Source organism: Phascolarctos cinereus, unplaced genomic scaffold (assembly GCF_003287225.1).
Source record: "Phascolarctos cinereus isolate Bilbo 61053 unplaced genomic scaffold, phaCin_HiC Scaffold_726;HRSCAF=1367, whole genome shotgun sequence".
Classification (NCBI taxonomy): domain Eukaryota; kingdom Metazoa; phylum Chordata; class Mammalia; order Diprotodontia; family Phascolarctidae; genus Phascolarctos; species Phascolarctos cinereus.
Genome location: NW_027556098.1, coordinates 399922731 through 399994819, shown reverse-complemented (window position 1 = coordinate 399994819; position 72089 = coordinate 399922731). Strand labels below are relative to the sequence as shown.

The window sequence follows — 72089 nt, the reverse complement described above, 5'->3', positions numbered from 1 at the left end:
TACAGATCCATCATCATTAGAAGGTGTGGGAGAGAGGACCACAAGAAGTTCCCCTTAGGACATGGTTATATCTATGTATGTATGTAGTAGGTAGGTAGGTATGTGTATACACACAAACATACATACACACATACATATATAGATGTCGATATTAACATCTGTATCTATCTATGTAGATCTAGATCCATGATCATTAGAAGGTATAGGAGAGAGAACTAGAAGACGTTCCCCTTAGGGCATGGTTATATCTATTGATAATAATATGTGTACCTATCTATATATATAGAAATAAATCGATGATTATTAGAAGGTTTGGGAAAGAGGACTAGAAGATATTCCCCTTACGACGTGGTTATATCTATCTGTATCTATGTATCTATACATACATACATACATACATACATACATACATACATACATACACATATAGATATCAATAACAACATCTATATCTATCTATGTAGATATAGATCCATGATTATTAGAAGGTGTGGGAGAGAGAAGCGGAAGAAATTCCCTTAGGATATGGTTATATCTATATATCTATACACACATACACACACATATACATATGTATATCAAGAATAACATATATCTATCTATATACATATAGATCCATGATCATTAGAAAATATGGGAGAGAGGACCAGAAGAAGTTCCCTTTAGGAGATGGTTATATCTATCTATCTATCTATCTATCTATCTATCTATCTATCTATCTATCTATAGATATCAATAACAACACCTCTATCTATCTATAAAGATACGGATCCACGATTATTAGAAGGGGTGTGAAAGAGGACCAGAACAAGTTCCCCTTAGGACATGGTTATATCTATATATATACATATATTCATACATATATAGATAGCGATAGTAACATATACATCTATTTATATAGCTATAGATCCATAATCATTAGAAGATATGGGAGAGAGGTGTAGAAGAAGTTCACCTTAAGACATAGTTATATTGATATCTATATGTATATCTACTTATATATACAAACCCACACACATATATACGTACATATATAGATTTCAATAATTACATCTATATCTATCTATAAAGATACAGATCCATGATTGCTAGAAAGTGTGGGTGAGAGAACCTGAAGAAGTTCCCCTTAGGATATGGTTATCTCTATATATCTATATATCTACACATATATGTAGATATCAGTGGTAACATATATATTTATCTATATAGATATAGCTATAGATATATGATCGTTAGAAGGTGTAGGAGAGAGGACTAGAAGAAGTTCCCCTTAGGAAATTGTGTTATACACACATAGATAGATAGATAGATAGATATAGATATCCATAGTAACATATATATCTGTCTATACAGACATCTGTATAGATGCAGATCCCTGATCATTAGAAGGTATAGGAGAGAGTACTAGAAGAAGTTCCTCTTAGGACATGGTGTTTTATATGTGTGTGTGTGTGTGTGTGTGTGTGTGTGTGTGTGTGTGTGTGTGTAGATATATAGGTATAGATAGGTATAGATGTATAGATATAGAGGCGTATATATAGGTATAGATATATAGGTATAGTGTACAGATGTAGATACTGAGAGATAGAGAGATTTAGATAGATATATAAATAGATGATAGATAGATAGAAAGAAAGATAGAGATATAAATATATTTATATAGATATAGATAGATATACACATATACATACATATATAGATATCAATAATGGCATCTATGTAGATATAGATCCATGATTATTACAAGGTGTGGGAGAGAGTACCAGAAGTTCCCCTTAGGACATGGTTCTCTCTCTCTCTCTCTCTCTCTCTCTCTCTCTCTCTCTCTCTCTCTCTCTCTCTCTCTCTCTCTCTGTATGTATGTATATATATATATATTATAATATATACACACACATATATATACATATATATACATATATATATACATATATATATATACACACACACACACACACACACATACATATAACAACATCTATATCTATCTATGTAGATACAGGCACATAATTAGTAGAAAGTGTGGGGAAAGTGGTCCAGAAGAAATTTCCCTTAGGACCTGGTTGTATCTAGATATCTAGATATATGTATGTATGTGTGTATATGTGTGTGTGTATAATACATACATACATACATATATAGATATCGATAGTAACATCTATATCTATCTCTGTAGATACAGATCCATGATCATCAGAAATTGTGGGAGTGAGGACTAGAGGAAGTTCCCCTATGATATGTTATATCTATGTATTTGTATACACACATACATATGTAGATGTCGATATTAACATGTGTATCTATCTGTGTAGATATAGATCCATGATCATTAGAAGGTATAGGAGAGAGGACTAGAAGTTCCTCTTAGGACATAGTTATGTCTATCGATAGTAACATATATATCTGCATAGATATAGATCGATGATCATTAGAAGGTTTGGGAAAGAGGACTAGAAGATGTGCCCCTTACAACATGGTTATATCTATCTATCTATCTATCTATCTATCTATCTATCTATCTATCTATCTATCTATCCATACATACATACATACATACATACATATATGTATATAGATATAGATCCATAATTATTACAAGGTGTGGGAAAGAGTACCAGAAGAAGTTCCTGTTAGGATATGGTTATATCTATCTGTCTATCTATCTATCTATCTATCTATCTATCTATCTATCTATCTATCTTTATTTATTTATTTGTTTATATATACTTACATGTGTAGATATCAATAACATCTATATAGATACAGATCCATGATTACTAGAATGTAAGGAAAAGAGGACGTGAAGAAGCTCCCCTTAGGACATGGTTATATCTATATCTAATATAGATCTACATCTGTATATACACATACATATATAGATATTGATATTAACATATATATCTGTCTGTATACATATAGATCCATGACCATTAGATGATGTGGGAGAGGGGACTAGAAGAATTTCCCCTTAAGACATGGTTATGTCTATATCTATCTATCTATCTATCTATCCATCTATCTATCTATCTATCTATCCATCTACACACACACACACACATACATACGTACATATATAGATATCAATAACAACATCTGTATCTATCTATGAAGATACCGATCCATGATTACTAGAAGGTGTGGGAGAGAGAACCTGAAGTAGTTCCCCTTAGGATATGGTTATATCTGTATATCTATACATATATATCACTATCAATAGTAACATATATATCTTTCTATATAGATATAGATCCATGATCATTAGAAGATGTGGCAGAGAGGACTAAGAAAAGGTCCGCTTAGCACATGGCAATATTCTATCTATCTATCTATCTATCTATCTATCTATCTATCTATCTATCTATCTATCTATTTATCTATCTATCTATATGCATGTATATTCCTATATATAGATAGATAGATATCAATAGTTATATATATATATATATATATATATATATATATATATATATATATATATATATATATATATATATATATGGATATAGATCCATGATTATTGGAAGGTATGGGAGAGAGGACCAGAAAAGGTTCCCCTTAGAACATGGTTATATTGAGAGAGAGAGAGAGAGAGAGAGAGAGAGAGAGAGAGAGAGATACACACACACACACACACACACACACACACACACATACACATATGTAGATTTCTATAGTAACATATATATGTATCTATGTAGATGTCGATCGATTACCATTAGAAAATATGGAAGAGAGGACTAGAAGTTTCCCTTAGGCCATTGTGTTATACATATTCGTATACATATAAGCATACACACATACACACACACATCGATATCTATCTATAGAGATAGAGATCCATCATCATTAGATGATATGGGAGAGAGGACTAGAAGTTCCCCTTCAGACATGGTTTACCTTCTAATCTATCTAATATCGATAGTGACATACATATATATATATACAGAGAGAGAGATTTATGATCATTAGATGGTGTGGAAGAGAGGACTAGAAGAAGTTCACCTTAGGACATGGTAATATCTCTTGATAGTAACATATATCTACCTATATAGATATAGATCCATGACCATTAGACTGTATCATGATCATCACATATACACACACTCACACACATAGATATCGATAGTAACATATAGATATAGATCTAGATCCCTGATCATTAGAAGGTATAGGGAAAAGTACTAGAAGAATTTCCTTGTAGCACATGGTTTTTAAAATATATATGTGTGTATGTATATGTATGTATGTGTGTATGTCTAGATATATAGGTGTACATATAGGTCTAGATGTATAGGTATAGATATAGATGCTAAGAGATAGATAGGGAGAGATTTAGATAGATATAAATATATTGATATAGATATACATATATACATACATACATATCAATAACAACATCCCTATAAATATGAATCCATGATTATTACAGGGTGTGGGAGAGAGAACCAGAAGAAGTTCCCCTTAGGACATGGTTATATCTATCTATCACCTATCTATCTATCTATCTATCTATCTATCTATCTATCTATCTATCTATCATCTATCTATACATATATAGATATCAATAACAACATCTATACCTATCTATATAGACACAGATCCATGATTATTAGAAAGTGTGGGAAAGAGGACCAGAAGTTTCCTTAGGACCTGGTTATATCTAGATATATATACATATATACATACATAAATAGTTATCGAGAGTAACATCTATATCTATCTCTATAGATACAGATGCATGATCATTAGAAGGTGTGGGAGAGAGGACTAGAAGAAGTTCCCCTTAGGACATGGTTATATCTATCGATAATAACATGTATATCTATCTATATAGATAGATATAGATTGATGATCATTAGAAGGCTTGGGAAAGAGGACTAGATGTTCCCCTTACGACATGGTTATGTCTATCTATATCTATCTATCTATAGATATCAATAACAACATCTATATCTATATAGATATAGTTCCATGATCATTAGAAGATGTGGGAGAGAGGACTAGAAGAAGGTCCCCTCAGCACATGGTAATATCTATATGTGTGTGTGTGTGTGTATACATACATACATACATACATATATATATATATATATATATATGTATATATATATATGTATGTATGTATGTATGTATACACACACACACATTCTTACATATATAGATATCAATAGATATATATATATATATATATATATATATATATATATATATATATATATATATATATATATATATATATATATATATGGATATAGATCCATGATTATTGGAAGGTATGGGAGAGAGGACCAGAAGAAGATCCCCTTAGAACATGGTTATATTGAGAGAGAGAGAAAGAAAGAGATATACACACACACATACATATATAGAGATAGATAGATATCTATAGTAACTTAGATAGATAGATAGATACACAGATACATAGATAGATACATAGATAGATGTAGGTCGATGATCATTAGAAAATATGGGAGAGAGGACCAGAAAAGGTTTCCCTTAGGCCATTGTGTTATACATATACATATACATATACATATACATATACATATACATATACATATACATATACATATACATATACATATACATACACATACACATACATATATACATATATATACACATACACATACATATACATATACATATACCCATAGATATACATATATACATGTACACATATATACACATACATACACACATATACATATACATACACACACAAACATATATATCGATATCTGTCTATAGAGATAGAGATCCATCATCATTAGATAATATGGGAGAGAGGACTAGAAGAAGTCCACTTTAGGATATGGATATGTCTATCGATAGTAACATATATATATCTATCTATATAGATATAGATCCTGATCATTAGAATATATCATGATGATCGTGTATAAACACACACACATATATCTATAGTTACATATCTATCTATTTATATAGATATAGATCCCTGATCATTAGATGGTATAGGAGAGAGTACTAGAAGAAGTTCCTCTTAGCACATGGTTTTTAAATATGTATGTGTGTGTCTGTGTGTATAATTATATGTGTGTGTGTGTGTGTGTGTGTGTATATATAGATAGATATGTGTATATATAGGTCTGGATGTATAGATATAGATGTGTAGATGTAGGTACTGAGAGATAGATATAAAGAGATTCAGATAGAAATATAGAGATATAAATATATTGATATAGATATACATACATGCATATATATATAGATGTCAATAACAATACCTATATAGATATAGATCCATGATTATTACACAATGTGGGAGAGAGTACCAGAAGAAGTTCCCCTTAGGACATGGTTCTTTCTTTCTTTCTTTCTTTCTTTGTTTCTTTCTTTGTTTCTTTCTTTCTTTCTTTCTTTCTTTCTTTCTTTCTCTCTTTCTATCTGTTTATATAGATAACGATAACAACATCTATATCTATATATATAGATACAGGTACATGATTAGTAGAAAGTGTGGGAAAGAGGACCGGAAGAAGTTTCCTTAGGACCTGGTTATATCTATATCTATATCTATCTGTATCTATCTATATCTATATCTATATCTATATCTATATCTATATCTATATCTATATCTATATCTATATCTATATCTATATCTATCTACACACACATATACATATATACATATAGATATATATACATATAGATATAGATATTGATATTGATGGTAACTTCTATATCTATCTGTATAGATACAGATCCATGATCGTTAGAAGGTGTGGGAGAGAGAACCTGAAGAAGTTCCCCTTAGGATATGGTTATCTCTATATATCTATACATATATATACAGATATCAATAGTAACATATATATCTATCTATATAGATATAGATCCATGATCATTAGAAGATGTGGGAGAGAGGACTAGAAGAAGGTCCCCTTAGTACATGGTAATATCTCTATATATACATATATTCCTACATATATAGATATCAATAGTAAAATATATATCTATCTATATGGATATAGATCCATGATTATTGGAAGGTGTGGGAGAGAGGACCAGAAGAAGTTCCCCTTAGAACATGGTTATATTGAGAGAGAGAGAGAGAGAGAGAGATACAAACACACACACACATACATATAGATATCTATATTAATATACACACATATACATGTATGTATGTATGTAGGTCGATGATCATTAGAAAATATGGGAGAGAGGACTAGAAGAAGGTCCCCTTCGGACATGGTTTACCTTCTAAGCTATCTAATATCTATCATAACACACACACACACACACACACACACACACACACATAGATATCGATAGATATAGATATAGATATATAGATCCCTGATCGTTAGAAGGTATAGGAGAAAGTACTAGAAGAAATTCCTCTTAGCACATGGTTTTTTAAATATGTGTGTGAGTATATATTTTTATATGTGTGTGTATGTATATGTATGTGTGTGTGTGTATAGACATGTAGGTGTACATATAGGTCTAGATGTATAGGTCTAGATATAGATATGTAGATGTAGGTACTAAGAGACAGAGAAATAGATATTTAGATAGATATATAGATAGAGATAGAGACATAGAGATATCGATATAAATATATTGATATAGATAGATATACATACATACATATATATATAGATCAATAACAACATCTATATAGATATAGATCCATGATTACTACAGGGTGTGGGAGAGAGTACCAGTAGAAGTTCCCCTTAGGACATGGTTATATTTATCTTTCTTTCTATCTATCTATCTATCTATCTATCTATCTATCTATCTATCTATCTATCTTTCTCAATAACAACATCTATATCTTTCTATATAGACACAGATCCATGATTATTAGAAAGTGTGGGAAAGAAGAGCAGAAGAAGTTTCCTTAGGATCTGGTTATATCTAGATATATACATATATACATACATATATAGATATCAATAGTAAAATATATATCTATCTATATGGATATAGATCCATGACTATTGGAAGGTGTGGGAGAGAGGACCAGAAGAAGTTCCCCTTAGAACATGGTGATAGATAGATAGATAGATAGATAGATAGATAGATAGATAGATACACACACATATATACATACGTAGATATCTATAGTAACATATATATGTATCTATATTGATGTAGATCGATGATCATTAGAAAATATGGGAGAGAGGACTAGAATAAGTTTCCCTTAGCCCATACACACACACACACACACACACACACACACACATATCGATATCTATGTATAGAGATAGAGATCCATCATCATTAGATGATATGGGAGAGAGGACTAGATGAAGTTCCCCTTCGGACATAGTTTACCTTCTAATCTATCTAATATCGATAGTAACATATATATCTACTATATAGATGCATAACCATTAGAATATATCATGATTGTCACATATATACACACACACATATATATAAATATTGATAGTAACATATATATCTATCTATATAGATATAGATCCCTGATCATTAGAAGATATAGGAGAGAGTACTAGAAGAAGTTCCTCTTAGGACATGTTTTTTTAAATATGTGTGTGTGTGTTTATGTGTGTGTGTGTGTAGATATATAGGTGTATATATATAGATAGATAGATATATGTATAGATATAGATGTGTAGATGTAGATACTGAGAGATAGAGATTTACATAGATATAGAGATAGAGATATATTGATATTGATCTAGACATACATACATACATATCAATAACGACATTTATATAGATATAGATCCATGATTGTTATGGAGTGTGGGAGAGAGTACCAGAAGTTCCCCTTAGGACATGGTTATATCTATCTTTCTATCTATCTATCTATCTATCTATCTATCTATCTATCTATCTATCTATCTATCTATCCATCCATCCATCCATCCGTCTATCCATACATATATAGATATCAATAACAACATCTATATCTATTTATATAGATATAGACCCATGATTATTAGAAGGTGTTGGAGAGAGGCCCAGAAGATATTCCCCTTATGATATGGTTATATTTATCTATCTTTCTATCTATACCTATATACATATAGGTATAGATATTGATATCGATAGTAACATATCTATCTATCTATATAGATATAGATCCATGATCATTAGACGGTGTGGGAGAGAGGACTAGAAGAAGTTCACCTTAGGACATGGTTATATCTATGTATATCTATATATATATATACATACATACATACATACATATATAGATATCAATAACAACATCCATACCTATCTATATAGATATAGATCCATGATCATTAGTAGGTGTGGGAGAGAGGACTAGAAGAAGTTCACCTTAGGACATGGTTATATCTATCTATCTCCTAACTATCTATCTATCTATCTATCTATCTATCTATCTCAATAACAACATCTATATCTATCTATATAGACACAGATCCATGATTATTAGAAAATTGGGAAAGAAGAGCAGAAGAAGTTTCCTTAGGACCTGGTTATATCTAGATATATATACATATATACATACATATATAGATATCGATAGTAACATCTATATCTATCTATATAGATACAGATCCATGATCATTAGAAGATGTGGGAGAGAGGACTAGAGGAAGGTCCCCTTAGTACATGGTAATATCTCTATATATACATATATTCCTATGTATATAGATATCAATAGTAAAATATATATCTATCTATATGGATATAGATCCATGATTATTGGAAGGTGTGGGAGAGAGGACCAGAAGAAGTTCCCCTTAGAACATGGTTTTATATATATATATATATATATATATATATATATATAGAGAGAGAGAGAGAGAGAGAGAGAGAGATACACACACACACACACACACATGTATCGATATCTATCTATAGAGACAGAGATCCATCATCATTAGATGATATGGGAGAGAGGACTAGATGAAGTGCCCCTTTGGACATAGTTTATCTTCTGATCTATCTAATATCGATAGTAACATATATATATATATATATATATATATATATATATATATATATATATATATATATATCTCTGTATAGATCCATAACCATTAGAATATATCATGATTGTCACATATATACACACACACATACATATATAAATATCGATAGTAACATATATAAATATCTATCTATATAGATCCCTGATCATTAGAAGATATAGGAGAGAGTACTAGAAGAAGTTCCTCTTAGAACATGTTTTTTTAATATGTGTGTGTGTTTATATATATATATGTGTGTGTGTGTGTGTGTGTGTGTGTGTGTGTGTATGTGTAGATATATAGGTATAGATGTATAGTTATAGATATATAGGTATAGATGTGTAGATATAGATACTGAGAGATAGAGATTTACATAGATATATAGATAGAGATATAGATATAAATATATTGATATAGACCTAGATAGGTATACATACATACATACATACATACATACATACATACATACATACATATCAATAACGACATTTATATAGATATAGATAGATCCATGATTGTTACGGAGTGTGGGAGAGAGTACCAGAAGAAGTTCCCCTTAGGACATGGATATATCTATCTTTCTATCTATCCATCCATCTATCTATCTATCCATACATACATATATAGATATCAATAACAACGTCTATATGTATTTATATAGATATAGATCCATGATTATTAGACGGTGTTGGAGAGAGGCCCAGAAGATATTCCCCTTACGATATGGTTATATTTATCTAGCTATCTAGCTATCTAAACATATATACATAGTATAGATATCAATATCGATAGTAACATATATATCTATCTATATAGATATAGATCCATGATCATTAGAAGATGTGGGAGAGAGGAGTAGAAGTTCACCTTAGGACATGGTGATATCTATCAATAGTAACATATATCTATCTGTATAGATATAGATCCATGATCATTAGACGGTGTGGGAGAGAGGACTAGAAGAAGTTTGCCTTAGGACATGGTTGTATCTACGTATATCTATATATACATACATACATACATACATACATATATAGATATCAATAACAACATCCATACCTATCTATATAGATATAGATCCATGATTATTATAAGGTGTGGGAGACAGGACCAGAAGAAGTTCCCCTTATAATATGGTTACATCCATCTATCTATCTATCTGTCTATCTATCTATCTATCTATCTATCTATCTATCTACACACATATACTCATAAATATGTATGTATCGACATTAGCATATCTATCTATCTATATAGATATAGATCCATGATCATTAGAAGATATGGAAGAGAGGACTAGAAGAAATTCCCCTTAGTACATATTTATATCTATATCTATATATACAAACTTAAATAGATATCAATAGTACCATATATATATCTATCTCTATAGATATAGATCCATGATCATTAGGATATATGGAAGGGAGGACTGGAAGAAGTTACCCTTAGGACATGGTTATATGTATGTATGTATCTATCTATCTATCCATGCATACATATATAGATATCAATAACAACATCTATATCTATCTATATAGATATAGATCCATGATTATTAGAAGGTGTGGGAGAGAGAACCAGAAGAAGTTCCCCTTAGGATATAGTTATATCTATATATCTATATCTATAGATATACACACACATATATATACTTATATAGGTATAGATATAGATATCGATAGTAACATATGTATCTGTCTATATAGTTATAGATCCCCTTAGGACATGGTTATACCTATGTATATACATATATACATGCATATATAGATATCTATAGTAACATATATACCTATCTATATAATGCTCTATGATCATTAGAAGATGTGGGAGGGAGGACTAGAAGAATTTCCCCTTAGGACATGGTTATATCTATATATATACATACATATATAGATATCGATAGTAACATATATATCTATCTATATAGATATAGATCCATGATCATTAGAAAGTGTGGGAGAGAAGACTAGGAGAAGTTCTCCTCAGGACATGATTATATCTATATATCTATATCTATATCTATATCTATATCTATATCTATATCTATATCTATATCTATATCTATATCCACACACATATACATATATAGATAGATATTGACAGTAACATATATATATACATATATATATCTGTCCACATAGATATTGATCCATGATCATTAGAACATGTGGAAAAGAGGACTAGAAGTTCCCCTTAGCACATGATTATATCTCTATATCTATCTATCTATCTATATCTATATCTATATCTATATCTATATATACATATACATATACATATACATATACATATACATATATACATACATATATAGATATCAATGCCAACATTTGTATCTGTCCATATAGATACAGATCTATGATTATTAGAATGTGTGGGAGAGGAGGCCAGAAGAAATTCCCCTTAGGATGTGGTTATATCTCTATATATACATACATACGTACATATATAGATATCAATGACAACATCTATATCTGTCCATATAGACACAGATCTATGATCATTAGGTGTGGGAGAGAGAACTAGAAGAAGTTCACCTTAGGACATGGTTATATCTATCGATAGTAACATGTATATCTATCTATATAGATATAGATCCATGATCATTAGAAGGTGTGGGAGAGAACACCAGAAGAAGTTCCCCTTAGGACATGGTACTTGAATTGAGCCTTGGAGAGAGCTAAGGATTTGTGAAGACAGAAACAAGGAGATATTTCCAAGCAAGAGCCAAAGGCATAGAAATGAGAGAGGTCAGCCAGTTTGGTGGGAATGTAGAAATATATGAGGCAGAATAATAGGAAATAATAGAAAATAAATAGAAAATAAAATAATAGAAAATCCATCTGAAAAAGGAGGTTGTGGGTTCAACGAAAGCCTTCATGAGTAAAATGTCTCATCTTTATGCTTCTCATTTCCCTGGCAGGAGTCACCTACAGTCTCCCTCATCCTACGGCCCAGTCCTCTCACCGATGAACAAAGTCCATGGGGGAATCAACAAACTGCCTTCAGTCAACCAGCTTGTGGGGCAGCCTCAGCAGCACACCACTGCCGGAGGGCCCACTCTGGGGCCCATGGGTAAGCCTGCTTTGATGGTGCTACTACGGGGCAAGGAACTCTTAACACAAGAGCACAGAGAGAGAGAGAGAGAGAGAGAGAGAGAGAGAGAGGTCTGGGAAACTCCCCCTCCAGATGGTAGGATGTCCAATCAGAGCCAGATAAAGAACAAGGTTAATGAATGCAAATGAATGAGCTGGTGGAGAGCATTCAGAAATACCGGCATTCAGAGTATCACCCATGAGATGTTGGGACATCTTTCTGGCCTGCCTACCTCCCAACTCAAATATGCCTAGTAGAAAAAGAAGGTTCAAGAACATGAAAGGGCTGAGTTTGTAGTGGTGGTAAAGAAAAACTTCCTCTGGCTATCTGCTTGGTGCTGCTGATCCTGGGAAGCCCAGGGGAGTTTTATTAGCCTCTTGTTAATACCCCCTTACAATGAGAGAATTTAAGGAGAGAGTGCTTACAAGTGGAAATGAGGAGGGAGTGAGCTCCAGGCATGGGGGATGGTCACTCCCATATGAATAAACAGAGGTGGGAGATATAGCAGAGAATGGCTAGTAATCTTGTATATATTTTCAAGAGAGGCACCATCGATTCAATGGAACTCAATCCAATAAATATGAGAGGCAGGGTGACATACTGGATAAAGCGTAAGCCTTGCCATCTGGAAGATGTAAGTTCAACCCTCACCTCTGATGTTTACTGACTATGTGTCCTGGGACAAGCCATCTTTAGCCTCTCAGCAACCCAGGGAACTCTCTTAAGATTATAAATTATAGAGTCATTGCCTGTTGAGGGAGGGAGTTTCCACACTGGGAGCTCCACCACACCTATGAAATCAGAGATCCAGACCAAAAAATCCCTGCCCTCATGTAGCTCACAATCTAGGACATCCATAGAAACAACTATAACACAAAACAGAAAAGCCTCGGTGGGCAGGAGAGATGTAAGCAAAGGAACTTTTTTGAAAATATATACATGCCTTCTTGGCCCGAAGGGGGTCCCATGTGCCTAGGCCAAGAGGCGAAAGGCAACTTTTCTTCTGTTTTGTTTTGATTCTCCAGAAGGGTTGGGGACAAGGCAAATGGGTTGTGTTAGGACATTCAGTCCACTTTTCCAGTTTGATCTGAGTATCTGCAATTTCAATAAGCATTTATTAAGTGCTAAGTTCAGAAATGACAGGAGTGAAATGGTTCTTGCCCTCGAGAAGCTTGCATTCTAAAAGGAGAGGCAATATATATGCACACAAGTAGATGGAGAACATATGTAAAATGAATACCAGGTCATGTGGGGAGAGAGTGCTGGAGAGACCGAGATTCAGGAAGAGGTTGACATACTTTGAAAGAAGGAGGTAGCAGACGGTCCTTAACGAACAGAAGTGGGATCTCTTCTCCCAATTTCCCCAGTCTCTCACCTGGTAAAGTGAGGAGGTTTTCACCTTCCTTGCCAATAACATGTTTTGCCATTTCTATCCACAGGCCCTGGAATGCTGAACAGCCACAATCATCCCATGCAGTCCAATGGTGAAATGAATGGTGGCCATTCCTCCCAGTCCATGGTCCCAGGGTCGCACTGCACACCTCCTCCTCCATATAATGCTGACCCCAGCCTCGTCAGGTATACCTGTCTCTGGGCCCCTCTTACATGGCATGTGAACACTTGTGTGATAGCTTAGCTTTCCCGTTTCCCTCCCTCTCCACCCTGCCTTGTTCTCTTGTCCACTAACCTTAGTACCTGTCTGCTGATACTGCTCCACTAACTGGTCACCAGTTCCAACTGATAAATCACTGCCCAGGTCATCTTTCTACCCTGGGGTCAAAGGAGAAATACGGCTGTTGGCTGGCTGTGCTGGCTTCACTCAAACCTTGAGCACTGAGAAATTTCCCTTTTCCCATTATTAAAAATGCATCCTCCAGTTGAAATTGGAAGAGTAGGAAAGCAGCTGCTTCCTTCTGCCTCAGAACTCAGCACCTTAGCTCCCCCACCTTCCTCCATGCAAACCCAAGGGGACTGTGGGGATTTCAAATCAATTTTTTTATAAGAGCCACATCAGTGAGACCCAGCCCACAGAACTTTTCTCTGGACTACAGAGCTCAGGGCTGTGATTCAAGGGAGAGTGTGTTGAGCACATTGACATCCCAAAAGGTATAGAGCAGTTCTAACTGCTTTGAGACTTCTGGGACACACTGTACAGTGAGAGGTCATTACTAGGTCTTACTGGTTAACACATGTTGACCGTGAACGAAGTCCTTTATTCAGTAGGAGTTGTATTCAGTAGGAACGGGAGAGTAGGAAGAAAAGTACAAGAAATAGAAGACTATCCATGTATTCCAGGAGATTCTTGTCTACCTAGGCTCCAAGGGAGTCTTGCATGTCTGATTTTTGAGTTGGTCTACAGGAGGATAAAATCTGGGAACAGATAAAGGCCCTGGACCCCAGGCAGTGACCATTGTATAGAAAAGTTCCCCAGGTCTCCAGAATGTCTTTCCTCGTACAAAAAGAGGGGGTACTGCAGTCTGGCTGGTCTGTGGGCTGGGCTAGCTATGGTAACAGTCCCTAAAGGCCTATCTGGTGCCATCTCCAGTAGTCCTGATTTACATGTGACCGCTGGACCCAGATGGCTCTGGAGGAGAGAGTGAGGCTGGTGACTCTGCACAGCCCTCCCTCACTTAAATCCAATTCACTTGCAAGTCAAGGCATCACCTTCCTGCTGTCACGGTCCTCGACAACAACCCTTAAGCTGCCTTTAGGGCAGATAGCTAATGATGAGACTCAGGGTAGTTAGAACAACCCATGTGGTAGGGTTCATTTTCCTCTGTACCATCCCCAGACTATTAGTGGAGTCCAGAAAGAGGGGATAATTCTAGATGCTGGAAGGGAGACTGTCAAAGAGCTCTGATTTAGCTTATTCTCAGTGTTAATCAGTATGAAAGAGACAGAGATTCTGGGTTCAAATCCTCACTCTTTCATTTACTACTTATGTGGCCTCAGTTTCCTCATCTGTATAATTTGATGACCTCTAAGTTCTGTTTCAGCTCAAAAATCCATGATTCTATAAAAAAAAAAAAACAACCAGGGGAAAGACAGAGGGTACAAAGGGCTGAGCATTGACTTAACGCTATTGTTACTTCTCCATGTTTAAAGTTTATCCAAAGTTTGATGTGTCTCTAGTCCTGAGGCCTTGGAGGTTGTGTTAAAAGAGGAAGCCTAAGGAGGAATCCCAGTGTCTGTCACTGAAAAGAACCAGCCGTTCCCTGAGGGTTTGCAGGTCCTGTCCCGATGATGTATGAGTTCAGGGCTTCCATACCTAAGAAGTTAACATCACTTTATTTTCCAACCTCTTTCTTCAGTTTTTTAACAGGATTGGGGTGTCCAAACTGCATCGAGTATTTCACATCCCAAGGGCTGCAGAACATTTACCACCTGCAGAATCTAACCATAGAGGTAAATGCCTTGGGCAGGTCTCTTCTTTCCACTGGCTCTATCGGTCTAAGTTCTCAACACCCAGGAAAGAAAAACAAAAACAAAGATGAGGGGGGTGCCAATCGTGGAAAGGAAAAGAGTATCTTCCTTCCTTCCTGTCTAATGTTGAGGAAAAGACCTCCCTTCATCCATAATCCTGATTCCCATTTGGGCTTCTATCTTCCTTTCTTTTTTAAAAAAGAATTGGGTCTTCTATTCCCCTAAACTTGGCTATGATTTAGAAGTCAATCCATAACAAATTTTGGTCAAAATAGATTGATTTGGATAAGAAAACTACGTGTAGTAAAGTGATAGTGCTAGATGGCAAAGTCAGACAGACCTGGGTTCAAGTCTTGTCTATGATACGTCCTTGGCTGCTTTGACCAACCCCAGAGAAGTTACTTCACCTCTCAATGTCTTGGGCAGCTCCATTAGGATTTATCTACTGAGTCATAGATGAGTTGCCTATCCCCATGCTGATGACATCACTGACCATTCCCATCTTCATGGTATAGCACTCAGACCACATGTGATGCAAGATTGTAAGAGCTAGAATTCCTATATTTGCCTCAACAGGGCTATTTCTGGGGCATATGTGGTCTATTGGAAAGAACACTGAGAATTTGTCCTTAGAGGATGCAGGTTTAATCCTGGCCTGGGCCACTCACTACCTGTATGACCTCAGGCAAATCCCTTGACCTCAGTTTTCTCATCTGTCAAATGGGAATGCCACTACCTGCTCCACCACTTCACAATGGTGCTGGGATGCTGTAGAGTGCTCCAAAACCATAAGGAGTTACATAAATGCAACAGAAATAGCCATCAATAGTATGACTGTTAGCCTTGGTTAATGGTATCATACCAAATCTGAACAGGTCAGAGCTGGGAGGGACCTTAGAACACAGAAGGTCAGAGCTGAGGGAAAACTTAGAATATACAACATCCAAGATGGGCAGGATCTTAGAACATAGAATGTCAAGAGTTGAAAGGGACCCTAGAACACAGAAGGTCAGAGCTGGGAGCAAACTTAGAACATTCAACATGCAAGATTTGTAGGGCTTTACAACATAGAATGTCAAGAGTTGAAAGGGACCCTAGAACACAGAAGGTCAGAGCTGGAGAAAAACTTATAACATGCAACATTTAAGATGGACAGGACCTTAGAACATAGAATGTCAAGAGTTGAAAGGGACCCTAGAACACAGAAGGTCGGAGCTGGAGAAAAACTTATAACATGTAGCATTCAAGATGGGCGGTACCTTAGAACATAGAATGTCAAGAGTTGAAAGGGACCCTAGAACACAGAAGGTCAGAGCTGGGAGCAAACTTAGAACATTCAACATCCAAGATTTGTAGGGCTTTACAACATAGAATGTCAAGAGTTGAAAGGGACCCTAGAACACAGAAGGTCAGAGCTGGAGAAAAACTTATAACATGCAACATTTAAGATGGACAGGACCTTAGAACATAGAATGTCAAGAGTTAAAAGAGTCTCTAAAACACAGACGGTCCAATCTGGGAAGGACCTCAGAGATGATGTAATCCAATCCTTTCATTGTGCAGAGCCCTTCTATAAGTCTTAAAGCATTATATAAAGTAAATTCTTAGAATGATGAGTTGATTGGGACCCAAGGATGTTAGACTCTTTCATTCGGGTTACATCACTATTAGAATGCCACTGAAACCAGTGCATGGAACTGATAGAGCCCTGGGGATAGTGACTAAAATAAATTGACACTATTCTTAATCTAAATAATAAATATACTCTTTTAATCTAATAAATTGGAATGTGGTTCTGTTGAGCTAAAAATCTGCTTGGTTCAACATGTCTCCACCTTAAAATGCGAACGCGCACACACGCACACACACACACACACACACAATTGTTATTGAGGCTTTATCATCATTCCCTTGTTATGACTAGAGAGATTTACAATAGCTCACACCAGTAGAGGGTTTTAAGACAAAGCACATTCCTCTTAGTGGCCTATTGTATGTTATTATTGTCCCCATTTTATGGCTGAGAAAGTGAAAAGCTATTGGGCTATTTGGCACCACCTTAACCCCCTGGACACCCTATCTACTCCTCAGCTTCTTTTGGACTCTTTCTGCTCAGGGTTCTTCCAGGGCCATTGCCAGTCCAGGGCTATCACCAAAGGAGAGACAGCGGTTTGTCATTGGTAGCTGGGGCCAGCTGCATAGGCTTAGCCTTCAGATGCTGTCTTCACTAACTCCAGGAGAGAGGCAGTCTGCGCACTCAGTAATCAATTGCTGCCTCCTGACCTTCATTCCTGCAGCCTAATTCAAGGGCCATCAGATTGCCAAGCTGTGTCCGAGTGAAAGTTTTAACTCTCATCTCACTAAGTGTGATGCCTGTGTTTCTAACATCGGTGTTGGGGGTGGATTTGGGATTACATTACTTTTTCCAAAATTGGCCTTGAATCTGTAGGTCTGGTCTGACCCCCTCCCCCATCTTTTTATTTAAGGGAATAGTCTTGTGATGTCTACAAATTATTAATTTACCACTCTCCTTGTTTTTTCTCTCCCAGTAACATCCCAGGCCAATGATGCCCACTAGGCCCTAAGTACTCAACTTGATCTCACATCTCTGTTCAATGAGCTCTTCCTATTGGCAGCTACTATCGGGAATTTCAATTCTATACCTGAGCTCCATTTCGGTTGACATTACCAAATGTGGTTGTCCCCATAAATTAGAGAGGCTTGGGGCAGCCAGATTGCACAGTGGATAGAGCACCGGCCCTAGATTCAGGAACACCTGAGTTCAAATCTGGCCTCAGACACTTGACACTTACTAGCTGTGAGACCCCGGGCAAGTCACTTCACCCCATTGCCTCACCCAAAAAGAGAGAGAGAGAGAGAGAGTCCCAAGGCTTTGCCCTCCCATGCATGCTTCTCTGAAATATCCCTCCTTACTTCCTATAGAACCAAGAGCATCTCTAGAAACCACACATTTGGTCATTCAAGAGAGCAGATGTCTATAGTGAGAGCCAGGATGTATTATGGAAACTTTGTGTAAGAAATCAGTCAATTAATGTTGATTGGTTGATTGATTGATTGATTGATGTCAGTACTGGGAGTTCCAGTATAGATATCTGCTCCCTTCACATTCACGTTCGTGTCAAACCCATAGGACGTTCCCACTTAGCTCCTGGTGTTTCTGTGTCAATAACCACCAGGATTTGGCTTTTATCCAGAGTGGAGGTTCTATTCCCCATCATTGAAGACAGAAAGATACCACTCCCTTGTCCCCAGTAGGATGAGAGGGACACTTATCTCTTGCCCCCGGCCATCCTACTCTATCTCCTTCTAATCTTGGTGTATTTGCTACGTGGATCTTGTAGGATCTTGGGGCCCTGAAGATTCCTGATCAGTACAGAATGACCATCTGGAGGGGTCTTCAGGAACTGAAGCAGAGCCATGACTATGGGACCCAGCAGCTTATCCGCTCGAGTAGCAATGCTTCGACCATCTCCATCGGGAGCTCGGGGGAGCTTCAGCGCCAGCGCGTGATGGAGGCTGTGCATTTCCGAGTGCGCCACACAATCACTATCCCCAATCGCAGTGGGGCGGATGAGTGGGCAGACTTTGGCTTCGACCTCCCTGATTGCAAGTCCCGCAAACAGTCCATTAAAGAAGAGTTCACAGATGGGGAGATCAACTGAGGATGGGGAAGGGAAGGCTGGGGCAGATCCAGGAGGGGCTTCCCAAGGGGTGAGGTCCCCCAACCAGACTGGCTTCCAAAGGAAACATTCAAAAAAGAGAAAAGAAAAACTCCAGGTATGGGAGAGTAATATAGAAATGAGGGACAGTGTCTTTCTCTGCCCTCTACCCTTCTTCTGTCCACTCAGAAGTATTTGAATGGGGAAGATTAGTGTCATTATGAAAACTGACTTGAAATCTTTTGCATCTCAGCTTCTGTAGGGATTCTGCCAGCTTTCAGACCCTTTGTAACAAGGGGATCTGCCTTCCTGATGGACTGCCAAAAAAAAAAAAAAGTATTTTTCAGTATCCTTCAGTTCTCCACAAAAAAGCTTGACTGCATCATTGTATTTCAAATGCTGTCTGTGTACTTGTGAGCTCGCCCCTGCATCTGCTGTATAAAGGAAATCATTGATTTTTTCAAGCCCATTTTCAAAGTGACTTACTTATCCCCTAATGGCCCGATGAAGGCCGTTCTCTTAGCCAGTTTGAGGGTGAATCAGTTCCATTCAGAAGCTGTGGCCAGTTCGGCCAAAAATCAGATAGTCTTTTTAGAATTTGCTCATTTCCTCCTGTACTCTGGCTTCCTTCTTTTTCATCCCAAACTCTGATTCCCCACCTCACCCCCAACCCCCATGATGTGGTTTCTTTCTATTTGGAGTCTGAATTCAGTGGGGAAAGATGGGTTTACTGAAGTGCTCAGTCTTTTCTGGGAAACTGACCACCACATTGGAATGCTGTGGCCTCAAAATTTGACATTCAGGCGACCTCTGCTTGGCACAAAGATGGACAGTGTATTTCTCATGCTATTGCTATTTGTTCATATTTGATAAAGTGAAACATTTTTCTACATTGAACTTCAAGGTTTGGTTTTTTTAAAATGTTTCATTCTCAACATGTGAAAGTCTCATGCCCAGCTTTTCAACAGGTTTTCTGCCAACAAGATGAGCTAAAGAAAGGTTGATCCAATCAAACATGCTGCCAGTTTATGGGGATCTTTTGGAAGGTCTGAAAATAAAGTCCTGATCCTGAGTCAGGGAACCGCAAGTCATCTGAAGAAAGGGCAATTACATGTTCGCAACTGAGGGATCTGGTCTGGGCATTCTTTTCCATATAGGACCCTGGACAAGTAACTTAACTTCTCAATGCTCTTTGTAGTTCTCCAAGACTGTAATTTGCAAAGAAGGTGCCAGCCTGCATTGGAGGAGGGAGTGTCCTCATCTGGAAGTTCCCTGAACCACTGGTCTGGTCTCTGTTCCTATTTCCTTCTTTGGGAATAGCTTCACCCCATCATCTGTGGCCATTTGGCTTGGTGGGTGGGGAGAATTGGGGTGGGGTGTGTATGAAGAGTTGGAGAATCTGAGAGGAAACAAAAATTAGGTGTGATATGCCAAGGAGTATTTTACGCTCACTAAGACACTGATCCAGATATTCATCTCCCAAGAAGTCCCTCCTAGGACAATTCATTCGTTCAGTCCCTCAGTAAGCATTTAGTAAAGCTCTATATGTTGTGAATAAGACTCCAAAAGAGAAAAATCCATTCCCTCAAGGAGAACATATTTGCAGATAACTAACAATTCACACAGCCTAATCCTAGGTTAACCATCAAGTTTCTTGCTAAGTGACTCAGAGAAGTTCTTATCCTTTTTCTCAACGCAGAACCCTTGGGCAGTCTGGTGAAAACTATGACACAGATTCTTTCTCAGATTCATGTTTTTAAAGGCATGTAATGAAATCCATAGGATTACAAAGAAAATGAATGATATTGAAATAAAATTATTGAAATATTTTTAAAAGCACAAACCCACAGAACCCAGGTTAAGAACTACTGGACTAGACAAAGTTATGTTTTCTGTCTTATGAGACAAAGTTCAGCTGATTAAATGGGTCATCTGAATTTCAGGGAGGTTACAGCTAGGCTGATTTCTTTAAAAAAAAATTTCTCTCTGTGCCTTGGTGTGTGTATGGAAGGGTGGAGGGGCAGTTTTCATAAGAGTACCTGGTACTACATTTGGAAATTTGCCTTCCTGGGCCCTGAATTCAAATGCATGAGAAACGATTAAAATGAAGCCACCCCTCAATCACCAGAGGCAACCCCTTTGCTGGGGTGTCAATCCAAGTTCAAGAATAAATCCGTCTAAAGAGCTCAAATCAACACCTTTCCCAAATTCTACATTTTAGCACTGTGATTCCAAAGGCTCTCTATCACATTTAGGTACCTCGTTGAATGAAATAATGAAAGAAGGGGGGAAAATTTGGGGTTGCAGAAAAAAAGGAGAAATAAGCACACTGTTCTGGCTATGAGATAGGAAGACTGAGGTTCGTTTGCTTTGGGTGATTGATTAGAAAAGGAGAGGGTAGGACTAAGATTCTCCAGAGTTCACCTTGGTTCCTCAAGCATTGCAGGTAATGAGCATTTATTAAGTGTTTACTGTGTACGAGGCTCTGTCTTAGTCTTGACACTAGTTCCAAGATTGTCCCTCAGAATCTCAGTAGGTACCGTAGTTCACTGATTCCCCATCTATTAAAGTTTCCCCAAAGGCCATTGAACCATATTTCCTTTCAAAAAGAAAAAGGTCCTAAACTGGCCACACATGGTGGCGTTCATGCAGACCACCGGATCCTCTTCTGCTGAGAAAACAGTCATTTCATCGCGATTTACCCATCAGGCACCCAGGTACCGGTATGAGTTCTGTTGTGGGGGAGATTAGAACTCTCCAGTGTTTTGATTACACAGACACACGCTTCTATGTTAGTAGCAAATTAAAGCACTTTAAATGCTTTAAGACTTACAAAAAATCATTCATGTTTTCAATGTTATGTCATGCTTCTTCAGGCAGTATTACTGGATCTATTCCAACAATATTGTTAACTTTTTTTGGGTAATGTTACCTTGGGAAAATGTGTTATTTTTTTAGCTGTGTTTTTGTGGGTTTGTAACATAATAAAGAACATGTTCAAATGGAAAGGCCTCTTGTGGTTAACGGTAACTCCCCAAATGCTGTGAGTTCAAATAAGACCACCAAATGGGCCTGAACGAGTGTAAAGAATAATAACAATTAATAATAATAATAATCACAGCTAGTATTTATATAGTACATCATGGTTTGCAAAGTGCATTACAAATATTATCATTTTATTCTCATAACCATCTTGGGAAGAGGCTATTATCTCCAGCTTAGAGATGTGGAAACTGAAGCAGACAACAGTTAAATTGGTTTAAAAAAGTCATCAGCACTTATTTTGACGTGCTTGCTATTCAGGACTTGCAAAAAACAATACTGCTACTTTCAATAACGAGGAAGGTTTTTGCAGGCAGGCCAACGGCTTTGGAGACTGACAAGAGTGGTGTTTGCTAACCTAAGACTTTGAGGACAATTCTCCAAAGTCTGAGTACTGCATACAAAATCTGTGAATCCAAGTTAAGAAGAAATGCATAGTGAAAAGACGGCTAGCCTTGGAGTCAGAAAGGTCTGGGTTCAAGTCTCACCTCAGACACATATTGGCTGTGTGACCCTGGCCAAGTTACACCCTTCTCAGTGACCCCAAGCAACTCCAAGACAGGTTCTTAACCTTTACTGTGTCATGGGGTCGCTTTGGCAATCTGGTGAAATCCAAGGACCCTTGATAAATGACAGTTTAAAATGTTTAAAAGAAAATACATGGGATTACAAAGAGAAGTATTATATTGAAACATAATTATCCAAATATTAGAAAAAAATAATTCCACAGATCCCAAGTTGAGAACCCCAGCTCTAAGCCTATGATGTTACAGACGGGTAGCAGTTCTGCATCAGTGAAGGGATCTTTTACACTGAAAGTTCCTCCACACTGATGAAATCACTGTTCTATATCAGTATTTTAAAAACAGATTAATATTAAGGTAATTTAAAAAAAAACAGTTTTGAGGTCCTTTTACATAGGCCTTAATGCTATTCATCCTATTTTCAAGAACCGAGCAGTTGTTACTGCCTCCACTTGACCCAACACAGAAATACTCAAGTCAGTTACTTGACTAGGTGATCGAGTTTGGAGAAGGGCCTAGCTCTTCTCTGAGTCCAGGGCAGGCCCTACTGGGCTAGAATACTGAGCCACTTCTGACCCCTAACAGTGACCTGACGGCTTTAACATAGGAACTACATCTAAGATTTTCTGAGTGGAGGGAGCTTCCTGATGAGAAAAGTCCCTCTACCAATGACACCTTCTGAGTCCTAGAGGGCTGCCCAGAGCAATGAGATGTCAAACAACCTGCCCAGGGTCACATAGCTAGGATGAGATGGAACTCAAATCCAAGTCTTTCTGACTTTGAAGCTGTCTCACTCTCCACTACGCCACACGGCCTGGCCTCTCCCCTTATTTAGGAGGTGGGAGAAGAAAGGGGAAGCAATATATTGTGAGTTGTGATTCTGAGCGATGCCTGCCCTGCTGCAAGTTGCAGAGACTCTGGTGTCCTGTTTGAGACATGGGTGTATGCTACGGACCAGTCTGTATAGGAGGGACACTACGTATGATCGATTAGGGGCATGCTGGGCACTGGAAGCTATGTCATGCTGAACCCCCGGGATTAGAGCTTGGAGCTCTGTTCAGCTCAAACGATTCTGTTACATCAGCAAGAGACTGAGCCAGCCTCCTACCCACAGACAGCCATGACTGTGGCGAAGGTAAAGCCTCCAACCGTGCCGGACTTTCAACAAGAGCTGCCTTTGGGCTCACAGTGATTACTTTTTGTTAATGAGCCAATTTCATATAAAAGTCAGCAGGAAATTACTGTCCATAGATGGCTGTCGCTTTGGAGGCCATGTGAAGTGTCCTAAGCACATGGCTTTCTAAGGCCTTGGAGATTTGGGTGCAAAATGGGTCGCCCAAAGCATAACGTTGAGTCACAAGTGCTAGCCACTCTGTATGCATTTAGTAATACTTTTGCCGAATAGGTATTAAAAGAGTGTGTTAAAATAGTCTTCAGTGAAGGAAAAATGACCGGAGTGACACTGGCACATTTGACACAAAAATGACATTTTAATTTCTGTTAGAAAACTTACTTTTATTTGAAAAAGTAGGATATGAGAAATTACAGACGAGAATCTTCAAATACATAAAGCATCTGCAGTAAGTCTGATGTAAGAATAAAAAAGACAACCCAAAACTTGGTTTAAAGCAGAGTGTCCCATTTCGGAAGGCACTATCTTTTTTTGTAACACTGACACACAATCTCATCTACACTTGACTGTCTGATAGGGATCTTGGACTGTTTGTCCCACCCTCTCTCAAAAGAGAAAGGAGCGTCCCTCCGTCCTTCCTCCCCGCCCTCACCCCTGAAACAGACCACATAGCCACACAGGGGCAACAAACCTATTTTCATAGAAGCATGTTTTGTTGCCACAGGGTGGAAGGTAAATGGCTGGATGGATGATGCATATGTGTTGACGGGTTCTTTAAAAACAAAATGTCAGCCTTTCTCACCTAAATGCCTCCTTCGAACACAAGGAAAAATACACACTGACAGAATGACGCCCTCCAAGCTTCATTTCTGGGCCTAACATAACATCCTAAGAAAATTACTTGCTACACCATTACCATATACACACATTTCCCCAAAGGTCCCAGCTCATGGTTTCCAGTGAAAATAAAGTCACGAAAAACTGCAATTAATTTTTTTAAATTAATGAAAATGTAAATAGGTAAAAGGTTGTCTTCTTCAGTAAGTAGTTCCCTCTTCACAGCATTTCCATCTTGATAACCGATACTGCATTTGGATCTTGTCCTTCATTGCTTAGGTCGACAGATGATCCATTCCGCCAGGACTGCTCAGCTGCTGCAGCCACCTGAAGGGTCCAGAGAAACTGTTCTTTGGGGACAGTTGGGGGTTCTTTTCCTGTGGGGACAGAGGCAGTATGCTGAAACTGATTCAGGGAGAACAGCGAGGTATTCATTCACTGGCTCCACAGCAAATGATTCTGGATTTGCTGGAACCCAGAGGGGTCTCCAGGCCTACCCCAGTCACGGATGACTGTTCAGAGTCTCATCATCAAGAAGAGATGAGATGGCTATTTTTTGGCCACAACAATTCAGGATGCCATCTATGAAGGCATGTAAATGCTGAAATCAGCCCTTACACCAGTGAAATCATGGGTCATTTTGAGGCTTCCTGGGAAAAAGCAAAGGTTGTACTATCAGTATTCCTTTGTTACAAAGGACAATGTTTTAAATAAGAGAGTTCAGGATTCAGAGGGGACCCTCAGAATCCAGGAGAAGTACATGGCCACTTTCTGACACAATCACTTCCCAGTTTGGTACTACCCCGAGCCCAGAATCTTTCTCTATCCTTCAACCCACTCCAATGCAGGCATCTAATGCACTCTGTGGCTGTGTGCCCACCACTGAAATATGATTGACATGTATGAAGGTCCAGCAAATACTAAGAAATCTGATCCATCCATATTGACCCACTCTTTAAATTGCTATTTCATTTAAGAAAATTAATTTAATGCCTACAGCATGAGAAAATGGGATCTTCTTTCAAGGATGACCTTTGGGCCCCACTGCTCTGGTTTTAGCCAACAGTTAAGTATTATCATCTCTCTCAAAAGCTCTACAGCCATTTTCAATAAAGGCCCACAGCTAACAGGGTGTTCCCATCAACACTGGAATACTGCTCACATTCCTATGTCAAACAGCCTAAAATTCTTGAAAGGGCAGAGGTGGATTGGTAGATTGGATGCCTGGGTCCAAATCCTAGAACTGTCACTTCCCTACTGTGTGACTATTTCTCTGGGCTTCAGTTTCCTCAGGGTTATTGTGAGCCTCCAGTGAGATGATGAATGCTGGGCATTGTTGGAAAGCACTGTATAAACATCAGCTATTGATATTATCACCCAAAAAAAAACCCCAACTAAGGAAAAAGTTACACTGAGCAAAAATTCTGAAGGCGGCTGGCAAAGAGCTTTGAATTCAAGAACAGCAAAGGCTATGCATTGGGAATGTTTGAAAGGGATTATTTTAGTTGAGAGTAAAGTACTTTCAAATTTCTTGCTAAGCATCAGTAAGTTTCTAACCTTTAAGGGTTCTGAGAAAGTGTCGAAAGAGTCCTCTGTATGCTTCTTGGCATCGATCGGCATGTGTGTCTGAGTATATGGACACGGAGGTGCCTTGCTCAGTAATCCCCAAGGGATTCTGATTATTGATCCGTAAAGTGCCTTGAGAACCATGAACCTGGGGGAAACACTGAAGAAAAAAAGTGTTAGAATTCACCAGGACTGGAATAGGGCAGAGGGTGGATAAGTTGTTGGGTCTTTGTTTATTTTGCTGGAGACTGAGATTTAGTGAGGTTGTTAAAGAGGACTCACAGTGATAAATAAGTCAGCAGTCTAAGCTGTTTTTACCAGTTTTTTCAACAAAGCAGTTGGTTTAGGGTAAATACATAGAATCTAAAGATTCAAAATTATTTCAGTGGGATATAACACAAACAGGAGCACTGATTCAAGTTTAACTCTTGTATCCAGGCAACCGTAAGAGTTCACCAGTGGACGCTGCTGCCCCTGGCCTCCGGGCTGCAGCAGGCTGGGATTTCCCTCCCATTCTCTTTCTCCTTTCCCCTCCCCAGCGGGCTGTAGGCAGCATCCCATCTCTAGCCTTCCTGCTCTTCTTCCTTCAGGGCAACCACAAGCGGGTGGTGCTGAGGGACCAAGAGAGGGGGCAGAGGAGGACAAACCTCTGCAGCGACTCCTGCCTCAGTCTCCCCTCTCACCATCCTCTACTAGAGTGGGCCTCCCTAAGCCTCAGCCTCTAGGCCACTTCTTCATTGCCTCTTCTGTTCTCACCCTCCTTTTCTCTCTCCCTCCTCTTATTCTTTCTATCCATCTCTTTATCTTTCTCTATCCATATATTTCTCTTCCCCTCCCACCCTTTCTCTCTCCTTCCTCATTCTATCCATCTGTCTCTATCCATCTTTTTCTCTTTTAACTTCCTCTTCTCTTCTTTTTCTGCCTGTCTCTCCCTTCCTCCTACCCATTTTTTTCTCTTCTTCATTTCTCTCTCCATCCATCTCTCTCCCTCCCATCCTGTCTTTCTCTTCTTCTCCCTCCTTTCTCTCTTTATTATCTTCTTATTCATCTCTTCTTCTCCTCTCTCCTCCTCCTCCTCCTCCTCTTCCTTCTTCTTCTTCTTCTTCTTCTTCTTCTTCTTCTTCTTCTTCTTCTTCTTCTTCTTCTTCTTCTTCTTCTTCTCTTCTCTCTCTCTCTCTCTCTCTCTCTTTCTCTCTCTCTCTCTCTCTCTCTCTCCACTGATGTAGAGAACACCTAGGTTCTGCACATTGCCCAAAGTTACCAACGAGCATGAGTCATGGGTCAGAGGCAGGACTGGAGTCGCAGGCCAGCTCTTAATCCATAATGTCATTCTGCTTCTCTCCTCTAGTCCGATCCCCTGCTGGTCTGATGCTCTCTTCTTACTGGTGTGGCCCAACCCTTCAAGAATCTGAGCCTCTGCGGGCCCAGGCCCTTCCTCCTTCCCTCCCAGAGGTCGATAGTGATCCTAGGGACACTCGGGGCTAAGGGGACCTGACTAGCACAGAGAATGCAAGTGATTTCTATGGGGAAAACGCTCCTAATTCCAAATGGCCTGGGACAGTAGGAGCTGAACTCTGGAACTAGATGGGAAGAGAGAAGTCACCTAGCACAGCCTGATTCAAATGCATTCTGGGAACACAACCCACTTCTAAGCCACCAACTGCTTCTAACAGCAATAGAGCAAACGTTACATTTAAAAGACAATTTTACCCCTAAGAAGTCCTCCAGTCTTAGAGAACTTTGCAACACTGACAGTATGGAAACAAAATAATCTCTTAGGAAAGCAACCTTTTTCTAGGTTCTGCGCCTGCACAGAACAAAGAAAAGGGGGGGGGAAAGGGATCCAGCTACGAATAAGAACAAGTGAATTTTGACAGAACGTGAAAGAGAACACAAAGTTAACATACCCGCAGCTATGGAGCACCACAGTGCAGGGAGCACAGGCCTGGAGTCAGGAGGACTTGAGTTCAAATCCAGCCTTAGACACTTACAAACTGGGTGACCCCAGACAAGTCACTTAACCTCTCTTTGTCTCAGTTTCCTCATCTGTCAGATGGGGATAATGATAGCACCCACCTGCCGGGGTTGTTGTGAGGATCAAATGAGAAAATCTTTGTAAAGCCCTGACCACAGTGCCTGGCACAGAGAGAGTACCTTCGTAATAAATGCTTGGCCTTTCCCCTTCTCCTCCCACTTCCCCAGCCTAGGCAAAGCTGTAGGCAGGCGCTACAGAGATACCTATTTACTTCCTCCGACAAACCAGGGATAAACCTGAGCTGTCAGAATTAAACCGATTCTTTTCTTTCTTTCTTTTGGGGGGGAGGGGGAGTCACTTCTTTACCTTTTGCATATAGAAAACTGGGAGTTAAGGTGGATTTCAGAAAGGACACATTACCTCCGCTCTCAGGTCACAGCTTCTGGTGCAGTGTTGACTGATATACAGACTCACAATGGCCCCACTAGGAAACTCCATGCTGATCATGACACTGTCTGCATCTTTCAAAGAGGCCACATCTGGACAAAAGGAGGTCATTGCTTTAGGTCACTTCGCATTCGAACACACAAAAGCAGCAGGATTTTTCTTTGAACCCCAACATCGGGTGGCCAAAGTGAATGCAAGCTCTCAGTTAACGGCTGCATTCCCGAGGCTACAGAAAGTGTCGGGGTTGGGGTTCCAGTCTCACAGGTTAGTCCCTGCTCTAGACAGTCCAATAAAACATCTATTGAGTACCTACTGTATGCACAGCGCTGTGGGAGGCACCATTGGTGGGGTGGAGTGCAGAGCAGGAGGGAGGCAGCTGAGATCAAGTTTAGCTACGGACCAGAACTTTCAGTCTGGTAAAACAACCTGCAGATCCATGGGGATGGATTAGAATGGATGTCATCCAGGGCATTTATTAATAATCACCCTGTTCTTACAGTTCTGTAACTGGGCAGGACATCCTTGAGACAGCTGGTTCTCATGGAAAACCTCCAGTACATGTGACTAGCCCCACAAACACCAGGGCAAAAGGAAGTGTGGTTTTAGGAAACTAGTTTAAGAAGTGTCCCGCCCTGGGAGCATCCTCACTACATGCTTCTGCTCCATCAAGAATTCAGCGCACCAGGAAGGATTTTAGCACCGGACGTGACCTGTAGTCAGCAGACCGGGGGATAAGTCCGAGCCCTGTCTCTCACTACCTGGGTAACCTTTGGCAAGACACTTCATCTCTCTAGGCCTCAGTTTCCTGAGGGGGCTGGACTGGGTAACTTCCAAAGGTCTCTTCCAACTCTAAGACTACGATCCTATGAGGAAGAGGTCAGCAAAAATTTTTCATCATGGCTTCTCTGGTTTCAACAACTACAACTCTAACTACCATGTTAGAACAGAAGCTCCCTGAGGGCAGGGATTATCTGGATCTTGTACCCTAAGCCTGGTTCAATAAATGCTTTTCCATTCATTCAATGCAACCCCAAGCTTTTCAGAAACTCCAGCCCGTAGCAGGATAAACCATGCCCTTACCTGAGCAGAACGCATGACCCAAAGAAAAGACTGTGTCTGGAACGCTCTCTCCCAACAAGAGACTGACGATGTCCACGTAGTGCACAGCAGCATTATAAAAGATCCCACCTGGAAACAAACCAAGTCACTGCTGATAGTTTCAGGATAGGCAGAAACACCCAACAAAAACTCATGTGTCCCACAGGCTTTTCTAGCCATGAGGAAAGCCTCAGGGCGTGTCCATGTTACCTGACACAGGTATAACAGAACTGATTTCCACAGAGGGGAGTCTTTCACACCTGACTTCCTTAGTAAACTGAGAGAAGCTGCCGGATAGAGGCTGCTAACCACAGCTATCCGATGTATTCTCCCTAGCGCGTGGCTCTCACGGACTTTCTGGTACAAGAATTGTAAAGCTGGATCAAAACGCCTGGAGAGGGACACATGAAACAGGAAGAGGGAACCCCTGGTCATCCACAACCTGATCACTGGGAAGGAACAGCCTGTGCGGCACCAAAAAATGTCTCTCCCACCAACCATAGGGCTTCTAGCAAAGTCGTCTAGACTGTCCAGCTCTATGCCACTGCCCCTTATCTGAAGCAGACAAGGCCATGGATCTCCTGCAGCATGGGGTTTGCGGGAACCCCTCATCATGTACAGGGAAAAAATAAAAGGTAAGAAAACAGCCTGAGATCCTCTCAATCCTTATGAGGACTGTTAAATTAGCCACAAGAAAAATTCCCTGAAGATTGATTTTTACATACAAATGGAATAAACACTCTCAGCCAAAAATACAAGTCTTACTTGTAGAATCCACAGACTAATGGTTTCCCACATCTGTTAGCTTCATCGAAACACATCTCAGCAATCTGTCTATCCAAACTAGGGAGTTTCTCACAAAACACACCTTTGCCTAAAAACATCAAGAATGAAATCAGAATGTAATCAAAAACCCACCATGGGACATAACATATTTAAAACATAGTGTGGAAAGAGCACTGGATTTGTCAACAGGAGAGACCTGGGTTTAAACCCCCATTTAGATACTTACTAGCCACGTCATTTTGGGAAAATCACCTCATCTCCCTAAACCAGAATTTACTCTGGGCCACCAGGCCTGGCCTTTTGACCTGACCCAGCATCCCAAGGACCACTGGGCTTCCTCGTCTGCTCTGCAGCTGAACCTTCCTTCACTGTTCCCCTTCTCCCAGGATAGGGATTGTCCCATTTTTCCATTTGTATCCCTGGTACCTGGTAAAGTTATTGGCATGGAGTAAGCCCTTAATAAATACCCTCTCATCCATTCATTCATGTAGTACTATTTCCTGAAATACCACTCACACTGCCTCCCTCACAGGGTGAGGAGAACACGACCTTACAGTTACATAAATGAGCTGTTCATCCAAATGGTCGCTGGGATGCCGCAAACCGTCCCCTCTCTCACAAACTCGTGTCATTGGTCCCAAAGTGAATCAGGTGGGAAAAGAAACTAGCTCTACTTCCGTGTTAATCTCCTCTTGGTGACAGCATTCCCCATTCTACCAAAGAATTCTTCAGGAGGAAAGTCCTCCCTTGTGCTGGGGCCAGGAAGAGGCTCCTCCTCTCCTCAAACAGCACCTACATGAAGATGCCCCAGGTGCCCCTAGAATTCAGTAGCAGGTCAGAACAGGGATGTTTATTGCTCCCTGGAGAAAGGGGAGTGAATATGCTTGGCTGTCCCCTTCCTCTCTTTTGTTGCCAGAATCACTGGACATCAACTATAAGGAGGGAAAGGAGGGAGAATAACAATAGGAAAAACACTACAAATCCACCATTGCTAGCAATAGAGCAGTTGGAACCATGCAGCCTATGGAAGATGGGCCAGTACTTTTGGAGTTCATAAATTTAGAGCTGAAAGAAGCTTCGAGGTCATCTAGTTGAACCCCTTAGTTTTAAAATGAATGAATGAAAAATGTATTAGATGACTACCAGGTGGCAAGTGATGAGAAGTATTAAGGATGTGAAATGCAAAAGTGAAGCCAGTTCCTGCCCTCAAAGAGTTTACATTCTAACAGGTGAAGACAGCACACATCCAGGGGCGGGAGCCAGAGAAGTGTATCTGGTTTGGAAGGTGTCAGAGACGGGCTCCCGAAGTGGAAAAGGGGCCAAGCACTAAGGGACTGGCCCGAGGCCCCAGGACCCGCAGGCTGCCTCTGTCAGCAGCGTGATCTCTCTGTGCTTCGGTGCCCTCTTCTGTCAGATGACGAGATTGCACTAGAAGGCCTCTGAGGCCTCACCTGGCTCCAACCCTGTGAATTGATTTCAGAGTTGTTGTCATTGCCTAGTTGTTTCAGCCATGGCTGACTCTCCGTGACCCCATCTGGGGTTTTCTTGGCACAGATACGGAGATGTTTGACAGATGAGGAAAATGAGACAGAGTTGCGTGACTTGCCCAGGGTCCTGCAGCTCGTAAGCATCTGAGGCCAGATTTGAACTCAGGAAGGCGAGTCTTCCTGACTCCCGATCTGGCGCTCTATGCACTGAGCCACTTTCTGTTTCAGAAGGACTTACTTAACAGTTCCTTCATAACAAAGACTGGAACTGTCCACTAATCCTCTGCCCTCGGTTGTTTTGGGGTTATTATATATATATATTCCGAATACACAAATCTATAATGATCTTCAAACAGTAGCAGGGAGGGGAGGGAGGAAGGCAGCCCTTCTACACGAGCGAATGACCAGGAGCGAAGCATGAACAGCAAACAAGAAAGACATTCAGCTGAGGCCAGACTCAGGCAGGCAAAATTCACCTTTTCCTGAGGATGGAGAAGTGGAAGCTCTCATGACAATGCACACAGGCTGCCGGAGGCACATGCTTTTTCTTGAGTCCATCCAAACCTTGGCCAGTTCGGGAACTTTCATCCACAGTGAATGAACACTTCTCTTCCTTTGTTACCGAGTCCAGTCCTTTCTGTCTGTCAATCCTCATGCATGAGGGAAATGATACTTGCTTTGGGGTCAGACGACAGGTTCAAATTCTTACTTTAGGTGGCACGTGTGGGGCTTGGAGTTAGGGAGACCTGAGTTCAAATCCCACTTCAGACACATACCAGCTGTACCACCCTGGATAGGTGCCTAACCTTCCCTCAGCTCAGTTTTTTTCATCTGTAAATTGGGGATGATAATAACAGCACTTGCTTCCCGAGGTTGCTGTGAGGGTCAAATCAGGTAATGTTTGTAAAGTTCTTTGTAAACTTCACGGCACTATGGAAATGCCTGCTACCATTTATTACCACTGTTGTCCCTCTGTCATCCCATGCAAGTCCGAGGCATGAAGCCTTAGTTTCTACAACTGTAACAATGGGAGAAGGTCAGACCAGACTCTCTCAAAGGTGTCTCTGACTTTACATACTATGAGCCAATGCTAGTCCAATTCTGTAGTGCGCAGCTTTGACCTGATGCCATCCAAGAAGCTGTCTGGAAGGTCTCCAATTTGTGGGGTCTAAAATTATCCAACTCAAGGAGAACCACCCAGGCAGAGCTTGGAGCCAATAACCATTTATTAAAGGGACTAGAGCCCCTTGTTTAATCTTCCTCACAATGTTGATTCCTCCTTTCCCCAGGGCCTTACGCAGAAAGAGGCAAAGTAAAATACGGAGTTTCACTGGATGATAGACCTCGATTCTGACCCTCCAGGAGGGCCAGAAATGACACATCAGCATGGGTGGTCAGAGGATAGGCAATGCAAGGGTCATCTCTACCGACCAAGTAGTCATAAGATGGTCCCTTCCTCATGTTGGGCAAGAGGGGTCTAGAGGAACAAAAACAAATTGGGAGACTTTCCATATCACTTCATCCTACCCACACTGTGTTTGGTCATCAGCATTCTTTGTAGTTAGGCAAGTGAACTTTGTAACTGGTAGTTTAAAGTATGGGATCTAATGTAAGAAAGAATCTATCTAACCTTTTCTAATTATTCTTATATCTGACATATGTAAAATATGTATTAGTACACATAATTCCTATAATCATGTTAGTTGACTAGACTGCCTAAACGCATATTATTAGATGAGTGTATCACTGGAACTAATGATCATGACCCCTGCAGAACTGATTAATACTGACCAGAGCAAAACAGATGTCTAATTAAAATCATCTTTGTCAATTTTCAGTTGTATTTTAAAGTTTTCCTACAGATTGTCCAGCATGAGGCAGACAGAACCTCTCAAACAAGAAATCCCACTGGAAAAATCCGAGGGAGTGAAATCAAGAGTAGTTTCCTTACCTGCTCTCAATGCACCCATCACTATTTTAGAAGCTGCTTCAGGGGGTGAACAGACACTACCATGTGTAGGAGGAGAGAGCACATCAGAGAGGTCACTTGATTTAAACGTGATGCTCAAGTTTCAAAGAAGACGCACACTCAAATGACAACCCCCTCAGAAAAAGAACACTTTAGGGCAGAGACTGTTTCTAAGGCAGGTAGGAAAATAGGAAACATTTCAATGGATAAAAGTTAGAATGCATTCCTAAATTGGAATTTGTTTTTAAATTCAGATTGAGGTTGACATTTAGTATATAGCAGAACTATATGGCGTTTTTTTAAGGGAGGGTTTTTTTTTTTTTAAAAAAGGAGGGTAGGGACATAGTTTGCATTCTTTTTTCTGTCTCTTAAGTGGCCTAGTCAAGACTCCTTAAAAAAACAACAACAAACTCAGGTCTTAAATTCAGTGAAAAATGAAACTTGTGACGTTTCTTAAAGACAACCAAACACACTAGACATGTATGAGAAAAATGGATAATAGAAAATATTCTTCTCTCTAAACTTCAAATAGATTTAAACCTGTGGTGGAAACTGCCTGATCAAATCACAGAAGCTTCTGAATTCCTTTATTCAAATTCTAAATATTAAGATTTTTCAGAATATTATCTGATGTGACAGAAAACTTTTCCTAGTGTCTTGTAGGCTCCTAACATTAAATTGTTTGTCTCTTTTGGCCTTACACTGTCACTGCTAAGCATATACACCAAGGAGATGGATGACAGATTTCTATAAACAGAATATTCACAGCAGCACTGAGACTGCCAGAAACTGGAAATAGAATAGGTACCACTGGGGAATGGCTGAACAAAATGTGGTGCATGAGTATAATGGAACATTAGGGTGTTATTTCAGGGAAGCTGGATCCAATTGGTTTAGGGAACTCCCAGAGAGGAAAATCTTGATAGCAATGCCCATCAAGGGGCAGCTAGGTGGTGCAGTGGATAGAGCACCTCCAAGTCTGGAGTCAGAAAGACTCATCTTCCACAGTTCAAATCTGGCCTCTGAAACTTCCTAACTGTGTGATCCTGGGCAAGTCACTTCACCCTGTTTGCCTCAATTTCCTCACCTATAAAATGAGCTAGAAAGGGAAATGGCAAACCACTCCAGTATTTGCCAAGAAAACCCCAAATGAGGTCACAGAGAGTCAGACATGCCTGAAAACAACTGAAAAACAACAACAACGTCCATTGGCAACAGCTCTGCAAGTGACAGTCTCAGAGAGTTGCATGGGATACCGAAAGGTTAAGTAACATACCCAGATCACACATTCAGTATGTATCCAAGGTAGGACTTGAACCCAGGTTCTTTCTGACTTGGAGGCCTGCTGTCTATCCACTACAACATTATGTCACTGTGCCATAAGAAACAACAAATTCAAAGAATTCAAAGAAACATGGAAGGCTTTGTAGGAAATGATGCAGAGCAAAGAAAGTAAATCCCAGAGAACAATTTACACAATGACATTTACACAATAACTACAAGAGGAGAGAAGAGGAATGAACAATGTTAGTCCTGGAGAAGTGATAATGAAAGGTCCCTCCCTCCCGTTAGCAGAGCTAGAGATGTGGAAGGTGAGGAGGACAACTGATGCATCAGCAGATTTTGCTTAAATGGCTTTCTTTGTTAAAAGGGGGGGTTCAATGGGGGTGGAGCTGGCAATTATAAAAAGTGATACACAACACACACACATATATATAAAACTTTTTTTTTCTTTAGGCAACTGGGGTTAAGTGACTTGCCCAGGGTCACACAGCTAGTAAGTGTGAATTGTTTGATCTGAGGCCACATTTGAATTCAGGTCCTTCTGACTTCAGCACCAATGCTTTATCCACTGCGCCACCTAGCTGCCCAAATATATAACTTTTTATACCTGTCTATACACACCCACACACCCACACATACACATACACACACACACACACACACACACACACACACACACACGACAAAAAGAATGAGAGAAGAGAGAGGAGAGAAGCAGGTTGACTCTATGTATGTACTCTGATCCAATCTGAAACATTGATCTTTTTGAGTGAAAGGGGGCAAAAAAAAGAACTGTTGTATTAAAAACTTCATTATCACTGTTTTCGGTCAATAATTATTCTTTACATTTATATATCACCTTTCAGCTGAGGATTTTCAGAATACTTACATCCAATACTAAAGACAAGGTGGGACTTATTGTTTCTACTAAATCTCAAAATGTGACAGGCCAAGAAAAGAAGGAAATAAGGCACAGAGAAGCCAATGGCACAGGCTGGATCTATAGCTACACTGGCACAGTCAGACAGGCCAAAAAATTGGGCAGGGGGTCCTGATTCACTGCTGGCCCCATGACAGCTCCATGAATAACAGAGAATCTGCTAAGCTGCATCTCCACTGCTCAAAGAGTGGTCTTTGGGAGCCACAGGGAATTGAGACCACTGACAAGAGGACCAATCCTGATCTGTTGGTTTAGCAGCCAGATTACAAGTGAATAAAGAGTAAGAAATGCTGACTCCCAGGACTCGGTTTGGTCCGGTCCCCGGAAATGCCACTGACCACAAGAGGCAATGGCACCCTCACAGCCCCAGGAACAAGCACGCCCTGGAGTTTCTGGTAACCATACCGCTGATCGTTAAGTACAAGTCAGCATCTTGTTCCCGAAGCACGCGGGTGTTCACCAAACGGTCTGATCTGAAGGCCTGCTCGACCCCTGACAGCTGATTTTCAACAACATAGAGCAAGCAGCAGCTGTCTTCTTCCACTAAGCTCTGAAACAATGCCTTGCTCCCATGGCCCACACCAAAGAGAGCAAGGCCAAGGCTGCTCCCCAAAGCCCCATCACTAGGAAGCCAGGCCACTCCGCTTCCAGAAACCACACTGTTGGAGGCTTCTGACACAAGCCTTTGGTTGTTCTGTTGTGAGGGGCCAGCAGGGCTTCTCATGCGAAGAGTCGTGAATGCAGAAGGGTGGCTGGTGGAGGTAGATGGAGTTCGGTCTTCTCTGACAGGCACGGCACTGGCTGTAGAGCTGATGGCACTGAGGTGGGCAGGGAGCAAAGCTTTGGGGTAGGAAAGAGGCGAAGGCGCCACGCTGGCACTGGTGTTGGTGAGGCAGGGAACCCCTGGGAAAACGTAGGGAGGCTGAGAAAGCAAGGTTGGAGGAGGATCAAGTTGTATAGGGAGGTGGTTACTCAGGTCTGAGGCTGCTGATCTAGATCAAAAGAGGAAAATCAATTGTAATGAAAGATGTAATAATTAATGTGCCCAATCCACAAACTTTTTAGCTAAAAAAACAACTGTCCCTTGGAGCAAGACAAAAGGAATTATTCAAGATACAATTTCTTACCAATCAATAACCATGTTTTAAACACCTACTGTGCACAGATAATTAAAGCAAGAAATGAAAAAATAATGTATTAAGCACATACTAGGTGCCGTGATTTCATTATTGCAGGACGTTCCATTAGGAGAGAACTCCTCACAAGGTCACTTTTTCTGCAACTGAGACGCTGACAGCTCATTAAGTCACTTGCACTGGCCCACACAGCCAGGATGGGTCAGCTCTTTATCCACTATGCCATCCTGCCTTTCAACCACCTAAAATAAGCCCCAAATAACCTAGACATTGCAAAAGTATTTTGCAGTTGTGTGTGTTAGCTGTGTGACCCTGGGCAAGTCACTTCACCCTGTTTGCCTCCGTTTCCTCATCTGTAAAGTGAGTTGGAGAAGGAATAGGCAAACCACCCCAGTTCTTTGCCAAGAAAACCCAAATGGGGTCATGGAGAGTTGGGCATGACTGAAACAACTAAACAACAACAAAGTTGCACACTACAGATTTTAGCATCTACATGAGCACACTATCAAAGCATTGCAGGAGGCCCTGGAGCGTTGTTCCTGCTCCTATCTGCCTCTCAGGCTTCCATCAAGATTCCTTCCTCTGCAATCCCCCAGGTGCCGGTACTTTCCCCTCTGCGTTTACCTTCTGTCATCTCTGCAGCCATCTTACGCACACCGAGTCTGCCCCATCTTTGTGGACCGCCCTACCCCTTAGATCTTGGGCTCCTTTCATATCAGCAGCACTTAGCACAGCGGCTAGTCCATGAGGAAATGCTTGTTGACTGGCAGATACCCATAAAACAGCTATGTCTGTGACTGATTGCTCATATCTGTGTAATGCCTTCAGTTCTGCAGAGCCCTTCATATTCGTGATCCCACGGGATCCACAGAGCAACCCTGCGAGGCAGGCACTTCGACAATCTGCAGTGTACAGAGGAGGCTCAGACAGGGTAGACAACCTGCTCAGTCCCCCAAAGAGAACGTGCCTAAGGTGGACTCAAACCCGGCCTGACTCCGAGCTCCGCGTTCTCTCCACTAGCAATGAACTGCTAGCTGTTAAAATGGTTCCATTCAAAGCTACCATGCACAGAATTATGAACCCTCAGACCAGAGCAAAGTTAACCCTAAGTGGAGATTATAGATTTAGAGCTAGAAGAGACCATCAAATCCAATCCCCTCATTTGACAGATGAAAAAACCGAGGCATCTAGTGGAAAGAATTTTAGAATCCCAATTCTGCCCTAGGACCACTGTCTCTTGCTTGTCCCCTACGAATCTCATCAAAAGCAAAAGCTTCTTTCCAACTGAAGGTCCCTAAATGAGCTTGAAGCTGAGGGAAAAGCAGAGAACTCCCAGCCACTCACATAAAGGTAGGGGTTTGGCCTCCATGCTGCTTAAGGAGGCGGCGGTTCCTATAATGCCTGCCAGAGGACAGGTGCTCCAGGATACGGTCCCTCCGCACCCTCATGGGCAGCTCACAGGATTTGCAGTACAGAGTCTCCACCACAGAGGGGACTCCGGACTCACTGTGTTCGGTCAGGTGCCGTTTTACCCCCAGGTCTGTGAACTGAACTCAGCCGCATAGTCATGCAAAGTCTTCTTCTTTCGGCCCATGGTGGGAGATGGGGGGGCGGGGAATGTAAGAAAGTTAAGGGGTCACCAGGACCCTGGGACAAAAATTAAGGAGGCTCTGCCCTACTTTATCAGAGACCAGGGACCACACTTAACACCCAAAGCGGAGGAAAAGAGCCAGTCAGTTGGTAAAGGATACCGAGTATCCACCAGCTGTGCAGAAAACTACTGGCAAGGAGGGCTCGGTGAAAGGAGCCCAAGCCAGGGTCCTGGCTCCCAGCCTATGAACAACAGGGACCCCGGGGCTGGGCAAGAGATTTTCTTTGGAGTAAAATTTATCACCGAGAGAAGAGGGAAGCCTCTTTTAACTACAGGCAAGGGTGGCCGACGTGTCTGTGAGAAGGGAGCACAGTGACTTTTAAAGGGAAGAGGCATCCACTGCGGAACTGGGGGTCAACGTGGAAGGGTGTGCTCGTCTGGCTCCCTCTCCCTCCCCACCCCCACCGCCCAGGGCACACGGTCCACAATTGGATTGGAGAATCCTGAGAGGCAAGAACGTGGCTACTGGTCTCTTTTCTCCTTTTTCCCAAGAGAAAGAAAGAACGAAGGGTGGGAGGGATGAAAGGAAGAAAGAAGAGAGGGAAGGGAGGAAGAGAAGGAGGACGAAGGCAAGGAAGGAAGGAAGGGTGGGAAGAAAGGTGAAAGGGAAGGAAGAAGGGAAGGAGGAAGAAAAGGCAGGGAAGGAAGGAGGGAGGGAGGTGGCTGCGTGTGTCAAAAAGGGGCAGTCGTGTTACTTTCTTGAGAAGGTTATGTTCTGGGGAAGGGGGTTGGAGGGGAAGGAGAGACGCCCAGCGAGGTGCAGTGAGGGGGAGGGGGGAGGTTGTCCCCGGAGTGGGGGGATGGGGAAGACGGCCCTCCTCCAAGAGAAAAAGGCCCCACGGTCGACCTTGGCGGGGGGAGAGGGGCAGAGTCTTTAATCTTTTGCCGAGACAACGGGGGAGGGGGGAGCAAGGGTGTCTTTCCAAAGAGACTGAGCAAGTCTCTCCTCAGAGGAACGGGAAAAGAGGACACCGAGGGGTCTCTTCGGGGGAGTACGGGAGCCAGCGGGGTCTGTGGGGCTTCTGAAAGGTCAGAAGGTCATGGGGGTGGCTGACGAGAGAGGTCACGGATTCTCTCTTGAGAGGGTCGGGGGAGTCCTCCACACTGGGGTCAAGTCTCCGGGCAGGGTTTGGGGGAGTCTCCCCCAGGCCCTCGCTCCTACTCAGGGGTCTCTAGCCCCAGGCCCCGCCGTCCCCTTCCCGCTGCTCTTGGCCCGGGAGGAGCTTCAGCGCCACCCCTCCATCCACTCCGCCCATTCCGGGGTCCCTCAGGCCTCCAAGGGGCTTTAAAGCCGCGGCCAACCCCAGCCTGATCCGGATCCGGAAGCTCCGGGCGCGAAGGCGGGGCGAGACTCCTTTCTCTCCCCACCCCCACTCCCCGAGCCATTCTCTTCTTGGAGCCAACGGCCGGAGACGTGCGCGCGTACGCATGCGCCGTCCCCTTCCAGAGCGCGCTCGCTCTCTTACCATTTCCCTCATCTCCGTCCTCCACCGCGCCTAGTGGCCTGTGCGCATGCGTACCACTACTTCTCTAGCGCCCACCTGCGGCTCTCCGGCTTCTTTTCTGTGCGCGCTCCGCTCTCGGTGCCTTTTCTTCATCTCTACCACCGTCTCGCACTGTCCTTCCCACTCCCTCGTTCTCGCCCTCTGCGCTCTCGTTCCCTCTCCCTTTCCCACTCTTCTGCACTCCATTCCTCTCTTCCTTTCCCATTCTCCTGCGTTCTCGTCCCCTCTCTTTCCCACTCTTCTGCACTCCATTCCTCTCTTCCTTTCCCATTCCTGCACTCTCGTTCCCTCTCTTCCTTTGCTGTTCACCTGCGCTTTTGTCTCCTACTTTTCCCATTCTCCTGCGCTCTCGTCCCCTCCCTTTCCCACTCTTCTGCACTCCATTCCTCTCTTCCTTTCCCATTCTCCTGCGTTCTCGTCCCCTCTCTTTCCCACTCTTTTGTCCTCTCCTCCTCTCTCCCTTTCCCACTCTTTTGCGCTGTCCTTCATTCATTCCTGCTCCCCTGCTCAGTTCCCAGTAGCAACTGCAAAGCCTGTCTTTCTCTGTTCAGCTGACACAGCTGTTTTCATCAGCTTCTTCCTTCTGTTACCTTGTTATCTTCTGCTCCCCGGCTCAGAGCAATAGCTCCTTGTATGAAATGACATTTGTCTTTGAGTGTCTTGGCACACAAGTGCCTAATAAATATTGTTTGAGTGAGAAGACAGTTCAAATGTCTATCAGACAGCACAAGTAGAACATGGACAGTTCTCTGCTAGTCATCAGAAAGCTGTAGTTATCAGGGTTCCCAACTCCACCTCAACATGTTTCTAATGATCATATAGAAAACAGTGCCTATAGGTCACATAAAAAACATAGGTGCTTAATAAATGTTTATTGATATTGATGCATTGATATGGAAATTAGCTGGATACCTCCACCACCTTAGCTTTCAGTAAGCATTTTCCCATCTGAGGAGCCGTTTTTACTCAGGACTTTTATCTAAGAGGCTATTTTCTCTCACATGTCCTGGTCTCTTTGTGTTTCTACCCCCTTTCTACAAACAGAAGTTTCCAAATCCAAAAGAGGCAACACCTTAACCCGTATATGCATCATTTATTTGATGACCTTCAGTCAGGGGTACTGGTTAGTGGCTCCATGGCTAATCTGGAAACTGTCATGTAATATATAATGTGGCTGGGTGACCTGTCTTATTGATGGGGTGGTGGGACCTGGACTCCTAAAAGGAAAAGACTATTATGTCTTAGAAAGGAACACAGGCCCTTAATTTTCCCATGCATTTCAGCAGCCCAGATTACTGGTCTCAGCCCAAGACAACCGGCCCACCCCAGTTTACCTAGATCACCTAATTATTCTACTTGATATTCCTTTCCCTGTAGCAGCTTGCCCAACCCAGGCTACTTACCACTCCTTAATCCCATCCAGATCCTTTCACTGTCCTTTTTGTATATTTACATGTATATATTACATACATTGTATGTTTACATCAGTCTCACCTCCCCCCCACTGAGTTGCTGGTTCACCAGAAATCCCACTTGCTACTGTACAATAAATCTCATCATTTGACTGGAAGAAGGTTTGAGTACTGTGAATTCATTCCAAGCAGACACTGCCCTGTACCCTGACATTTTAGGGTTCCTAGCAATCCCAAACCACATCATTATTAAAATTAAAAGACTGTTATTCAAAATTAACAAGCCAAAACATTTACAAAAGAAGTTTAAAACATTCCCCCCTGTACCAAGAATTTGAGAACACAGCCTTTGAGGTATGGAATTAAGAGACAGATTTGCTTATTCCCTCCAACAAAGGAGATCACAGCCCACGCATGCCTTCCTATCTTGTGCATCTAGGGTCCAGGTCCTCCCATAAGTTCACTGTAAACCTTCCAACCCCTCTGTTTGGGGTCTGAACCTTCCATTTTACCTGTGATGTATAAAAAGTTCGAGAGACATAGTTTTGGGGTAATTAATCATTTTACTGATCATGCTAACAATAGTTAATAAAAAGGACCAACAATATTCTGGAATGCCAAAGACCCCTCATGAAGTGCACTCAATGCTTATATGCCCTTGGAAGAGTGGGTGTTCCTGACGGTGGCAATGGACTCTGATAGGTTAATGAGAAGAATGAATATTATAACGAGAGGTGGACCTATTCTAATGAGGGGCTGGGGAATGTGACACTGATCGCTCAGTCTTGGACAAAGAGATTTATTATCTCTTATCCAAACTACCCCTGCCTAGGGCAATCTAGACAAAAGGGGTCCACCTCTGCTCAGAACTGGCTGAGTGGAACACTGTGGGCCAGAATTCACCTTTGATTAAAATCTTTGGAAAGTTCTCCAGTTGGGTGGGACAACAACTCCCACCCAGGATGAAAAGGGATTTGAGCAATCTCAGCTATCAAAAATGTCTTCAGATGCCGGCTTGGCTTAGTGGAGAATGAGGATCTAGGTATGGAAAAATTTCAGGTCTCCCCAATATTAAAAATTAGTTAAAAAAAGGGGGGGGAAGTGCAGCTAGGTGGCACAGTGAATAAAGCACCAGCCCTAGAGTCAGGAGGACCTGAGTTCAAAAGTGGTCTCAGACCAGACACTTGAAACTTACTAGCTGTGTGACTTAACCCCAATATCCTCACCCAAAACAAAACAATTAGTTATCATTTCTCTCTTATCATTGTAAAGAATTCCCAGTGAGGACATTATCTTTGCCAGAGCATATCCAAAACTGTTATGCAAATTCTAGTCTTACAGAGTTGCCTGGGTTTCCTCCTTTCTAGAATGAAGGATTCTTATCTTCTGAGAACCCTTCCAGAACTATGATCCTATGAAATGAAATCTGTATAGCACAGAGGTATTTGTGTCATTTTAATTGATCAACTAGAGTTTATTTTTTTCTTTTTTTTAGATTGATTAATTTATTTATTTTTAGTTTTTGACATTCACTTCCACAAGATTTTGAGTTCCAAATTTTTCCCCATCTCATCTCTCACCCCACCCTAAGATGGCATGCATTCTGAATACCCTTTCTGCTAATCTGCCCTCCCTTCTATCTCCCCTCCACCTTCTCTTATCCCCTTCCTCTTCTATTTTCCTGTAGGGTTGGATAGATTTCTATACCCCATTGCCTGTCTATCTTATTTCCCAGATGCACATGAAAACAATTTTTTAACATTTGTTTTTAAAACTTTGGGTTCAAAATTTTCTCCCTTCCTCCCTCCCCACCCACCCTCATTGAGAAGGCAAGCAACTCGATACAGGTTATACTTGTGTAGTCATGTAAAACCCTTCCATAGTAGTCATACTGTGGAAAACTAACTATATTTCCCTGCATCCTATCCCATGCCCCATTTATTCTATTCTCTCTTTTGACCCTGTCCCTCCTCAGAAGTGTTTGCTTCTGATTACCCTCTCCCCTAATCTGCCCTCCCCTCTATCATCCCCCTGCTCTCTTATCCCCTTCCCTCCTATTTTCCTGTAGGGTAAGATATCTTTCCATACCCAATTGAGGGTGTATGTTATTCCCTCCTTAAGCCAATCCAATGAGAATAAGATTCACTCATTCCCTCTCACCTTCCCCCACTTCCCCTCCACCGTAAAAGCCTTTTCTTGTCTGTTTTATGTGAGATAATTTACCCCATTCTACTTCTCCCTTTCTCCTTCTCCCTGTATAATCCTCTCTCACCCCTTAATTTTATCCTCCAGATATCACTCCTTCATGTTTAACTCACTCTGTGCCCTCTATCTATCTATCTATCTATCTATCTATCTATCTATCTATCTATCCATATATATATCATATATATGTACATGCATATAATTTTTCCCTTCCCACTACCCTAATACTGACAAAGGTCTCATGAGTTACAAATATCATCCTTCCATGTAGAAATGTAATCAGTTCACTTAATAAGTCACTTATGATTTCTCTTTCTTGTTTACCTCTTCATGCTTCTCTTGAGTCTTGTATTAGAAAGTCAAATTTTCTATTCAGTCTTTTCATCAAGAATGTTTGAAAGTCCTTTATTTCACTGAATGTCCATTTTTTCCCCTGAAGGATTATACTCAGTTTTGCTGGACAGGTGATTCTTGGCTGTAATCCTAGCTCCTTTGCCCTCTGGAATATCATATTCCAAGCCCTCCAATCCCTTAATGTAGAAGCTGCTAAATCCTGTGTTATCCTGATTGTGTTTCCACAATACTTGAATTGTTTCTTTCTGGCTGATTGCAATATTTTCTCCTTGACCTGGGAACTCTGGAATTTGGCTGCAATATTCCTAGGACTTTCCCTTTAGGGATCTCTTTCAGGAGGTGATCAGTGCATTCTTTCAATTGCAATTTTACCTTCTGGTTCTAGAATATCAGGGCAGTTTTCACTGACAATTTCTTGAAAGATGATGTCAAGGCTCTTTTTTTTGATCATGACTTTCAGATAGTCCACTAATTTTTAAACGATCTCTCCTTGGATCTATTTTCCAGGTCAATAGTTTTTCCAATGAGATGTTTCACATTGTCTTCTATTTTTTCATTCTTTTGGTTTTGTTTTACAATGTCTTGATTTCTCATAAAGTCACTAGCTTCCAATTGCTCCATTCTAGTTTTTAAGGAAGTATTTTCTTCAGTGAGCTTTTGGACTTCCTTTTCCATTTGGAGAATTCTGCTTTTGAAGGCACTCTTCTCCTCATTGGCTTTTTGGACTCCTTTTTGCCATTTGGGTTAGGCTATTTTTTAAGGTGTTATTTTCTGTAGTATTTTTTTGGGTCTCCTTTAGCAAACTGTTGACTACTTTTTCATGATTTTCTTGCATCATTCTCATTTTTTCTCCCCAGTTTTTCTTCTACTTCTTTTACTTGCTTCTCAAAATCCTTTTTGAGCTCTTCCATGGCCTGGGACTGATTCATATTTTTCTTGGAGGCTTTGGATGTAGGAGCTTTGACTTTATTGTCTTCTTTTGGTTGTATGTTTTGATCTGCTTTGTCAGCAAAGAAAGATTCTATGGTCTGACTTTTTTTGCACAGTTTGCTCATGATCCCAGCCAATTACTTGTGTTATAAACTCTTTGTTAAGGTAGGAGTCTGCTTCCAGTGTGGAGAATATATTGTCCCAAGCTTTGGGGGTTTTGTGCGCTGTTGTCAGAGATACTTCTATAAGTTTTCTTTCTTTCTTTTTTTTTTTTTTTGGCTAGGCAAGGGGGTTAAGTGACTTGCCCAGGGTCACCCAGCTAGTAAGTGTTCAGTGTCTGAGGCTGGATTTGAACTCAGGTCCTCCTGACTCCAAGGCCAGAGCTCTATTCACTGCACCACCTAGCTGCCCCTACTTCTATACGTTTTCAATTCTAAGGTGGTATGATCAAGGGCAAGGTGTTTACTCCTTTCCTGGACTGTGCTCTGGTCTGAGTGACCACAAGCACTCTTTTCTGCCTTGAAACTGCGAGGAGGATTCTCTCCATACTGCCACTACAACCTCCACCATGCCAGCACTCCTCCTCACCCCAGGATCACCATCCAGAACTGTAACCCAGATCCAAGCACAGGCAGAGCAAGAGAATCTTGCCTCACCACCAGCAAAGAGATCCCTGCAATCCCCTCTGATCAGCCACTCAATTCCCCCTTAGTCTATGGGCCAGAAGCTCCAGAAGCAGCCACCACCTCAGGGCTGCAGCCAGAACTGGGGCTTGGACCTAGCTTCTCTCTCACCATGGTCGTAGACTTTCCCTACTGACCTTCTAAGTTCTCTTTGGCATTGTGGGTTAAGAAGCCTGGAAACCATCACAGGTGCCCATGATTCAGTCCTCTGAGGCCTGCTCAAGTTTCTCTGAGGCCTGGTCTTTGCCTGTAAGTGCCCGTGCTGAATTGTGTTTCTCTCCCAGTGCAGCACTATAGACCTTTCTAATCAACCATCCAGATTGTCTTGGGCTGGAAACTTGTTTCACTCTGTCTTTTTGTGGGTTCTGCTGCTCTAGAATTTGTGGAGCCATTTTTTACAGGTATTTGGAGGGATTTGGGGGAGAGAGCTCAAGCAAATCACTCCTTTTACTCCACCCTCTTGGCTCTGCCCTGGTCAACCAGAGTTTATTAAGCCCTTACTATGTACCAGGCATTATGCTCAACACTGGGGAGAATACAAAGAAAGACCAAAAATAAAATCATGCCTGCCCTCAGGGGGCTTATATTGCTATGGGGAAGACAACATGTAAATAAATAGGTACCGTTTAACAGGGGACTGGCCAGTGATGGCCTGGTCCTTCAAGCATACACAATAGGCTCTGCCTGGTGCCAATCCATATGGATGTTTGGGGCGTTGCCTTTGTATGTGCATGAGGACTTGGGATAGAGGGACTTTGCCTTCCACAGCAGAGTATACCCATGTTCTGTGACTGTTTTCTGGCTGTGTGGTGTATGATGATAAGCCTTTTAATTGACTACTGAGCTGGAACTGAGTGTGCATATAAAAGGCACAAACTGGCCAGATTCAGCTTTTTTCCCCCTGCCTAGTGGGAATAAAGAGGGAGACATGCTGTGGAGAGAGCATTCTTAGACCTCTTAGAGATTAAAATTGTCCAACCTACGATAAAAGAGACTGAGGCAGAGCTCTGAGTCAATGGCACTTCATTAAAGGGTTTGTAGTCCTCCCTATTGAAGCAGACCCCAGATCTTCCTCATGATCTGAGATGCCCCCTTCTTCTGGGACCTTATATTTATAGGTTTGATACCCAAATATGCAAAAGGGGCACGGTAAAATACAGAATCCCATTGGCTGACATATGACACAAGCTAAAATAACCAAAAATTATATGTCAGCAGGTCACGAGTTGGATGAAGCAAGGAATATCTTTACTGACTAGGTGGTCATAATGGATGGGCTCCTCCTTATGGTAGACAGAAAGAGATGGTACAAGCCATACATACGCTCCAAGAACATTCTGGGGTGGGGGGCGACTTTCTATACATTGCCACCACCCATGCTTGTTTTGGTCATGGAATTTGAGCGAAACAAGGTGGAGATGTCTTTGGCAGCATTCTTATGGTTGCCAAAGTGAGCTCCATAGCTAGTGAATAAGTAATGAACATTATATTAATGTTTGAAGCCTATTATAGGGCCCTCCTATTAGAATCTATGTTCCTATGTAACTTATACAACGTATGGATTAATACATTGCTTATTCATATACCTATTACTAGGTGATTGACTAGATATGTATTACTAGATGAATATATTAAAATAATTACTAACAATAATTACCCCTTATAAAATCATAATGAACTGATTAATACTAGTTAAAGTTTGAGCAGTAGTCCTCAATGAATCATTTCTCTCACCCTTATCTTCCCGCATTGGCTTCTGTGTGGTCTTGAACACATGGCACTGTTGGTTTTCTATATCTATCCTGTTTCCTGCTCCTGGGAGATGGACCGTCCTAGGCTATGGCCCTGTGAGCTCCAAAGGGTTGGAAAAGCCACTAGAGGCCCAGGAACTAGGATCCATACCAGAGTTAGGTACCAGCCAAGACAAATGAACTAGTACAGCCCTGTTTGACCCACCTGGCAGTAGATTGACTTGAAAGATGCTATTCTGTGTAAGAAAAGAAGTGACTGCATCCATCAGCTAGACTACATTCTGAAGTGACCTTGCTGGGGCAAATACTGTGTAGCACCTGCTTTGAATTTGAGCCCACTCTTTGCAGGAACCAAAGCAGTACTGAGAATAGTGCATCCTTGTACAGAAAGATGGGTTTAGAATTCTTTTCTTGCTATATCTTCTTAGTCACTATCCCTATATAAAAGGTAAGTGATGTTAATTGCTTATTTATGATATCAAGGAGCTAGCAACTGCTTAAATGGTACTGGGGAGATACTTATGGCCACTAGCAAATGATATTGGGGACGGTCATTAGCAGTAATTGATATTAGGGAGAATCACAAGAATGGGGGCCCAACTAATAGCATCTGAAGAGCCCCACTGCCCATCAGAAGTATTCCTAAAACCTTGAGAAGGAGATGTAGCCAGACCAGCTCTGGGACTCAACCCAGTTGTGCACATGTGGACTGGGAGACTAAATCCAGAATCTTGCTACCCATGCAAGTTACATCCAGAATAGATGGAATATAACCTGAGAAGGGAAGACTCTAACACCAACTGAAGCTTTGGTTCTGAGTCAGACTTATCCTAATATTTTCTCCAAAAGTCACTGTCACTGGTACAGAGCACAGCTAACATCCTAGACCTAGACTATTGCTTTGCCAAATAACGTTATACTAATGTGTATTTTTTCCCCCACAAGAGTTTCCCTCTATTGCCTTGTCCTGACCCGATCATCACAGTGTTTGTTTTTATCAGTTTGTCAATGTTTGCGCATTTAATTGCTATTTATCAGTCATCAAAAGAAACAAAAGCCACACATATTAACCTTACCGAGGTAACAACAAAGTTGCCCTGTGTATTCAATAAATGTCTTATTCTATTTAATATTCTCTGTGCCAATTTTGCTGTTATCAATGCATCTATGGGATTTTTAAAAATCGGTTTTGCCTTATTGATTCTTTTCATTCATTCCACATTTTTTGATTTCTTCATATTCATAGTCAGTAATGTTCCGTTGCACCCATATGTTCAACCATTCTTCAGTTGCTGGGCACATAGTTTGTTTCCAGGGTTAACTGGAATAAACAGTGCTTCTAAGACTGTTTTTGTCCAGCAAAGTCTTTTTTCCCCCTGCCAATAATTTCCTTCAGGCTCAAACAAAGGTGTAGGATCTCTGGCTTAAAGCGTATAAGGATTTTTCTTTCTGGAGGAGAGTTTTTTTAATTTTTATTTTTAAATAATTTATTTATTTTTAGTTTTCAACATTCACTTCCATAAGATTTTGAGTCTTAAATTTTCTCCCTCTCACCTCCCCCTTCCCCAAGATAGTGTGCAATCTGATATTGCCTCTACTTATACATTCATATTAAGCATATTTTCCCATTAGTAATGATGTAAAAAAAAATTAGACCTGATGGGAGGAACCATGAGAATGAAGAAATAAAACAAGGATTTTAAAAAATAAATCATATTGTATGCTTCCATATTGCTTTCCAAAAAGAGCGAAGCAACTTAGAGCTCTGACAACACTGTGTTAGTGTGCCTGTTTTGCCATAGTCATTCCAACATTGAATTTCATCTCTTATTATTTTTAAAGTCATTATTGAGTTGTTTTAGTCATGTCTGATTTTTCATGATCCCATTTGGGGTTTTCTAATGGCAGAGACCCTGAAGCAGTTTGCTATTGTCTTCTTCAGCTCATTTTGCAGATGAGGAACTGAGGTAAACAGGGTAAAGTGACTTGCCCAAGGTCACACAGTTAGTAAGTGTCTGAGGTTGGATTTGAACTCTGAGTCTTCCTGAATCCAGGCCTGGCACTCTATTCACTGCAATACCTAACTGTCCCTTATCATCTTTGCTTGTCCTCAAAGAAATTATGACTGAAAAAGATGGGTTGGCTATGTAGAGAGAGTGCAGGATAATTGATAGTCAGCCTATATGTTCCATTCATACTTGTAATGTCCAGAGAACCTTAGCACACTGGGGGAACCATCTATAGCAAAGTTATAGGAAGACATTGTTGAGAGTCAATGGGATAGGCTAGGATGGATGGGCTGTGGTCCACCTCACTGAGGAGAATACCTACACTGATATGTATCATCACAGATCCATTGGGATATTAGAGATATACCCAGCTTTGCCAATTTTACGTATATAAGATAGAGCTGATTTAATTTACATTGCTCTAATTAGTAGTGATTTTGAACACTTTCAACTGATTGCTGATGGTTTATGTTTCTTCCTGAAATATCATAGGACTAGGAATTAGGAGAACCTGGATTTTATCCTGCCTCTAATAGCTATCTATTACCTCATCTCTAAAATGGGCATCAAACTGGGGACCAGACAAGATGGCTCTCATAAAATGCTTTGCAAACCTAAAAATACAATAAAAATACATTAAAAACTGTCTTTTTATATCCTTTTTATATCTCTATATTGGAGAATGGCATGTTTAATAATTGGAAACAAATTGTGTGCCCAAAAAGTGAACACCTAAACAAATAAATGTGATGACATATAACTCAATCATAGAGAAAAATCAGTATGAAGAATTCAAAGAAATATGGGGAAAATTTTAAAGTGATTCAGGATGAACAATGTAGGACCAGAAGAATAGACACAACCATTACATGTATACAGACAACTTGAAATGGTAACACAGCTCACATGAAAAACACCAAAGACCAGGTAGCTATTCTGTGTTTCTCACAGTTGCATTTGAACAGTGGATCCACAGAAGGTGGCTGACTACTGTCTCCCTCAGTGTTTCAGAGGTCTGTGTGGGGTTGGAGGTATTCTGTTACTATTACATCCAAGCACCCCCCCCTTTGTTGTGTTCCCCTTTGATTACTAGCTAGCTAGAGATAATTAGATTTGAGAAAGGGTTATTTAAAAACATCACCCCAAATATCTGGGACATGCAATCCTGTAAGTACATACAGACTCCAAAGGAAAGTGGGTTCAAGCTTAGAAAATAAAGACTTTTTTGCCTTTTGGTGGAATCCCTTTTTGGTATGTGTCCTAAAGGTTGGGACCCTTGCAGAGTCCTGAAACTACATCTCTCGCCCTCCCAAAGCTTTAGTCCTAGGTCAGCTCAAAGCTGGGTTCATAGTTTAACATTATTATCTCTGATATTGTCCATGATAGGGAGGAAAAGTGTGATACTCCTTTTCCCTCCCTCCATTCCTCACTCACCTCCAGTTATAGGTGTAGGGGTCTGCTTTCTCAAAGTACTCCCAAAGCTTAAGTAAATGCTAGAATGTTCCTGCTGGGACCTTCTCTGGTATATGAAAGCCCAGAGGTGTGTCTAGTTCTTTCAACCACTCAGTCCAATGTTACCTCTGATTTCACCCACTTCACTCTTTCCCAATTTGACTAATTAAGTTGTTTGAACCTAATTTATGCATTTGATTGATTCTGTAACTTAATCAAAGAGGTTGTCTTACTTGATAAAGGTATTCAACATGAAATGTGTTCTTGGTTATGTTAATTTGGGTTGTGGGGTGTATAAACACCTTTCCTAATCTTATCATATTTGCAGATGACAGGCCTACTAAGACATTGAAAGACAGGATCAGAATCAAAAAGGTCCCAAAGGGCCCTAATCATGGTATCAAACTCAAAAAGAAACAGGCAGCTGAATTTGTACATAAGGATCCCTGTGGGTTGCCATATATTGTCTTAGAAAATCACATGTTAACATTATCTGTGTTTTACTGTATTTTATTTATTTTGTTAAATATTTCCCAACTATATTTTAATCTGGTTAGAGCCAATCTCAGAGTATTGTGGGTATAAACCCATAAACCTCATGTTTGACACCTCTGGGCCAGAACATTAAAGATAAATCTAATTAAGGTGATATAGCAAGGTTTACCAACCTCCTGACCCAGGCATGTGTTAGAGACACAAACCTGTCCTAGTGAAACTTAACAAGAATGAATGTAAAGTTTTCTACTTGGACTCAAAAAATCATTTATGCAAGTATAAAACAGGGAAAACAGGGATAGATAGCTGTTCATATGAAAAATATATAGTGGCCGGCAAGCTTTTTTTCCCCCATCACCATAATTAATCTTCTTTCTCAAATACTTGAAGGGCAGCTATCACTCATTACAGAATTACAAAACCACAGAATGTGGAAGGGGTCCTTAGAAATAATCTCATCCAAACTGATTTTATAGAAGAAAATGAGGCTCAAGGTGACTTCCCCAGGTCATGCAGCTAGTAAATAGCCATGGAGATGGAACAGTCTCTTTTAGGTCCTGTGCCTTTCAATGAATTGTAATTTTTATCCTACAATGCGTAAACTCTTCATAATGGTGAGGTTGGCCATGCCCGGGGTTGCTATGGAAACAACTGTGATGACATCTGTCTAGGTCTTCACAAGGTCCAGCAAAAGAGGCTGTCTCCTTGCTTCTAGTTAAACACAAAGAGATTTGGAAGCTGGCCTTGTGACTTAGGAAGATTAAAAAACAAGAAAACCACAAAACCCAGAACTATGCCAGGCCCCACATGAACATTTAAATCTTGAAACATTAAGTACTTTTTCTTTCCTGAGAAAGTCCTGTTGTGAGACAGAAGAGGCCAAACATTTTCTACCCCCTACAGAAGAGGGTCTCTCAGTGACAAGCTTCAGGCTTTTCCTCTGGGTTTCTGATGATCCCTGGAAAGGTAAAAGACGGGCCGAGGAGACTGTGCAGGAACTCCAGTGCTGTTACCGAAGGCTTCCACAACCTCTGGGATGTTGCCATCCGGAATGCAAAGACAGCATCCAGCATACCAAATCCATGCCTGCTCTCCGAACCCAGTCCTAGCTCCAGCTATTGCAAGAACAAGGTATTGGGATAAAATGGAATTTTCATAGGTGGAATCTCTAGTCACATATCCACTGCACAATTCGTTCACTCACTCATTCATTCATTCATTCATTCATTCATTCATTCATTCAACAAGTGTTGCAGTCTGAGAGATTTAGATCCCTGAAGGACCAGAGTATAGGACGGGATCATCTGGAATAAATTCACAGACTCAAACATTCTTTGAGTCAAGGTGGCAAAGATTTATTGTTACACTATACAATGGGCAGAGGTCCTTAAAGAATTCTGCCATGATGGGCAGAGCTCCGTAGGGAACTCTCAACCTAACAGGAAGGATGCTAAAGCTTATGTAGGAAAAGTAGTGAATTATGTGCCAAGTATGCTCATTAGGTGATAACATACAGCTACATTCATTCACTACTGGAAACGGGGTTAGGGGGAGATGGGTGGGGGGAGAAGAGAGGGTTCTTAAAGGATATATTTTGGCCTATTATGTCTGTAACAAGATAGTTTCAGGAGTTGACATCTATAGCTTGACCTCTGGATTGTATACAGTAACTGTGGGCATCAGTACATGATAGTTCTGCTGGCACAAGATAATCCTGTTCATACAAGGGAAATGCTACAGAGGTCACCTTGTTCTTGTAACAGGGAGAGACAGTGAGATAGTTTACCTCACTGGACCCGCTCATGAGTTATTGCCAGAGATAGGGTCTTTGGGCTGTAGGAAAACTGCCAAGGATAGTGTTTTTGAGGCCAGGGAGAAATTGGGGTGCAAACACAAGCACCCACGTGCCCCATCACAAGCATGTATTGTGTGTCTATTGTGTGCCAGACTTATTACAAGTTGGGAATGCAGAGGGAAAAAAATGAAAAGAAACAACCCTTTCCCCAAACCTCAAACAGTTCCTGCTCTCAAAAAGCCTGCATTGTGGGTGGCAGGGCAGAGAAAAACATGTACCCAGATAAACAAATACAAAGTGTACACAAAGCAAGCATGAAATAATTTTCGAGGGGGAAAGCCATTAACAACTTGCAGGATCAGGAAAGATGGGGGTAGGGGAGGGTGGGACACAGCCAGGAATTCTAGAAACTGAAGATAAGGAGGAAGTGTGAAATAATCTTAAAAGGTAGCACCTCACCAGGGCCTCGTCCAAATATCACCAGGCCTGGAGGAGCACTTGAATAAATGTATGAACGTCAGAAGTTTGGTTTTTTTCATCCCATCAGTGGTGGAAAATGTGCCATTCCCCATCCCCCCATCCCTCCTCCCCTTCTCCAGTTATATTATTATGGAGACATGTATCTAAATTCAATGAAACCAGATCATTTATTTAGACTTAATTTAGTCCAATCCCTCCATTTTACAGCTGAGCCAACCTAGAGTTGTTACGTGATTTGCCCAAGACGACAAAGCTAATAAGTGGCAAAGCCAGGGTTTCGATACCAGTGTCCTGACTCCAAGTCTATCCATTGAACCAATACAGACTCTTTACAGTAAAAAGAGATTTTTCCACTCATTTAAATGAGCTCTCTGCCCTTCTAACATCTTTCAGTCCGTAGTACTCTCCATGACCCCATTTGGGGTTTGCTTGGCAGAGATACTGGAGTGGTTTGCCATTTCCTTCTCCAGCTCATTTTACAGATGAGGAAACTGAGGCAGAAGATGGCAGGACTTACCCAGAGTCACACAGTAAGTGTCTAAGGCCGGATTTGAACTAATAAAGATGAGTCTTCCTGATTCCAAGCCCAGTGTTCTATCCACTGTGCCACCTAGCTGCCCCAAAAGGTCTCAAGATTGTGCCAAATGAAAATCTGTTGAAAGAAGCAGGAATACGTAGCCTGGAGAAGAGAAGATTTGGGATTGGGGGATGGTGGGTTGAGATGCCTGTGTTCAAGTATTTGAAGGGCTGACATGTGGAAGAAGGGATTAGTTTTATTCTACTTGGCCCCAGATTGCAGAACCAGGAACGGTGAGGGGAAATTGGCATGAAGTTAACTTTGAATTGATACCAGGAAAAACTTTATAATAATTTAAGAGAGTTGTCCACAAGTGAAATGGACTGCCTTGGGAAAGTAATGGGTTCCCCTTCCCTAGAGGTCTTAAAAAAGAGTCTAGACACCCACTTTAGGGGTATGTTGTAGAGGGATTTCCATTCCAGCATGGATCCATCTAAAAAGTTCTGTCTGGTTCTGAGATTCAGTGATTCTAAAAAGTCACTCCAATTTTAAAGATGCACCATCATGACGACATTCTTGCAGAGACTCAAGAAAATTGTTGTACTGATGTCATTTTTGTTTTTTTGTTCCTCCCCCCAAATTTTCCTGATACACACACACACACACACAGACACACACATTCCTACAAGTCTTCCTATATTTCTTTGAAGTCCTCATATTTGTCATGAGAGAAATGATTATTTTTCTATTATTCATAATAAACTATTAAACTAGGACTGAGGTTTTTTCCCTTTTATTGCCTCATTCAGGGACCAGCCTTTGTAGGTCAGCCAGTCTCTGAAGGACAGGGCTGGTGATGAGATTGGCCAAAACCTTCAGGAATATTCTCCTCAATCTTGGAAGAGCTTATTTCTGATTAAAGTATATATTAAAAAAAAAAAAGAATCTAGGTGAATTCTGGCCCTAAAAAGCATTAGGCTTGTGCCCTTGAAACCCACCCTCCCCATTGTTTAGTGTAAGTAGTCTGGGTGGCAATGGATTCTTTCGTTCAGATTGCTGGAGGCATCTGAGTCTCATGATCAAACCATGTTCTCAGCCTGAAAAGCTGAAGGCTTTCAGCCCACCTCCTCGTCTACCCTTCATTGATTGCTCACCAATCAGTGTTGGTCTCTGCCTGTCAGGGACACCCAGTTTTCCAGAGGTTTTTAAGCATTCAGTGAGTTCCATGGTTTGTCTTTGGTTACCTAGAGAGACTACTGATCATCAATTTATTGATTATTTGCCAGCCTAATTAATAAATTGATTATTAATTACCCAGAAACTCTCTCATTCATCAGTCATTTTATCTTCCATAGGGGATAGAGACCTAGACTTGCTAGCTAGGCAGGAAGAGACCTAGGTCAAGTCCTACCAGTGTGTGCAATGGGCTTTAAATCAGGCAGACTCATCTTCATGAGTTCAAATCTGGCCTCAGACACTTACTAGCTGCATGACTCTGAGCAAGTCCCTTCACTCTATTTGCCTCAGTTCCCTCATCTGTAAAATGAGCTGGAGAAGGAAATGGCAAACCACTCCAGTATCTTTGCCAAGAAAACCCCAAATGGGGTCATGAAGAGTCAGGCAAGTCACTTGACCTCTCATTACTCTAGGTAACTCTCTAAGACTTTAAGTTGCATAAAGGTTGCCAATCTGTATTAGTAGAGGGAGTTTCCTCACCTGGGAATGGGATACCAATGGGATCCCAGGTCCAGTCTCAGTCCCTGTTCCTATCTTGGCGTTCACATAGCACAATTTATTCAGTCATTCCTCCACCGATGTCTCACCATCCACTTTTGTTTCCAGTTCTTTGCAGTCACAAAATGTGCTACTCTGAATAGTTTGCCATCTATGGAAATTTTCCCTCTGCTCTTGACTTCTTGGAGATAGAGGCCTGGCAGTGAGGATTGTTTGGTCAGAAGGCCTGAACCATTTTGTAACTGTTCTCACATAATTCCAAATTATTTACCAGGTTGCTTGAACCAATTCACAACTTCAGGAGAGATTTTTATTTATTTATCTTTTTGATTTGATTTCTAAGCAACTGAATTTCTTCCTGCGGATGAATAGCTGGTGCTCTTCTACTGCTCTGTGCTTGGGAAGGGGACGTTTGAATACAGGACAAGATGTAATTCAGCTCAGTCATTTAAAGACCAAATTCATAGGTTCAGTAATATCCCTCAAAGCACCTCCCCTCTCCACACAGTTATTTCCCTGCAAAGAACTAATCAGTCAATCAATGAAATTAGCAAGCATTTATCAACAGCTTACTATATGCCAGCACACTGTTCCCTCTTCTCCATCTGATGCTTCTGGTTTCTCAGGGGGCATTCAGAGCTCTGCCAGTTGTGGGGAAAAAACCTTTATCCAGATCATACTGTGGCATCATGAGATGAAGTCTCCCTGGGAACCAGAACCATCAACCTTTTTTTTTAAAATAGAAATGATTAAAAAGCTTATTTACTTAAGCCTGCTTGGAAAATGAGGTTAATAATGTTCAGAGGAATCTATATCCCAGTTATTGCTGAAAAACCTCCTCTGGCCAAAAGATGAGTACCATTGACATTTGTCTTTGATCATTTGGAAGCCTGCCAAATGAAAGAAGGAGTGGGCTTGAATGAATGAAAAAAAATTGTTAAGCACTTAATATACGTCAAGCACTGTGCTAAGTACTGGGGATACAAAGAAAATAAGGGACAGTGTCAAGGGGCTGACACTGTAATTGAGGGAGACAACACATAAAAGGAAGTTTAGCTATAGGACAGGAAAAAACACCTCCGGGTCTTAAGAGTAAAGGGCATAGCAGAAGGGTGGATGGCAAAGCTCAGAGGTCCTTAGGATTATATCGGGTCATTTAACAGTACCAGGGGTCTGGAGGTTATAGAGGCAAGTCATATGGTAAGGGCCGGAGGCTCATAGGAGGCAGTGACAAGGTAGGTGGTCAGGCCTGGCTCTCAAGAACCTAACCTCAAGCCTACTTAGTAGCTCATTAAATGGATTCATTGTTTTGGACTTAGAAAATCTTAATCTTTGAATTCTCAGATTGGGAAATTGCAGGGTCAGGATTGTTTTTCTTAATTAGTCTTCTCTATCTTACTGGAAGGGTTAGAGTTGTTGCCTACCATCTCATCAAAGCCATGTGAGCAATCATACAGATGGGTTTAGGGGGCTTGGGCCGGAGGAGGGGGCACGAAGGTAAAGTAGGAGAGGAAGGTTATCCCTATTGTGGTGGGTTTTCCCATCTCCTGGCTTTTGTCATTTTTTTTAACTCCCAAAGACAGAATGAGGAACCATGGGGGGAAGCTTCAAAGAAGGACATTTAGTCTTGACATCAGGAAAAACTTTTTGTTTTTTTCATTTTCTTTTTCTTTTTGCAAATTTTTTTTAAAAATTTTTTAATATTTGTTTTTTAAAATTTTGAGTTCTAAATTTTTTTCCTTCCCTCCCTTTCTCCCCCGTTTGAAAAGGCAAACAAACTGATCTAGATTATGCATGTGAAGTCATACAAAACATATTTCCATATTAGCCATGTTGCAAAAGAAAACACAGACCAAAAAAACACCCAAGAAAAATAAAGTTTAAAAAGTATTCTTTGCTCTGCATTCAGACTCCATCAGTTTCTTCTCTGGAGGTGGATGGCATTTTTCATCATAAGTTTTTAGGAATTGTCTTGTATCATTCTATTGCTCAGGATAGTTAAGCCATTCATAGTTATTCATTATATAATATTGCAGTTACTGTATACAATGGTCGCCTGGTTCTGCTCACTTCACTTTGTATCAGTCCATATAAGTCAAGAAAAACTTTTTCCCTTTTTTAAAAATAATATTTTGGGGCAGCTAGGTGGCACAGTAGATGGAACTCTGGCCTTAGAGTTAGGAGGACCTGAGTTTAAATTTGGCCTCAGACACTTGACACTAACTAGCTGTGTGACCCTGGGCAAGTCACTTAACCCCAATTGCCTCACCAAAAAAGGAAAAAAATAAATAAAATAGTATTTTTTCCCAATTACATGTGAAAAAAGAAACATTCTTTTTTTAAAATTTGAGTTCCAAATTCTCTTCCTTCCTCTCCTCTTCCCTCCCTGAAACAATAAGAAATTTGATATAGTTTATACATGTGCAATCATGCAAAACATGTAGGAAAAACTTCTCAGCAATGAGAGCAGTCCACAAATGAAATAGCTCCCTCAAGAAGTCAAGTAGGTTTTCCCTCAAATAAAGGCTAGACAATTTGTTGGGGATGGATTTTTATTCAGGGTCTGCATTGGATTCTATGGCCTCTGAGATTGCTTCCAACCAAGAGATTCTCTGATTCCCAGACTGAGTTGTGAGAAGCTTAACCTAAGGGTTTTGCATTCAAAAGTTAAGATCAGCCATAATTTTTGTTGTTTAATTGTTTCAGTCTTGTCCAACTCTTTGTGACTCCATTTGGCCTTTCCTTGGCAAAGTTATTGGAGCGATTTGCCATTTCCTTCTCCAGCTATTCTACAGATGAGGAAACTGAGGCAAACAGGATTAAGTGACTCGCCCAGGGTCATACAGCTAGTAAGTGTCTGAGGCCAGATTTGCATTCAGGAGTATGAATCTTCCTGACTCCAGGCCTCAGAGTTCTGTCCACTGTGCCACCCAGCTGCCTTAATTTAGCCACAGTTTACCATGGAAGATTAAGAAACCCAACCTTAAGTCTGCTTAGGAGCTCAGTAAATGGATTCATTGCTCTGGATCTAGAAAATGTTAATCTTCAAATTCCCAAATTGAGAAATTTTAGGGCCAGGATTGTTTTTCTTATTTAGCCCAGAATTACAGAATCTGAGAGTTGAGGGGTGATCTCAGAAGTCATCTGGTCCTTCCCAAACCTGAGTAGGAATCCCTTTGCCAATTTCCCTGACAAGTGGCCATGCAGCCTCTGCCCAAAGACATCTAGAAACAGCATCAGATGACCAAATAGCAGGAAAGGGATCTCACACATCAAAGGAAATTCTTCATGCTAGAGGAAGCTTATTCAACTTTGGAGTAGTTCTCATTAAGCGTTGCCTTATATTCAATCAAAATCAAAATCTGCCTCTCTGCAATTTCCATCCACTGAGGATGAGAGATGGGATAGGCAACACATGGCAGAAATAGCATGGTGTTGAATTTGGAATCAAGGAAGACCTGGGTTCAATTTTCGCATCACATACCTAGTTGTGTAAAGCTGGGCAAGTTACTTAAACTTGCTAAGGTCAGCTTCTTCATCTATAATAATAATACCCGCCTCACTTGAGAAATAAGAAAATGTATGGGTGGCATCCAGTCTGGGTTCATTCCCCCCAACTTACATACGCTTTTATGCTTTGGGATCCCTGGGGTGTGCAGCTACTGACTACTACTGCTCTGAGGGTTGGAAAGGGGAAGCCTATGGGGTTGGGGCTTCCAACATTATAGTTGCTGAGCCCCTATTTGTGTGCTCTCTGTTATTAATCAGCTAATTGAGCCTCATTAGTTTTTAGAGAAGGGATTCACTGAGAAGATGTGATGTAAACAGTTGGTACAGAGGCAGATTCTCCCCTTGCATACCTGTACAAGGTTCTTGACATGGGCTTAAGCTCAAAGAACACATGGACCTCATGGTTCCTAATCTGGGGAGTCCTTTTCTCCTTTCTTGAAGGTCTCCCCTTAGGTGGAGTTCTCTGATGGCAGGCCATCTAGAACTGGGCCAGTCTGCTCCATTGCAGATGGATGGAAGGCTGCTGTGTTGACCCAGGATACCCCACTGCTTCAGGGGCAGAGTGAAGGAGTCAGAAAAATCCCAAAGTAGTGCAGCCAGGTGAGAAATGAAGAAATGTCTGAGCTGAGCTCCCTCCTTAAATGGAAGTTTTCCAAATCATTGGACTTCCCGAAAACTATGATTTTTTTAAAAAGATCCTGAATGCTGTATTTCAAAAAGTCACAAATGAAAACTCACATTTATTAGAATCAGAGAGCAAAGTTAAAAAGAATTCACTGATCACTTTCTGAAAAGAACCCCAAAAGGAAAAGTCCTGGGAATATTATAGCCAAAATCCAAAGCCTTCATGTCAAAGGAAAAATGCTGCAAGCATTCAGAAAGGAGCAATTCAAGTGACAAGAATTATAGCCCCAAGGGGCAGCCAGGTAATGCAGTGAATAGAACACTAGCCCTGGAGTCAGGAGGACCTGAGTTCAAATCCAGCCTCAGACACATAACACTTACTAGCTGTGCGACCATGGGCAAGTCACTTAACCCCATCACCTAGCCAAAAAACAAAACAAACAAACAAAAAAAGAATCACATCCAGGATCATACATAACCTGGCAGCTTTTACAAAAATGATAGGAGACTTGGGAATACAATATTGGAAAAGACAGAGATATGGGCTTAGCCTGCAAAGCTGAGTATAAGCCTATAGGGGGAAAAGGCCCTTTAGTAGAAGAGAGAACTTTCAAATATTTCTGATGAGAAGAGCAGAGCTGAGGAGGAACTTTGAAACACACACACAAACACACCCCCACAAAGAGAAATGTATTTGAGCAATTGGAAGGAGCTGGATGATGATGTAATGTATGCAAATACAGGGGCTGTCAGGTGGTACAGAAGATAGATTGCAGGGCTTGGAGTCAGGAAGACTTCATCTTCCTGAGTTCAAATCTGGTCTCAGACACTTATTAGTTGTGTGACCCTGGACAAGTCACTTAACACTGTTTGCCTCAGTTTCCCCATTTGTAAAATGGCTGCAGAAGGAAATGCCAAACCACTCCAGGATCTTTGCCAAGAGAACGCTAAATGGGGTCAGGAAGAGTTTGACACAATAAAAAGGAATAAACAACAATAATGTTAATAATCTATGCTAGTATTCTAAAAGAGGCAGAAGACACAAGTGTCCCTTCAGAACTTTAATGTCTTTAAAGGGTATTAAGGGAGTTAAATGAGGAAAAAAATGGATGTGGGAGGGAGAAGGGTAGTGGGAAAGATTGGCTTACAAATGAGGGTTTGAATAGGGGGAGAAAATAGGGGTTGATGGGAAGAATACCTGTGTTTTTACAGGTGTATGTACATTAGTGTAGAAAGGAAGAAGGGGTTATAAGGTGCTGCTTCTCATAATGAGGATGTGGGGAAAATATACATGTAAAGTTGGAACTTAAAAAGTGTAGAGAGGCCCAAAGCAGTGACATTGTGGGGCTTGAAGAGAGGCAGCATAAGTATCACTAACCTCTTCTCCCCTACCCTTCTCCAAGGGAAACTTCAATTCTTGCCAGGAGGTGAAGCAGGAAACTGGGACTAGAGGTCACTCTGCTCTTCTCAGAGAGGGAGTACTCAGCCAGGATTATATCTTCTGTTTTCTTAACTATTGCAGGGCAACTAGGTAGCACAGCGAACAGAGCACGAGACCTAGAGGCAGAAAGACTCATCTTCCTGGGTTCAAATCTGGCCTCAGGCACTTACTAGCTGTGTGACCCTGGGCAAGTCACTTAACCCAGTTTGTCTCAGTTTCCTCATCTGAAAAAGCAAATGGCAATCCATTCCAGTATTTCTGCCAGGAAAACCCTAAATAGGGTCACGAAGAGTTGGACATGACTAACACGATTGAACAACAGCAAAGTTCCTTAAATAGTATTGATCTAGGAGATATGATCAGGTTCAGTCTAACTTCTGACCATTTTGTCATCATTATTGAGGGGAATGGTGATCCCAAGCTCTATCTCCAAGACTTGACCCCTTCCCTAACTAATACCAGTTCCACAATTAACACACATAATAACAAAAACAAAAATTATCCAAATTGTAGCAAAACAGAAATTAGAAATGTACCTATAGAGGTTTGCCTAGGAGAATATATACCAGACCATACAAAATGAAGGAGCTCTCCCACAGGGAGTGAGATAGTTCAGCTCAACCAAGAGAGAGTCCTTGGTCTTACACAAGGGGAAATTCCCAGCAGTCTCTAGTGTAACAAGCTAGGGACAAGGACATCATGGAGGCTGCTGGTTCCTCTCATGTCTTGACAGAGTCTTTTCCTTAAGCAATTTGAAGTGGTGTTGGCCTTAGCTTCAGATATTTACTAACTATGTGACCCTGGGCAAGTCACTGCACCCTGTTTGCCTTAGTTTCCTCATTTGTAAAACCTCACAACCAAATGCAGAAAAGCAGAAATATTAAATGTTCCCTTTTCAGACCCTAATGAACTATAAATTACATTCAGTAAAGAGCACAGATTAAAAATTAATTGGAAACTAAATAACATACTCCTTAAGAATAAGTGGGTCAAAGAACAAATCATAGAAACAATAATTTCATTAAAGATGATGACAACAATAAGACAACACACTAAAACTTGTGGGATGTGGCCAAAGCATTTCTGCAGGGAAAATGTATATCTGTAAGTGCTTATATCAATAAAATAGAGAATGAGCAGTTCACTGAATTTTAAAAAAAAACTAGAAAAAGAACACATTTAAAATCCCCTACAAAAGTAGGAATCCTAAAAATCAAAGGAAAGATTAATAAAATTGAAAGTTAAAAAACTGAACTAATAAATAAAACTTGGAGCTTGTTTTGTGAAAAGAAAAACAGAATAAACCCTTGGTTAATTTGATTTTAAAAATAAGAAGAAAATCAAATTACCAGTATCAAAAATGAAAAGAATATACCACTAATGAAGATGAAACTAAAGCAATTATTAGGAATTATTTGGTCCAATTATATGCTAATAAAACTGACAACCTAAGTGAAATGGATGAATGTTTACAAAAATATAAATTGCCCAGATTGACAGAAGAGGAAATGAAATACTTAAATAAGCCTATCTTAGAAAAAGAAATTGAACAAGGAGAAATGAACTCCCTAAGAAAAAAATCCCCAGGACTAGATGTATTTATAAGTGAATTCTGCCAGGCATTTAGAGAATGATTAATTTCAATTCTATATAAACTACTTGAAAAAACAGATAAAGAGTTCTACCAAATTCCTTCTATGACACAAATATGATTTTGATGCTTAAACCAGGTAGTGCAAAAACAGAGAAAGAAAACTACAGGCCAATTTCCATAATGAATATTGATACAAAATTTTTTAAAATAAAATGCTAGCAAAGCAACTACAACAATATATCACAAAGACCATACACTATGACCAGGTGGAATTTATACCAGGAATGGAGGGCTGGCTCAATAGTAGAAAAAACTATAAGTATAATTGATCATATCAACAAAAAAACAACAAAAATCATATGATTATCTCAATAGATATAGAAAAACCTTTTGACAAACTATAATTCCCATTCCTATTAGGAAGAGAAAAACAGTAGAAACCATAGGAATAAATGGAATTTCTCTTAAAATGGTAAGTGGTATCTATAGAAAACCAAGAGCAAGCATTATCTGTAATGAGGATGAACTTAAAGCCTTCTCAATAAAATCAATGGTAAAGGCAAGGATGCCCATTATCACCACTATTGTTCAATATTGTACAGAAATGCTAGCTATAGCAATAAGATGAGAAAAAGAAAGTGAAGGAATAAAAAGAGGCAATGAGGAAACAGAATTATCGATCACTTTTTGCAGGTGACATGATGGTATATTTAGAGATCCCTAGAAAATCAACTAAATAAAAGTTGAAAAATTAACAACTTCAGTCATTGCAGGATATAAAATAAGCCCACATACATCATCAGCATTTCTATATTACCACAAAACCTAGCAGGAAGAGATAGAAAGAGAAATTCTATTTACTATAACTACAGATAATATAAAATATTTGAGAGTCTACCAGCCAAGACAAACCTAGGAATTATATGAACTCAATTACAAAGCACTTTGTGCACAAATAAAGACAGATCTAAACAACTGGAGAAATATTAATTGCTCATGGGTGGGCCATGCCAATATAATAAAAATGATGATTCTGCCTAACCTAGTTTACTTATTCAGTGCCATACCAATCAAACTATCAAATAATTATTTTGTAGGTCTAGAAAAAGAAACAAAATTTATCTGGAAAAACAAAAAAACCAAGAATATCAGGGAAATCAATGAAAAAAATGTGAAGGAAAGTGGCATCAGGGTATCAAATTTCAAATTATAGTTCAAAGAAATAATCAGCAAAGCAATCTGGTACTGGCAAAGAAATAAAGCACAGTGGATCAGGGGAAGAGATTAGGTACATGATACACAGTAGTAAATGACCATGGTAATCTAGTGTTTGACAACCCTCCCCCCCCGTCCAAACTTTTGGGGCAAAAACTTATTAATTGGCAAACTTTTCTGAGAAAATTGGAAAGCAGTTTAGCAGAAACTAAGCATAGACCAACATCTCACACTGTATACCAAGACACAGTCAAATGAGGTGCACAATTTTGATATAAATGGGTAATATCATAAGCAAATTAGGAGAGCATGGAAATTTTACCTGTGAGATCTATGGATAAAAGAAGATTTAATAACAAAACAAGAGATAAAGGGCATTAAAGGATGTATAATGGATGATTTTGGTTACATGAAATTTTTTTAATTGCACAAATAAAACAATTGCAGCCAAAATTAAAAGGGAAGTAGGAAACTAGGAGAGAAAAAGGTCTCATTTCTCAAATATAGGAAATGGAGTCAAATTGATAAAAATGAGCCAATCCTCGAGTGGATAAATGGTCAAAGGACACAAACAGGCAGTTTTAAAAAAAAGAAGACATTGAAGCTATCTATAATCATATGAAAAAATGCTCTAAGTCACAACTCTGAGGTATCATTTCACACCTATCAGATTGGCTAACGTGACAGAAAGGAATATGACAAATGCTGGCAAAGATGTGGAAAAAGCAAGGACACTAATGCACTGTTGGTGGAATTATGAACTCTTCCAACTATTTTGTTTGTTTGTTTGTTTGTTTTTGGTGAGGCAATTGGGGTTAAGTGACTTGCCCAGGGTCACACAGCTAGTAAGGGCTATGTGTCTGAGGTCGCATTTGTACTCAGTTCCTCTGGTGCTCTATCCATTGCACCACCTAGCTACCCCTTCATCCAATTATTTTGGAGAACAATCCGGAACTATGTCCAACGGGTTATAAAATTGTCCATAGCCTTTGATCCAGCAACATCTCTACCAGGTCTGTATCCCAAAGGGATCAAAGATCAAAATAGGAAAAGTACCCATATATACAAAAATATTTATAGCAGCTCTTTTTAAAGCTAATTAAATATATTTTTCTTTTTTTTAAATTTATTTTTTTTATTTTCCCTAGTTACCTATAAATACAATTTTTAACATTTGTGTTTATAACCTTGAGTTCCAAATTCTCTCCCTTTCTCCTTCCCCACTCCCTCATTGAGAAGGCAAGCCATTCATTATAGGTTATGCATGTATAGTCATGCAAAACATTTCCATAATAATCATGTTGTGAAAGAAAAAAAAACAACCTCAAGAAAAATAAAGTTAAAAATGTGTGCTTCAATGGCTGAACAAGTTGTGGCATATGAATGTAATGGAATACTACTGTTTCATAAGAAATAATAAACAGGAAGATTTCAGGAAAAAAAAAACCTGGAAAGACATGAACTGATAGAGTGAAGTGAGCAGAACCAGGAAAACATCGTACACAGTAACAGCAGCATTGTGCAGTGACTGACTTTGTTAGACTTTGCTCTTCTCAGCAATACAGTGATTTAAGACAATTCCAAATGACTCATGATGGAAAGTGCCATTCACGTTCAGAGAAAGAACTATGAAGTCTGAATGCAGATCAAAGTAGACTATTTCTTCTCTCTTTTTTTTTGTTTTTTTTTCCTTTCTTGTGGTTTTCCTCTTTTGTTCTGATTCTTCTTTCACAACATGACTAATGTGGAAATGTGTTTAATCTGATTGTACATGTACGGCCTATATCAGATTGCTTGCCATCTGGGGGATGGGGGAGGGGAGGGAGGGAGAAAAAAAATTGGAACTCAAAATCTTATAAAAGTGAATATGGAAAACTATCTTTACATGTAATTGGAAAAAATGGAATACTATTAAGTGGGGGGAAATTATGCTTCAATCTGTATTCAGACAATGTCAATTCTTTTCTGGGGATGGTTAGCATTTTTCATCATAAGTCCTTCAGAGATGTCTCAGATTGTTGTATTGCTGAGAATAGCTAAGTCATTCACAGCTGATCACCTTACAAATATTGCTGTTATTTCGTACACAGTACATTTCACTTTTCATCAGCTCCTGAAAATCTTTCCAGATTTTTCTAAGAGCATTGTTTCTTATAGCACAATAGTATTCCATTATAATCACATACTACAATTTATTAAGCCATTCCTCAATTGATGGACATCCTCTCAACTTCTAATTCTTTGTCACCAGAAAAGAACTGCTATAAATATTTTTGTACATATAGGTCCATTTCCTTTTTTTTTTTTAATCTCTTTTGGGATACAGACCTAGTAGTGGCACTGCTAGGTTAAAAGGTATGCGTGTTGGTGTTTTTTTTTAAACTGGAAAAAGGGAAAGTGCCATCTTTATTTTTCCTAATTGAAACTTTAAGCGTCCTTTGAACACAAAAGTTATATACGGATGATAACGAGGCAGCCTCCTTTCCATGGGACAAGATGAGCATTGCAAGCCTGCCACTGGTGGAGAGGCCCCGAAGGAACTGGTCAGGGAAAGGTCACTGTTCCTATCACTGGTCAACTAGGTAGGAATGTTTTTGTAGCCCTTTGGGCATAGCTCTAATTGCTCTACAGAATTATTGAATCAGTTCACAACTCCACCAACAGTTCATTAAAATATCTCATTTTTCCCACATCCCCTCCAACATTTCTCATTTTCCTTTTCTGTCCTATTAGCCAATTTAATGGGTATGAGGTAGTACCTCAGAATTGTTTGAATTTGCATTTCTCCAATCAATAGTGAGTTACAGCATTTTTCATATACCTATGGATAGCTTTGATTACTTCATCTGAACACTGTTCATATCTTTTGATAATTTATCAATTTTTGTAAATTTGACTCAGTCCTCTATATGTTTGAAAAATGAGGCCTTTATCAGAGAAACTTGTTTCAAAATCTTTTTTCAGTTACAATTGCTAACTGTATTTCCCTTCATCTCCTCTGCCCCTCCTTGTTTATTCTCTTTCTCCTTTCACCCTTTCCCTCTTCAAAAGTGTTTTGCTTCTGACTACCCCCTCCCCCAATCTGCCCTCCCTTCTATCACACATCACCCTTATTCTCTTCCTCCCCTACTTTCCAGTAGAGTAAGATAGATTTCTATACTCAATTAAATGTGTATGTTATTCCCTCTTTAGGCCAATTCTGATGACAGTAAGGTTCACTCACTCCACCTCATCTTCCCCCTTTCCCCCTCCACTGTAAAATCTTTTTCTTGCCTCTTTTATGTGAGATCATTTATCCCATTCTACCTCTCCTTTTTCCTTTCTCTCAGTACATTCCTCTCTCACCCCTTAATTTCATTTTTTAAGATATGATCCTTTCATATTCAACTCACACCTGTGTCCTCTGTCTATATATACTCCTTCTAACTGCCCTAATAATGACAAAATTTTTATGAGTTACAATTATCGTCTTTCCATGTAAGAATGTAAACTGTTTACCTTATTAAGTCCCTTATGATTTCCCTTTCCTGTTTATCTTTTTATGCTTCTCTTGAGTCTTGTATTTGAAAGTCAAATTTTCTATTCAGCTCTGGTCTTTTCATCAAGAATGCATAGCAGCTCTTTTTGTGGTGTCAAAGAATTGGAAATTAAGGAGATGCCCACCAATTGAGGGATGGCTGAAAAAGTTGTGCATATGATTGTGATGGAACACTATTGTGCTAGAAGAAATAATGAGAGCAACTAGGTGGTGCAATGGATGGGGTGACTGGCCTGAAGTCAGGAAGATTCATCTTCCTGAGTAAATTCAGCCTCAGACATTTACCAGCTGTGTGATCCTGGGCAAATCACTTAACCCTGTTTGCCTCAGTTTCCTCATCTGTAAAATGAGCTGGAGAAGGAAATGGCAAACCGCTCCAGTATCTTTGGCCAAAAAACCCCCAAAACTCAAATAGGGTCATGAAGAATTGGATACAACTGAAAACGATTGAACAACAACATAAGGAATGATGAACAGGATGGTTTCAGAAAAACCTGGGAAGACCTCTATGAACTGGTTCAGAATGAAGTAAGAACCTGGAGGCATTGTACATAGTAACAAATACTGTAAAGACATCATCTGTGAAAGACTTAGCTACTCTGATCAATACAGTGATCCATGACAATTCCAACGGACTCATGATGAAAAATGCTATCTACATGCAGAGAGAAAATTGATGAGTGCAAATTGAAGTAGAATTTTTAAACTTTGTTTTTCTTGTTTTTTTTTTTGCAACATGGCTAATGCATAATTTCATATGTATAATTTATATCATATTGTTCGCCTTCTCAATAGGTATGGGAAGTGTGGAAAGGAGGGAGAGAATTTTAAATTCAAAATTTTGTAAAAGAATGTTAAAAATACATAATACATATTTTTAAAATTTATTTATTTTTAGTTTTCACATAAGCTTTTGAGTTTTAAATTTTTCCCCTTCCTTGCCCTCCATCCTCCCCAAGATGATGGCATGCAATCTGATATAGGCTCTACATATACATTCATATTAAACATATTTTCACATTAGTCATGTTGTAAAGAAGAATTAGGACCAATAGGAGGAACCACAAGAAAGAAGAAACAAAACAAAACAGAGGGGAAAAAAAGAGCAAATAGTATGCTTCGATCTGCATTCAGAGTCCATAATTCTTTCTCTGGATGTGGACAGCATTTTCCATCATGAGACTTTTGGAAATGTCTTAGATCCTTGCATTGCTGAGAAGGGCTAAGTCTTCAAAGTTAGTCATCACACAACATGGTTGTTACTGTGTACAACATTCTCCTGGTTCTGCTCACTTCACTCAGCATCAGTCCATACAAGTCTTTCCAGGTTTTTTTGAAGTCTGCCTGCTCATCATTTCTTATAGCACAATAGTATTCCATTACATTCATATGCCACAACTTGTTCAGCCATTCCCCAGTTGATGGGCATCCCCTCAATTGCCAATTCTTTGCCACCACAGAAAGAGCTGCTATAAATATTTTTGTACATGTGGGTCCTTTTCCCATTGTTATGATCTCTTTGGGATACGGCCCTAGAAGTTCCATTGCTGAGTCAAAGGGAAAAATAAATAATATTTTTTAAGGCAATTGGGGTTGGGTGACTTGCCCAGGGTCACACAGCTAGTAAGTGTCAAGTGTTTGGTCTGAGGCCGTATTTGAACTCAGGTCCTCCTGACTTCAGGGCCAGTGCTCTATCCACTGCACCACCTAGCAGCCCCTAAAATAAATAATATTTTTTAAAAAAACAGTGATGCCTCCAAAATGAGGCCATTATGACTTTTTTTAAATGCAAAGAAGAGAAGAATGTTCAGAAGAAAGTACAAATGGGACAGATTTGAAAGTAATGTGTAGAATTTATTATATATATTATATAGTTTAAAGAAGTATGAAATGGAGATTTATATTTCATATAAAATCTTCTTGTTGTGTTTTTAGTGTGTATGAAAATGTTATTTTTTAGGTTTTTAAATTTGTGATTTTAAAATTAAATTTTTTTTTCATTTTTTAATTTTTAAAAAAAATTTTTTTTTCCATATGCTTTTGAGTTGAAAATTTTTTCTCCCTTTTTCTCCCCCCCCACCCTCCCCAAGACAGCGCACAATCTGACATAGGCTTTACATTTACATACCCATTAAACATATTTTCACATTAGTGAAGTTGTAAGTAAAAATTAAAACCAATAGGAGGAACCATCAGAAAGAGGAAACAAAACTCAACAGAAGGTAAAAATAAGTGAGAGCGATTCGACTTCCATAGTTCTTTCTTTGGATGTGGACAGCATTTTCCATCCCGAGGCCTCTGGAGATGTCTTAGATCCTTGTAATGCTGAGAAGGGTTCAGTTTAACATTCTTAGTCATTGCATGATGTGGCTGCTATTGTATACAAAGTCCTCTTGGTTCTTAAAATTAAATTTTTTTAAAAAGAAAATGCTAGAACTGTGACAGATCAAAAAAATGTTTTTTAAAGAATCAATAATGTGGCAAATGGCATTTTAGCCTGCCATTTAATTAAGATATGCATAGAATGCAGAATTAGGGAAATGATAACTCCCATTGTACTTTGCCCTAGTCTTACAACATATGGGGTATTGCATTAAATTCTGAGCACTATATTTAGAAAAGACATCTACAAGTTGAACATTCAGAGAAGGGCAAACAAGATAGTGACAGGTTTAAGATCATTCATCTCAATTTCTCAAACATGTAGTAAGTGTCTCCTATGTTCAAGGCACTATGCTAAGTGCCAGGGATACAAAGACAGGAAACAGTCCTTTTTCCTTAAGGAATTTGCATCCTACTTTACAACAACAATG

At 40.2% G+C, this 72089-nt stretch overlaps 2 protein-coding genes across 2 annotated transcripts in view; one reads left to right on the top strand and one right to left on the bottom strand.

Moving 5' to 3' along the window:
* TP73 (tumor protein p73) overlaps window positions 1-21055 on the top strand; it is a 225249-nt gene extending 204194 nt beyond the window's left edge. Inside the window, 4 exon segments of the mRNA XM_020975460.2 lie at window positions 12883-13034; window positions 14495-14633; window positions 16367-16460; window positions 19841-21055. Of these exon segments, the coding sequence (XP_020831119.2) occupies window positions 12883-13034; window positions 14495-14633; window positions 16367-16460; window positions 19841-20161 (706 nt within the window). The 3' untranslated portion in view covers window positions 20162-21055.
* A 4386-nt stretch (window positions 21056-25441) lies between these two features.
* On the bottom strand, window positions 25442-41299 carry LOC110197742 (uncharacterized). The gene is given in 11 exon segments (XM_078145744.1): window positions 25442-26070; window positions 27251-27419; window positions 29655-29773; window positions 30762-30869; window positions 31040-31170; window positions 31545-31653; window positions 33529-33534; window positions 35004-35059; window positions 37626-38237; window positions 39726-39931; window positions 39934-41299. Coding segments are annotated over 11 exon segments (1716 nt in total). The 5' UTR covers window positions 39976-41299; the 3' UTR covers window positions 25442-25912.
* Between the last annotated feature and the right edge of the window lie 30790 nt (window positions 41300-72089).